This window comes from Chelonia mydas, chromosome 5 (genome assembly GCF_015237465.2).
Source record: "Chelonia mydas isolate rCheMyd1 chromosome 5, rCheMyd1.pri.v2, whole genome shotgun sequence".
NCBI lineage: Eukaryota > Metazoa > Chordata > Testudines > Cheloniidae > Chelonia > Chelonia mydas.
In genome coordinates this window covers 71714060-71786148 of record NC_051245.2, presented here as the reverse complement: position 1 = coordinate 71786148, position 72089 = coordinate 71714060, and the positions used below count along the sequence as shown (strand labels likewise).

Genomic DNA, 72089 nt, shown 5'->3' with positions numbered 1-72089 from the left:
GTTAGGCAAAAGAGAATTTTGTGTGTGTGTATAGTGCTAAAATCTGAAGCTGTGTCTCAGCTATTACCTGAGAATAAACTTATAGCTTGGTACAGCAGAGAAACTATTGCAAACATGGTCTGTTGCACAAGAGGGGAAACTTCTTGTACACCACCTCATGAATTTCATAAATGACCAGTGAGTGGGGTAATTCACTAGCCTGACTATAGAACAGCCTGACTATAGAACAAAATAAGTACAGCCTGGAGGTAATTCTTCTGTTTTTCCTGCAATTAGCAAGGAAATTTGTAAAAGAAAGTGGTATTATTATTAAGCAATAATCTGTCCCCACCAAGGGGGTGGAAATTGTTTCTTTTGTTTTTAGACTCTACAAGCAAGCTGGCACCAGCAGAAGAATAACTCAGAATACCATGGATCTATGTTTTGTGTTGTTTGTCTGTGGTGTTTGTCTTGTTGCTAGCATTGTTGTGTTTTAATGAACAGAAAACCTCATGACATGGGTGGGGGGTGGCTTCAAAAGGCTGACCTTGGGGTGGGGGGGAGGGGGAAGATGTGTATGGGAATGCAAAAGGCTAACTCAGGAGAATCCCAAAATTCAGTGGCCACTGTTAGGATCTTGGGACAAAGACCGAGTAGACGTCTTAAAAGACAAACTCGGCCAACCTAAAACTAAATTGGCAAAAGGAGAGGTTGATTGTTTCATGCAGTGGTGGGAAGAGGCAAATCATAGGTGGATAGAATCAAAACTTGCCTCTCTCAAAGATTCTGGCTTCTATCCCACCAGATGCAACTCATTTTACTGTTGTTGATTTGTGCTCTGCTTTCTTTTCTGTCCCGGTTCACCCTGACTCCCAGTTCCTGTTTGCCTTTTCTTATAAGGGGCAACAGTACACATGGACCACACTGCCCGGGGGTACGCTGAAATCCCGTCGTATTTTTCCCAAGCATTAGCCCGAGACCTTGCTGACCTTGTTTTCCCGTCCAGGTCCACACTAGTCCAATATGTAGATGATCTACTCCTCTGTTCCCCTTCATTGTCTGCCTCTGAACCTGACTCTTTAGTGCTCCTTACTGCCCTAGCAAATAAGGGTCACAAAGCTTCTCGCTCTAAACTACAACTCTGTCAAGCTTCTGTCACATACCTTGGCTTTCTCTTCTCCCAGGGTTCCCGTGCACTTTCTCCCACCCGCGTCCAAGCTATCCTTAGCTTTCCCCGACCCCGCTCCCCATGCCAGGTCTGGAAGTTTTTTGGCATGACTGGATTTTGCAGACAATGGATTCCCCAATATGCCTCCCTTGCAAAACCTCTCCAGGAACTCACTCGATTCTCTGTGCCTGACCCCATGCCGTGGCCCCCTGAGGCCAATTCTGCCTTTGTTTCCCTCAAACAGGATTTGGCTTCTGCCCCTGCCTTAGGGCTACCTGACTATTCTAAGCCTTTTACCCTTTTCTGCCACGAACAATCTAGGTGTGCACTTGGAGTTCTCACTCAGATGCACGGAGAAAAGAACCGCCCAGTGGCTTATTTCTCTGCCACTTTAGACCCTGATGCCCAAGGCTTACCCCCCTGCGCGCTGTGGCTGCTGCAGCATGCCTAGTCAAAATGTCTGATTCCCTTGTTCTCTGCTCTCCTCTTACCCTCCTGGTCCCTCACTGACCTCACCCTGCTCCAAGACTCTGCCCCAGAAACTGAGAAAGAATCCTGGGTTGCCCAAGGTTGCTCTCTACATCCCGATTCCTTTTGGCGCTCGCCTACTGGCACCTTTGTAGTCCCCTTTTCACTCTACCTGCCTCTGGCCGCCCTGCTACACGGTGTTTCGCATGTCGGAAAGGAGGGGATGGTCTCTGCTGTAACTAAGACAGGATGGTGGGCACCCCCATTTTAGCTCTTTTGCAGCCTGCCACTGTGCAGCCTGTACCATTTGCCAAAGCCATAATATTGGTAAACCTGTAAAAGTGGCCCAGGGGTTCTGGGGCCTGCCTCAAGCACCGTTCTTGCACAAATGCCTAAGTGTCAACAATATGAATTTATATTGTTATGGTATGTTTATTCTCCGGTTGGATTGAAGCCTTTCCTTGTCGCAAGGCTGACTCACTGTCTGTTGCCAAATGTTTGTTAAATCATATTATGCCTGCCAAGGGAATTCCTGCTACTCTGTCCAGTGATCGGGGTACACATTTTACTGGACAACTTGTTCAACACCTGGGCCGTATATTGCATATCAAACACCTGTTGCACTGTCCCTACCACCCACAGCGTGCAGGTGCAGTTGAAAGACGAAATGGTGTACTTAAGAATAAGCTTGCTAAAATTTGTGACTCTACAGGATTAAGCTGGCCAGTAGCCTTACCATTAGCCCTTATGGACATGAGATCCACTCCATCCCAAAGGCATAAATTAAGTCCCTTTGAAATTGTTATGGGAAGCCCTATGCGAGCTATGACTACCATTACTCCCGTTCCAGATTTGAACTTGACTCACAGTGCGCTCCTTCGGTATTGCAAGGGACTAATGCAAGCTGTAAGTCACTTCCAATCACAGGTTCGAGTCGCCTAGCCCACGGAACCCACCTCCAATGCTAGCCACAACCTCGAGCCAGGTGATTGGGTCTACGTACGGCGCCATCATCGAAAGCACGCCTTGGAGCCCCAGTGGAAGGGTCCTCATCAGGTACTGCTTACTACACAGACGGCTGTTAAACTATCTGGCATCGCAGCGTGCATACATGCTTCACAGTGTAAGACGGCACCATCCCCAGAGAACCAATCATCACCTCAGGACAACGCAGAGTCAATTTTGACTCCAGAAGAAGACGTAGAGGAACAGTCTGCAATACCTTACAATCTATATGCTCTCGTAAGGGTTGCCAGAAGCAGACGACGAACACACACACACACAAAAAAAAAGGCAGTAGCGAGCCTAGCGCCTACTGCCTGGTGGGCGTAAAACCATGACTGCGGTTCCCTCAGTTGAGGTTGTCAGAACCAGAAGAGCCTTGCCTCCAACATGCGCCTCTGCCTGTTCCTCGGCTGCTGGTATCTTACGATCTCGGGAGACCACGATGACAATTCTTTTATCCAGCAGCAGGTGTGGATAGCTCAGACCCTTAATATTTCTAATTGCTGAGTCTGCAGCCACATCCCAGCCCACTCTCAAACTGGTGTTCCTGTCCTGGCTATCCCACTCAAGTCCTCAGACCTCACTGGAGGGCCCCGTCCGTTTAGCAAAATATGGAACAGCAATGACACTTGGGAAGCAGTGGGAATAAATGCATCTAAATGGATAAGTGTGGTGGAGGGAAAAGGTCATCGGTGTTGGGTGTGTAATGGGACAGGGCTGGATCTGGGGAAAAGCCGTTGTCTTCAGCATATTGTGGCCAATGGTGTATGGGATTATTCAAACAAAACTAAAAAGTGGCGGGCTGGGTATGGAGATATGAATTTTTTCTCAACCTGGGATCAAACAGAGAAATCAATCTCATGTTCCCCCTACAGTAACTTTAGTGAAAACAATACAAACTTTCAATGTCATGCAAATAACACCACTCCTCATAAGGAGAATTATCCTGTACCCTTTGGGGGATACTACTCCTCCTTTGCAAACACCTATATGACAAATGGGTGCAACCGACCCTTCCCGGCCTTAATAGGCCATCACTGGGTGTGTGGGACCAGAGCTTATACCGCACTACCAGCTAATTGGTCAGGAATCTGTTATCCCGCCTGACTCTTCCCACAATTCCAAGTGCTAGGAACCTTCCCTCAAGAACGCCTCCACAATTTCAGGCGAAAAAGAAGGGACTTAACAGATGCCCAATGGTATGTAAATAACATAAGCCCCTTAACCTGGGAAGAGGCCATTGGCAGTTCCTTCATACCTTTAGGGGGAGTAATACACCATGCAAAAAGGCTCCTAAGGTTACAAGCAGTAGTTGAAATAATGGCAAATGAAACCGGAGAAAGTTTAAGAGCCCTGGCCAAAGAAACAGGGGCAATCCGACAGATGGCCCTCCAAAACCGTCAGGCATTGGACATAGTGCTGGCGGCAAAAGGAGGGACTTGTGCTCTCATTGGAAAAGACTGCTGTGCATATATACCAGACAACACCAATGAGGTAATAGATCGTTCTAGCCACTTAGAACAAATCACATATCTTCCCCACGAAGAGCCACAATCTTTATGGAAGTGGCTAAGTAACCTTTTCAATTTCTCTGGCATAGGAAACTGGTTGTTTCAGGAAGCCCTAACTCTCCTGTCTGGAATCCTCATAATTTTTGTATGTTTTCAGTTACTTTCCTGTTGTATCCAAAATTGTGTCAGGCATGCTACACAGATAGCTGCCCCAAACCAGAGTGCTAATTTGATGATTTTAAATATCCCTGATGAACAAAGAGATAAAGAACGATTGATATGTGGAACCCAGTCATTGTTGGTCATTGCATAGCTTGACAAAAGGAGGGATTGTGAAAGTAGAATGAATTATATTGAAATTTAATTCATTAAAGAAATGCTGCTTGAAGGGTTTGTTGAAATATAGTTGTCAGGAAGAGAAACATTAAGGAGTGTGAGACAATGGGTCCTCAAACTAATTAACTTAGAGCTTCTACTGAGCTAGGAGATTGGTAAACGTTAGTATGCAAATAAGATATGTATGTATATTTGTCAGTTTCTGCCTTCTTTTGTCTCTTATGTTAAATTGGCTTTAGCTTAGCTGTATAAATAAGTTATCTTGAGCCTCAGAGAGGGGCTCACATCTGGGTGCATTAGCAAAGCGCTTTGCTAATAAACAGAGTGGTCTGACAAATTATGTGAGTCCTGAATCTGACTTCGACACACAGAAAGATTTGCTTATATACCAAAGATTGAGGAGAGTTGTGACCCCTCTTTTCATTACACAAGCACAGATGGTACATCCAGTCTTGCTGTAAATTCCCTGTAATAAGGCACCTTGTGAAAAAATTGGCTTGTGGTTGTTGGTTTTTGTTTGTCCCTCAACCCCAGAGCTAATCTATTCCTCGTTTTATTCCTTACCGTTTAAACTCACTCAGGTGATGAGAAAAAGTAACAGCCCAAACAAATGCTAATTTGAAAAACAACCAAACTTTTATATTACTACTATTATTAGCATTACAGTACTGCTTAGAAGCTCCAGCTGAGATGGAGTTCCCATTAAGCTAGGCATTGTGCAGACATGTAGTGACAGACCATTCCGGCCCCAAAGAGCTTACAACCTACACAGACAAGACAGGCAAAGGGTAGGAGAAAGGATGTATTACCATTCTGTTTTGCAAATGAGGAAGTGAGGCACAGAGAAATTAAGTGACTTGCTTAAAGCTACACAGGGAGACTGAGGCAGATCAAGGAACTGAACACAAATCTGTGTTCCAGTCCAGTGCCACAACTGCAAGACCATCCTGCCTCTCCATTTTGATACTATGGGGCAAAATTTTCACATAATGCATTGTGAAAAGGTGGTGAGATGTAAACGTGACCGACTGACAATTTCCTGCCATATGCTGAATGAAATTTACTGAATTAAGTTAAACATTATGGAATTAGGTTTAACGTCTTTGGGATTCATTGTATTGAAAATGAAGTTGTGTGTGTGTTACTGTGGAATTGTAAGTATTTCCATGGGAAGGGTAAGTAGGAGAACAACAAGGGCTGATAAGGCAAATTCACTCAGATTGTAACACCTCCAGAGAAGCCGCCCCCTGGAGAGGTATGCAAATACTACTTCAGATTGGGGGACCAACAGACAAAGAAATGGTTTTTTGTTAAGTAGGTTGGTTTTAAACTGGCTCAGGGCCTTCTTCCTGATCCAGTAACAGACAGGATGCCTTATCCATGGAGGACACCAATCCATACGGTAGGTTTGGAAGGGCTGGGCCTGCTGAGGCCAGGTAGGACTGTGCGCTCATTCTGAGCTGAAGCTGTGGTAAACTTGTACCCACAGGGAATCTCCCTGGGATGGGGCCTTGAAGGACTGCTCCTGCCAGTTGGAGTGAACTCTGGCAAGCTTATTAGCATGCATGTGGGTTCTTTTATTGTGTTTAATATGTTTTCTCTGTAATGCTTTGTACCTTAAGAATAAAGTAGGCTTTCTTAAAAGAGCTATGTGGTAACTTATAACTGCAGCAATTACTGTTAACTGTCTTTGCAGAGAAATCAAGCAGGTGTCCCTGGGCAACCTGTCTGTGCTGGGGAATAACACAGTGAAGGCAGGGAACTGTGCAGCCAGGAGATACCCCAGTAAGAAGGGAGAGAGACCCATGTCTGCACCCAAGAGAGGCGATGGCCAGGGGAGCTGGAAGCTTGATAGTGAGCGTCCTTGGAGGGCCACTGAAAGAAAATACAGGAGCAGTTGCCCGGAACTGTGACAGTAAATACATACGAAAATTAACTGAAATGTTTAAGATCAGCAACTTGGCCATCTATGCTCAAATCCTGACTTGCTCTTTCACGCATGTGGGGGAAAAGTTGGCCAGGAAGGCAAACATGGGATGCAATTTTCCAGCAAGCTCTTCTGGTGATGATGCTGGAATAGAACACAGAATTCTTAGGGGTAGCAGTCGGGAGGAAGGGGAAATTACGTTACCTGGAAACTGAGGCTGTTTGATATGGACAACACAGATAAACACTAAACCAGGAACCCCAACTGCCACTTTCAGAGAAGCAGTTTTTAGAGCAGAACTGCCCTTTGTGGGCTCAGTCCAAAGTCCATTGAAGTCAATGAGAAGCTTTGCATTGGCTTTAGGTCAGATGGTGAAGACTTATTGGCACACTTGCTCACCTGTCTGGAATCCCTGCTTGACTGCAGTCACTGTGGGGACGTGCTAGTGTTTCAAGCACTCTGATTGGCATGACAAAGCCTATACACAGTCCAAACAGAATGTGGATGCATGTCCAGTGCTATTTTGTAACACAAGTTTTTATGAATCTTAAGTGTCTCCGGTTACAGAGCCTTGCAGTGTCCATTTAGTGCAGAATACTTCTCCGCTTTAGCATTCTAGAACAATCATGGGATTAGGAAATGGACGGAAATTCAAAATACTTGAAGGTGTTCTCTGTTAACCCTTCATGTGGTTTCACTGTAATCCTTGGGGGGATCTTATTTGCAGATGTCTCACTAAGGTGATGTGTTGCCTGAGCAGAATTCTTACTCTTTTGGTAGGATCAGTCTCCCAGTTATGATTGAAACATTTGTAATAGTTCTCATTTAGGAGCTTTGTTCTGTGGCTTAGGTTTATGGGAAGCCAAGGGTAGAAGAGGGACTAAGAGATTGGCATATATACACCTCTGTTCCTTTTATTGGAAACTGTTTTAAGAATAAAGAAAAGGAGTACTTGTGGCACCTTAGAGACTAACCAATTTATTTGAGCATAAACTTTTGTGAGCTACAGCTCACTTCATCGGATGCATACTGTGGAAACTGCATCATGGTTTCTGTGTATATAATGTCTTCTGCAGTTTCCACAGTATGCATCCGATGAAGTGAGCTGTAGCTCACAAAAGCTTATGCTCAAATAAATTGGTTAGTCTCTAAGGTGCCACAAATACTCCTTTTCTTTTTGCGAATACAGACTAACATGGCTGTTACTCTGAAACCTGTTTTAAGAATGATTTTCTTCTATCATCTCATTCCTAAAACCAACTCCAGAAAATTACTACATTATATTTACTACTAGACTGAAATGCTATGTGGATCAAAGATATTGTATATCAATATTACTGTAGTGGGAGGAGACACCTGCTATCTGCTTATTCTGTAATATTGATGCTCTGAGCCCCTGAACCAAGGCACCTCTCTCTGACCTCCACAGTCTTCTGCTGTTTAATAAAGTGCCACAGGGCAAATTAATGCAAAGAGTAAAACACTGCATTAAGTAAGCAATAGGTGAATACTTAGGAGCCATAATTCTTGTGACAGTAGGTATACAAATGGTTCTGTACCAGAGCTTATCTACTCAGGAGGTTGAGAAATGGATCCTGTATCCAGGGTGTGAAAGTCTGGCTCCAGAGAAGTCAATGGCAAAACTCCCAGCGAGAATACAACAGTTGATGGTCTGTTGACGTTTAGGACTAGGGATATTGGGGCTAGGGGACTGCACATCTTCCTCTTTCCACTGTCTCGCTATTTTGTCTTGGTGCTGCTGCCAACTCTTTCAGGTGTATTTAACATGGACAAGTTGTGCTGAACATTAAATTATTTAAGTCTCACTCTTGGTTGCTTGCCAGAGAGAAAGACAATACATAAGATCCCTACTTCCAGTGTATTTTCCTTCCATGTTGTGGAATAAGTTATGATCAATTCTGCATTATTCTTTGTGTAGCCATTTTTTTAAAAAGTCCATATATGACATACCCAGCCTCTGAAATATCTTGCCCCACACCAGCAAGTGCCAGCATCTCCATCTATCTGGAGGGTAGGGAACAGCATGAATCTTTTGTGCCACTTAGATCTACAGGACATTTAAAAAGAGAGAAAGAGATGTGTGTTCCAAATAAGAGAATGGGGCAAAAATGGATTGTTGTGTTTTATACTAGCCTTACTGGTGGTTGCTTAGTAGAGACGCGTCTTCTATGGTTAAAAATACTGAAACCAAATTATTGTTAAAATATATGAAACCCAAAATGTCAGAGCCTAATCCTGAGTTTTTTAAAATCAATCCCTTATCCAAACAAAGCTCCCAGTAACCTAAGTGGGAGATCAGAATTATTATAAATCTCATCATCACCCAAAAGACTTATTCCTTTACCCTCACTTTCCGACAGTAATATATATTTTAAACTCCTGAACAGCCAAAACCAAACAATGCTCTTTGCCACTGAGGGGGAGGAGGCAGAGTGAATCGCTCAGGAACTAACTTCCTCTTCTGATGAGTGTAGTAAAAATACTTAAAGTACAGACTTTAGGACTGGGTCCTATAATAATACAGTACGGAAGACCAAATAGAAAATGAACCTCACTCCCACCTGGCTCCCTATAACTTAATACCCTTCCAATGGCCCATCATATTTTCTGGAAGTAATAGATATTCAGGAATTAGGAATGAGAGTTTTGTTTCACTAACAGCTCCTTAAGGGCAAGACTACAATTCTGCAAGCATTCAGAGTGCAGGAGCAGAGGCATTGCTCATAATTACACACTGACATGAATGGTGCTTTTGTGACTATTTCATAGATTCCAGACTCCAAGGCCAGAAGAGACCATTGTGATCATCTAGTCTGACCACCTGTATAACCCAGGCCAGAGCACTTCCCCAAAATAATTTCCAGAGCAGATCTTTCAGAAAAACATCCAATCTTGATTTAAAAATTGTCAGTGATGGAGAATCCACCATGACTCTTGGTAAATTGGTCCAATGGTTAATTACCTTCATTGTCAAAAATGTACACCTTATTTCCAGTCTGAATTTATCTAGCTCAGGGGTTCCCAAATTCGGTTCGTGGCTTGTTCAGGGTAAGCCCCTGGCGGGCCGCAAGATGCTTTGTTTACCTGAGTGTCCACAGGTATGGCTGCTCGCAGCTCCCAGTGACCGTGGTTTGCCGTTCCCGGCCAATGGGAGCTGCGGGAAGCAGTGGCCCAGCCTGCACCGCTTCCCACAGCTCCCATTGGCCAGGAACTGCGAACTGTGGCCACTGGAAGCTGCGAGCAGCCGTACCTGTGGATGCTCAGGTAAAGAAAGTATCTCCTGGCCTGCCAGGGGCTTACCCTGAACAAGACGCGAACCAAGTTTGGGAAACCCTGCTCTAGCTTTAACCTCCAGCCATTGGATCGTATTATACCTTTCTCTGCTGCACTGAAGAGCCCATTATTAAATATTTGTTCTCCATGTAGATACTTATAGACTGTGATCAAGTCACCCCTTAACATTCTCTTTGGTAAGATAAATAGATTGAGCTCTTTAAGTCTATCATTATATGAGCTCTTTGAGTCTAGCACTATTTCTGTCATGCCTTGGGCTGCAGTAACTTTCCAGTATAATGTCCCATTTCTGCAAGTCACTTAAGATACAGTATATCTAACTTCAAGTAGCTGAATAATTGGGACTACCTTATGCTTAAAGTTAGGTACATGGTTAAGTACCTTGCTGAATTGGGACCTAAACTACTAAACGTTATGGGTTCTAGCATATCAATATCTAGCATATCTAGCATATCAATTTCTAAGAAGGAATTCTATTTGTGTAATCTGTCTGTAAATGGCCTACTTCTAAAACAGACCCTAGTGCTCATTCCCGGTTTGAACTCCGCTTCTGATTCCTGGATTGACCCCCGACTCTGAGACTTGGCTAGATTCCTGATTCCTGACTGTGGCTCTGATCTTAGGCCTGGTTCCTGGTTTCTAACTGGCTCTGCCTCCTAGCTTGACTCCGGGCTCTGATTTCTGCTGCAGCCACCCGGCCCTGTTCCTGCTCCAGGTCCTACCTCCTAGCCTGGCCACCCACATCTCAGCCATGACAGTAACCTCCTGTGCAATGACAACCTTTCTGACCTGGTCCAGCAGCACTCTTTCAATAGCAGTGCACAACAGGCCCAACGGTTGGTCTACTCACACCACACTGGTTAGTCCAGATAGCAATGGCCATCTATTTCTCCATTCTGAGGGGAACTATCATGCTGGAGTTCTGCCACTGCAGTTCTGGAGGAGTGCTGCACAGATTTCTATGAAAGGAGCATTCATTATCCTCAAGTTCTCATTGCCTGTCATCCCAGGCCTGCATCACTATCTTGTTTCATGAGTCAGTGCTAGTTGGCCAAACCCAGAAGTGTCGCTCCACCAAGTGAAGCTGTTCCAGGATAATGTTCTGCTGAAGTAACTACTTGATTTTATCCACATTCTCCTCTACGTGCATTGCTGCAGAATCACTGTGGCTGTCTCTGATAATCATCCAAAGCCAAAGACATCCAAAGCTGCATGACCACCAATACATAGTGAGCAACTTGTTCATATTAATGATGTTCGGGATCATGGTACTCAGCAGTGTTCCCTCCATTCTTACTGACAACAATTTGAAAGTGGCACTGGCCCACAAAAAACAGATTAATTATGGGATGCCAGAAGAGAAATCATGGGAGTTGTTGAGTTTGACCCCAAATCCCAGAATTACAATAAGTTCTGGTAGGCACCCCACAATTCACCTGAGAAAAATCTCAGAGTGCACAGAGCCTAGGGGCAGAATATTGCACCATGGGATATCTCTCCAGAATGCTGTGCGATTATTTGGGGAAAGTGCAGAGCTGTGTGGATGCAATGATTCACAAGGGAAGTAGCTTAAAGTGGCATAAACAAAGCATTTGAATGGACCCTTTCATTAGTTATAATGTAAAAACATATTCTGAAAAAACTTTCCAGGGTAGAGAAGGCCCTAGAAGCAAAAGCATTGCCTACTAAGCAATATTGACATAATTGCATGGCTGACTGGGCACAAGACAATTTCCATGGTGTCTACGTCTCAAAAAAAATTTTTTTTAATGTAATGGCACCCAAGACAATCAGAGAGAGAAAACAGTAATCCACCTACCACAGGACCTTTCATTAAACAACATTCACTTCTTTCACTTTATTTGGTTTGTATAGTGTCTTTGTATTGAATGTTCTCTTTGTGCATAAAGGCATCAACTTACATATGGTAGAAAACTTTGAAATCAGTCCATTATTCAAACAGACATAAAATTGCTAAAAGACTTGGAATACCCAGAGTCAGCACATGCACAGAAATAGGAAATCTAGTATCTGTGGTAGTGAAGCTTCTACCTTTATTATAGGAAGGTAGGTAAATGGGGCTAGCAATCTGCTATAGTCACATGTGATTGGCATTACTCCACTGCAGTCAATGAAGCAATGGCAATCTACATCAGCTGAGGATCTGTCCCATCTATTTGTAGACAGGCTGTGAGCCCAGGTTCTTCTCCCCTCCAACATATGCCTTAAGGTAGTAGAGGGAAGGGAATAGGAAGGGAATTTCCCGCCCCCATATTGTTGTTGTTATAGGCTCCCCAGCAATCTGGTAAACTATAAAAAAAGAGCTTTAAACCTCCTATGCTCTCAGGAGCTGAAAGAGCCCAGTAGCTCAGGATAGCTTTGACACCATAGACAAATCTATCTGGAGTGGCAAGTCCCAGGGACTTCTAAAATGCTTGGGCGTTTTTTTGTTGGTTTTTTTTTCATTATAAATTGCTCAAAACTTACAAAACCTGACATTCAAGTTGATAACCTGATAGATGGCAAACTTAGGCCAAGAGTGCAGGCGCACCAATTTATCAGATCAAACAGGCTCAGCCAGTAATTCAGTCATCCTCACTATCCAGGATAGGGCAGATAAGCAGGAGTATATGATACAACATGTGTGCGGCTTTGAAGTGGTCTTGACAATTCTTCCCTGCTTTAGAGCCTTCCCTTATTAAGTGTCATCCTTGCCTTCCAAAGGGATGTTTTTGCTGTAAAATAACAAGCATATTGTATCCTCTACCAGCTACCGCATTTACATGCAGTCCGTGCTTGCCAGTATATAGTTGTTTCTTTGTATTTTTTAAAGTATAAAAAAAAATAAAGGGCCCAATCCTCCACTGGAGGAAAAAGGCTCTGTTGACTCAATGATGTTCCTCTGATTTAGACCAGCTGATGATCTGGCCACTAAAAGCTTATTGGGACAAGACACAGCAGTTTACAAGAGGTAACTCCTACTACTTAGACTGAAAGTCCCTGGGATCACACACAACTCTCTTTTTCTTTCTCTAAATCACCATGGACTGTGGAATAAATTCCACGGATGACGGAAGAGGTAAGAAATGGAATTGCTGGCATTACAACTAACACAATTCAGTGATTAGGCTTGTTTGATGATAACACTTTCTGGAGTAACAAGGCTGATCTGAAACTATTTTCCCTTGGACAGTGCAGAAGGTGATAGGATTTCTCAGAGAGTGGTTGGAGGTGGCCCTGACAGGTGGAGTAATAGTCTGAATTATACTGCACATTCCATGGTTTAAACAGTAATTTATTTTGCAAGACATGCATCATAGATTTAGGAGTGTTTGCCTGGAACATTTAATTTGTAAAGAGATCAATATTTAAAGAGATTTGTGATAGCAAATACATCCTGCAGGATTCCTTGAAAGTTAATATGTCACTTTACCCAATAATGATCTACAGCTGGAGTTGTCACTGGGCATACCATCATGTGTGCTAAAACAAGAAGTTATAGTGGGGTTTAGTCCCCTCAGTGAGAAACTACTTAAAAACTTCTCAGGAAACTACTGTGTATCTTATAATCAAATTTCAGCAGAGTTTAAAGAAACATCTCTATTTGTGAAATCCCAAATGATCCCCTCCGAGCCATAACAGAGGAAACAAATGGTGCAACTAGGACAAAATCAGTTGGGCTATGTTCACTACCACCAATGTGTAGTGATCAACGGTCCCCTCTGTTCAGCTCCATCCTGACAGGCAGTATGGGGGAAATAGGTATTTGCAGCAGAAGAGGTGAGGCTATGGAATGTGCAACTGTTCTGTGGCTCCTGTAGGACTCAGCATAAAGATCTGCCCGCAGTAGTGCTACTTTGAACAGCGACATCCTTGATGCCATGTTAACACCACTAAAAGGCTCACATGACAACAGGTGTTGGTGGGACAGTCAACTGTCATACAGCAACTGTGCAAAGCGTGCTGCCTGGACTTGGGAACAGAAAGGGAATGGAACCAGAATCTGATCTCATTTGCACTGATATAAATCCATTGAAATCAGTGGAGTTACTCTAAATGTATATCAGTATAGTAGATTAGAAAGGATTTACAGAATCCTTTGAGTGCCTATGGCCCAAGAGTTGCAGGTTTGTCCTCTGCTAATCCTGAAGATTCTAGGCAGCCAGCCCTTCCCCAGACCACACCTCTTTCAGATCCTTATTCCTACAGACTCTGCTGCCTCCTAGAAGGGGTGGTGCTGCAGACCAGAATGTACCCACAGCAGCACACCTTTTGAGGTGGGTATTTGCCCTCTGTGCACATTTCTGACTGAAGGGGAAGCTATAACTCTAAATTGTTAGTGGACAGATGAAAGATGTTTGAGGAATTCCCACAATTTTCTGAGTCTTAAAGATACTTTGCTTTTATAATCCCCTTTTTGTAAAGGGGGTTTATTTAATTAGATAGAGGGCTTCTGGTTTTATGTAATATTTGCAGCAGATTTGGGTCACCTCAGTTCTGCAAATACAAAGGAGATTAGCCTGGTGAATTAGAAAAGTAATTCTGGAGTCTAAAAAGATTTTAGTTGAGGTCCCCAGCGTCCCCACTGCAGTCTCCTCTAAAATGACCTCTCAGCAGATCCCAGAATTTCACAGTAGAAACCTTTAAGCGATTATGACAAATTCTTGAAATGAAAGATGGATCAAATTGGTTTTAAATTTCAAACACCTCTGACTGCGAGGAATGGCTGCAGTAAATCTGAAATGTTCCTTTTCTAAAAAAAAACCCCAGACAAAATATGAAAATATATCAAAGGTAACAAATTCTCCTGGCACTTTAATGAGGCTTCATGAATTTGCAACCCTTTCAGCCATTTTCAGATGTGGGAGTAGTTTCTGCTGTGATTCTTTTGTAAATGCCATGTTTTTGTGGATGATAAATGTGTTGCTAAGAACCTACAGATTCCAATGCACAGAGAGAGGGGGGACTTGCTGTGACTTTCTAGAATATCATGATGATCCTATTGCAAACACTTACTGTGCCACTCAAATCTTCTTCTTAGTGGATCTTGCTACCACGGGGTATTGTGATAGCAATAGGCCGACAAGGATTTGTCACCTAATCAACCACCTATGAGCCTGCTAATGCCTTACAGTAACAGGATTTGAGAATTTCAACATCTACCAGGTCACCTTCTAGGCAAGGTCAGAGAAGGATAAAAAGGCCAAAGGAAGGATCAGATTGAAGAGGGAGTTCTGGAATAAATCAAAGGTCTGACAGTTTTCAAGGTAATGATTTTTTGAAATTTAAGAAGACTAGCCATTATGTATCAGTATAACTAAACAGCATGAAACATTTAGCTAACTGATGGAATAATGGTGCTTGTATATTGTCAAATGCTGTAGGATGATAAGAGAGAGAAAATGGAGTGTAAGCATTCAGCAGCACCCCATTTTATAAGCTTTTCAATAGTTTAAAGAAAGGGCCAAATTGTATTTTCATGAAACTCCTTAGATTTCAATGAGGTTGGAGGAGTGTTATTGAGAACAAAATTTGACCCACTGTATCAAGTCTTATGCCACAAAGACCTACTTATCGTTGAAGCATGTCTTCAAAGTACTTGAAAAAACAATTTCTGTTCTCTTCTTGCAACTCCTTTTGTCCTCGTGTCTAAGGGTTGCCATTCTCCACCTCACTATAGAGTTCTGTGTGCTGTGGTGCTATACAAATACCTGTTGTTTGTATTGGCTTTGTAGATATTTATATTTCAGTGCAGTGAGATAGCTGGGGATCTATAATTATTCTTCTTTATGCTGTTAAGTCTTTATAACTTTTGTCCCTCAGTGGGACTACTAATGTGCTTAAGTACATCACTGGATCAGTCCCGCAGCGCATAGTACAATGGGGCCCCAACCTGGTTGAAGCCTGTAGTCATTACCTCCATATGTATTAAACATTTTATACTTGATATAAAGGCAACTGTAGAAAATATTAATCCTGTGGATTTTTTAGGCTGTTTTAAGCTTTAAAAAGGCTTCCTATCCCAACATATTTCATTCCCTTCCTTCCTACACCCTCTTACCTTTTTTGTCACTTCTGCCCCATATCCGCATTTTCTTTCCCCATTTTCTGCTGATGCTCTTCCTAGACTTGACTTCATCCTGCACAGTATTTTGGGCTAACGTTTCTGTTTTATAGTAAAAGTGAGAATTCTGGCTGCTGAAAGCTTTGCCTTCCTTCCTTCCTTCCTTCCTTTTTTTCTGTTGGGATGGCTAATAAATAGTAGTAACTAATGTAAAAGGACAGGATCCTCCCGGGACTGACATAAATTTAACTAATGTATCAAGAAGAAACAGCAGCAGCGTTAAGGGGAAGTATTTAATCCCTGTCTTCCTGTGTGAACCTCAAAAACAATAAAAGGCACACACACTAAAATCAATGATTTGCAAAAGGCAAGTCTACGCTACAAAATTATGTCGACCTGAGTTACATCGACGTACAGCCGCCACAGTAATTACATCACTTTTGCATGTCTGCACTACGCTCCTTGTGTCAGCGGTGCATGTCCTCACTAGCAGCGCATACATCAATGCAGAGAAAGCAGTGCACTGCGGGTAGCTATCCTGCTGTGCAACTTGCCACCATTTAGTGCTGGGTGTTTTGGGAAGGGTTTGCAAGCCTCTTGTGGGCAAACACGTCACGCAAGGGTGACTGAGAACATGATTTCAGTGTCCCATGATGCAGTTTTCTCCTGCCCATAATTTTATCTACAGCCCATGTTTTGCGCCTCTTTTTAAAAGCCCCTTAAACCTGTGCACCTGCCATCTCTGTGAGAAGCATGTATCCTGCACAGCTCTGCACTATTGTGATGAGCATTGCAAGTGCAACGTGACTGATCCTGCAGTATTTGCGGAGCCGTAGGGAACAAGACAATTCCTTGGAGGCTAGCTTGCTGTGGGACATAGAAAGAAACAATTCAGTTATTGTTGGCATTCATGGAGCAGCTGCAGATGGTGGAGTGCCAGTTCTAAGCCCGAGAAACAAGCACTGAATGGTGGGATCGCATTGCTATGCAGGTCTGGGATGATGAGCAGTGGTTGCAGAACTTTTGGATGTGCAAGGCCACATTTCCGGAAGTGTGTGCAGAGTTTGCCCCAGCCCTTCGGCGCAGCATCACCAAAATGAGAGCTGCACTGACAGTGGAGAAGCGAGTGGAGATCGCTCTGTGGAAGCTTGCAACACCGGATTGCTACTGGTCAGTCAGGAATCAATTTGTAATTGGGAAATCCACTGTGGTGGTTGTTGCGATGCAAGTGTGCATTACCATTAATCATGTCCTGATATGAAGGACTGTGACTCTTGACAATATGCAGGACATAGTGGATGGTTTTGCAGCAATGGGGGTCCTGAACTGCAGGGGAGTGATAGATAACATGCATATCCCTCTTTTGGCACCAGACCACCTTGCCACAGAATACATCAACCAAACGGGCTACTGTTCTATGGTTCTACAAGTGCTGGTGGATCACTGGGGATGCTTCATGGACATGAATGTTGGCTAGTCAGGAAAGGTGCGTGATGCTCACATCTTTAAGAATACAAGACTGTTCAGAAAGCTACAAGCAGAGACTTTCTTTCCCAACCGGTGAACTGCCATTGGGAATGTTGAAATGCCAACAGTGATCCAGGGGGACCAAGCCTATCTTGCTCTCCTGGCTCTTGAAGCCGTATGTCAGCCACCATGGGTGGTGCGTAATGGAGGCTGGGGGGGGCTAAGCCTACCCAAACCTCCACTAATGCTCCCCACCCCGGGGCTGGGCCACAGCAGAGCTCAGAGTTCCTTTGGACAGCTGAGACTCGGGGCGGGCTGGGGCTCAGGGCGACTCGGGCGGGGTGGAACTCGGGGAGGCTTGGCCAGGGGGGCCAAGACCAACTCAGGGTGGCTTGGGCAGGCCAGGGCTCAGGGCAGCTCTAGTGGGTGGGTTGGTGCATAGGGTGGCTCGGGTGGGCAGGCTGGAGCTAGGGGCTGCTCAGCTGGGCTGGCTGGGGATCCTCTGGCCACGGTGTGAGGAGGGGCAGGGAGGATGGGGCCTCAGGCAGAAGGGGCAGGGCAGGGCAGGGGGCTAGCCTCCTTGAATGGGGGTTCACGCCCCGTCCATGCCAGCCACATTGGCAGCACTGAGGAAAGATTCAACTACTGGCTCAGCAGGTGCAGAATGACAGCTGAATGCACTTTTGGTTGATTGAAGGGACGCTGGAATTGTTTACTCATGAGACTGGATCTCAGTGAAAAAAATCCCAGTGTTTATCCTGCATAATATCTGTGAAGCAAAGGGGGAAAAGTTGCAGCTGGGCTGGAGGTAGAGTGGCTGTTCGCTGAGTTTGAACAGCCAGACACTAGGGCTATTAGAAGAGCTCAAAGTGGAACTATCTGGCTCAGGCAGGCTTTGAAAGAGCACTTTAACAGTGTGCCACACTAATGCATTGTGGTGTACTGTGCTCTACTTGGCCCTGGTGTTTTGGGGCCGTTAGGAATTGTGTGGTGCTCTGGTGTACATAATTGCATATAACACTGTCAGTGCACCTAGACCCACTGACAGCAATTCTGGGCCCCAGGGCAGAACAGTCAATGGGCTCCCGCATGTGCCCAGCGAGCTGCCAGCTGCGCTGCTGGGCGCACTCTTCTGGCAGGGCCAGGGCTTCCACATGCCCGCCCAGATGCCTTTGCTGCCACCAGTACCACCCCGCCCACGCCGAGGAGCACAGGCGCTGACTTCCACATTTCCCCCTGCTCAGTCCTAGGCCCCTTGCCCCAATGCCCCACTCCCGCCCAACCTCTTCCCACTCCTGTTCCGCCCCCTCCTCCGAGGGCACCCCATATACAACTGGTGCCTTCCCATAGTGGGGGGCACAATCTAAAGGGCAGGTCACGTGCCCCCTCAATGCTGGCAATGTGGCTGGCATGGGCGGCGCCTGAACCCCCATTCGAGGAGGCTAGCCCCCTGCCCTGCTTCTTCTGTCTGAGGCCCCACCCGCCCTGCCCCTCCTCCTCTGCCAGGGCTAGAGGAGCCCCAAGCCCCACACCGCAGCCAGAGAATCCCCAGCCAGCCCAGCTGAGCAGCCCCTAGGCCTGGCCTGGCCTGCCCGCCCAAGCTGCCCTGCGCACCAACCTGCCCGTCAGAGCTGCCCTGAGCCCTGGCCTGCCCTGAGTTGGCCTAGGCCCACCTGCCCGAGCCATCCTGAAGCCAAGTCCTGGCCTGGGCCGCCAAGCAGGACTGCCAGCAGCGTCTCAATGGCTAGAAAGGGCTGGTCCTGTCCCTTCCATTCCTGGCATGCATGTGGTGTTTCATGTGCTCCTAATTGCCAAAGTGATCTGAGCGGGCTCCATGCTTGCCGTGGTATGGCGTCTGCACAGAAAAAAGGCACGGAACGATTGTCTGCCGTTGCCCTGACGGAGGGAGGGGCGACTGACGACATGGCTTACAGGGAATTAAAATCAACAAAGGGGGTGGCTTTGCGAGAAACAGAATGGCCCCCTCAAGGATAGAACTCAAAACCTCAAGGACACAACTCAAAACTGGGTTGAGCAGGCCGTTGATTTCAGGGAGGGAGGAGAAAATGAATACAAAACAAATCTTGACTATTTCTTGTTTTGAGCCACTTCGTCTCTCTTTATACATCTTGCTGGCAGCAGACTGTGCAGTATGACCGCTAGCCATCGTCATCTCCTGGGTGCTCGGCAGAAGACGGTGCAGTATGACTGCTGGCCATCATCTTCTGCTGGCTGTTGATTAAAAGACAGTGCACTGCCGGTAGGACTCAGTCGCCATGAGACGAAACTTAAAAGGGAAATGACCAGGCTGAGTCACTCAAGCGGGCTCCATGCTTGCGGTGGTATGGCGTCTGCACAGGTAACTCAAGAAAAAAGGCACAAAACGATTGTCTGCCCTTGCTTTCACGGAGGGAGGGAGGGAGGGAACGGGGGCCTGACAATATGTACCCAGAACCACCCGCGACAATGTTTTAGCCCCATCAGGCACTGGGATTTCTACCCAGAATTCAAATGGGCGGCGGAGACTGCGGGAACTGTGGGATAGCTACCCACAGTGCAACGCTCCGGAAGTCGACGGTTGCCTTGGTACTGTGGACACGCTCCGCCGACTACATGCACTTAGAGTATTTGTGTGGGGATACACACAATCGACTGTATAAAAATGCTTTCTACAAAACCGACTTCTATAAATTCGACTTAATTTCGTAGTGTAGACATACCCATATAGTCTTCCAGCCTAGGATCTGAATTTCTGAGGTAAAGTAAAACGAAGAAAAAAAACCCAAAGCAGAATTTAAAATAACTTTTGGGGCTTCTATATATGTAACAAAAAAGCCAAAAATGATTGAAACCCAATTTTCTTTTTCCCTTGCAGGTCACCTTTAAGAAAGATGGACAGTCTCAATCTTGTATCAGAACTGAACTTTGCTGATAAATTTCATTCCATTTTGTATTAGAACAGAGTATGTGGGAATGGTAACAGTATAACAATACATGGATGGAAGATAAAAAGGTAAATATTATACTGTTTGTGATGTGTGAAAGGAATACCCATTTATAGCTTGTCTCATTGTTGGACCAGATCTCCTGAAAGGAACTGCATTTATTCTTCACTAATAATATAAAGCAGAGCAAATAATCTAATTGATAAGAACATTTTTAAGAACTTTTTCTTTGTTTTTAACTGTCTGGCACAGATATGGCCATGTGGCTAACTTTTCACTTGTATACAGAGATAAAGTAAAAGTTTAAGTCAAGGCTCTTAACTAACCTGTGTTTCAATGTCATGCATCAGCCTGTTACTTAAATACTATTACCACATCTTTGTTATTGCAGTAAATGGCTGAGGTCATTTCTGAAGTATCTGCTGCATATATGGAATGAAGTCCTCACTTACACACACCCGCACCTTGGAATCAATGTCATTGGCTTTAATGGGGCCAGCATTTCTCCCATAGGATACTGAATCAATGTTTCATTTTTACTGAGTTTTCTGAAATACACAGTGTATCAGTGGACATGGTATGATAAAGAGATTGAGTATGTTTTCAGTGCCAGTGCTTTTCCTTAATCTAAATAAATAACATTTTTACTGTTTTCCTTGAAGAAGCTAAAAAAAATAGAAGTAAGGACTTATGTTGGGGGATGTTGGTGGTTGCCAGCAAGTCTTTGATCTATGGGCAATCACAGAACTGGCTGAAGCTGACATGTATGGTAGCCACCCTTCATTCTGGCTAAATGGAAGTAGCAAATTAAGCTCCCTTATGAAGTAAGAAAACTGAAACAATAGAAGCCACCACCCAAACTACATAGAAAACCTAAACAAGAACTAACTCAGGGAGACCAAGAGGGGATTCCCAAGGAACTGACTGGTAAAACAGGGACTGGGACATTGACTGAATTGTAGCTGTGTGTGTCAGAAGCAGCAAGCAAGCAGAGAATCAAGAGAAAGCAGCCAAAAAAACCAAAAGAAAACCAGAGAAGTACTGATAGTGTGGCCTTGAGAGGAAGTGAAAAGATAGAGCTTCCTTTGGCAGAGTGCTGGCTGGAAAGGCAGGCTTGGAATTGTGAGAAAGGAAACTTCCTCCTGTTGTTTGTTCCTACTGTGTTCCAGGAAACAGGACTTTGTGTACATTCATTGTAAATAAATAGGATTGCACCAAAGAAATACCCAACTCATAATCAATTTTTCCTCCTAACAGAAACAATCCAGCAAGGCCCCGAATATCAACGAACTGCGCAGGCTAAAAAGGGCAACAGAAGTAAACAGAAAGTTTTTAAAAACTTAAAAGAAAAAGAACTGGTTTGTAGATCTTTGGTAGATATGTAAAAATAATTGCAACATACAGTACAACCTAATAGGGCAGAAGAGCGTGACTGCCCACAGTCACGTGCAGGATTGTGGCCTGAATTATCTATCTTTCCTGATGGGGAAACATCTGAAATGTAAATGTTAGCCATATATTCTAAATTTAGAACTAAACCAAAGCCACAATTGTGAGTTAGTGGAACCCTGGCTGGCAGTCTCTTCAGAGAGACCAAAGGTTGAATGAACTGGCTTGGAAACTGAACTACCATCTTACCACCTCAATCTGGTTCCCCTCCAGGAGAGGACTGAGACCGAGTGGTGTGCAGAAGCTAACACGTATTGCCCGAATGTAAGCTCTTCTGTAGGTAGAAGACCTCAGTCTCTAAAACCCTAAATTAAGCACCTCTTGCAAGCTCTAAAATTTCACTTTCAAAATGCTTTCGAGTGAAAGCCTCCCAAGTGGTAGCATGGTATTTTTCTGATGAATGTTTTACAGCCAAACCTTTTAAACTCAGACCTCAGAGGGAAAAAACTCACTGGTTTGTTTGCATCATATATTTGAAGAACTGGAACAAATGAACTCCTGCGTTTCAGAACCTATTGAAACAGAAAAAGATTGAGATCTCTCTTACTTTCATGTCCCCCCTGAAAAAGAACTTTGGCCCTTACTGATACCCCACATGGTTAGTTGATTTGCCTGTTAAGCTTTACAAAGGAGAAGAGAACTTCTTTGCAGAGCCACAAGACATCATTTCACAATTCTTTGTAAGATGCAGTTCCCAAAGGGGTGAGAAGAAGTTACGGTCCCCGGACACATCCTGTATCACTGCACCAGACATCTGCTGCAGCATAGGTGGCAAGTATGGTGATGTTGAACATGTTCATACTGTTTAAAACTTTATTTTTGTAGATAAAATAGTACACAATCATGTAATAGGACTGTATTGCGAGGCATACCCACCAGAGAGCAGAGTACAGTCAGCCTTAACTTTGGTATTTCCTGACTTTAACTTGCTTTACTTTGCCATCTTAACATTTTTAATATGGTTTTCTTGTGTAGAATATATATCTGAGAAAAGCATTCAGGGCTAGCTCTTCAACTAGTGTGAATGAGCATAGCTCCACTGGTTTCCATGGAGTTCCACTTATTTACACCAGCTGAGCTGCTAGCTCATAACAACTTACTTTCTGCAAGTTCATCAGTGAATTTTACACATAACAAACTTCAACCAACCAAAGCTATGAAAAGGGGAAAATGTGGGAGGGGAGACTAAAAGAACCAACAAGAGAAAGTGGATGATAGCAAATCGCTTTGAATCCTACCCTATGAAGGACAGTAGCTAGACATATTCAGATTTCATTTATAGGTAAGTATTAAAAATTCTAAGCAAAAATTTATTTTCAATTACAGTAAAATCACAAAGGTGCAAGGTTGTGATTGAAGGCAGAATTTGGTCCTCCTGGTGTCTATTTGCAAAGGGAAAAAAAAGAAAAAAAAAGTAAAGAATATGAGTGTATATATATCATACTTTGAAGAATATATTGATACTTAATAGGGTTTGGATCAACAGAAGTTCAACTGGGTAATGTCTTGTGGTCAAGAGAACCTGCTCCAAATGTCCACAATGCGGGAATTAATAATTATTTCTAGAAGGTAAAACAGAATGTGTTTATACTGCTATTAACATCCCTTATATTCTTGGATAAATTGCTCAGGACTAAGGATTATTTCCCCACTCACTGTACGCTGCAGATGAAACAGTAGAGTATAATTTGAGTACAGTCCTATTAGGCTTCTTCCCTCTCCAATTGACAGTTCCACAGTACTATGAATAGTCACAAGAAAACAAAAATGAAAATATAAATGTATTTTTAAAGCTTAAATACAACAGGCTAAGAATGAACAGCAGCAGGAGATAATAAACAGCAGTGGAATTATATAACTATTTTACATAAGGAAAAATATTTATATACAGGAAAAAACATTTTTCAACTTATTTTATAAAAATGTTTACTCCTCTAGATATAAACCTACTTTTATAAAAAGTATCGTCAGCAGACTCAGAGCATTATCATCATTACTCATATAAAACCTAATGCTGCTTCAAGAATGCTGAGTGAAACCATATGCTCAATGTCCAGAAAGGTGAACATTATTTGTATCTCCTGCAGTATTCCAGCTTTTGGGGACCTCTAGAGCAGTGGTTCTCGAAAGCTGGTCCGCTGCTTGTTCAGGGAAAGCCCCTAGAGGGCTGGGCCGGTTGGTTTACCTGCCACGTCCGCAGATTTGGCCGATCGCAGCTCGCCGCTCCAGGCCAATGGGGGCTGCAGGAAGGGTGGCCAGCACATCCCTCGGCCCGCGCCGCTTCCCGCAGCCCCCATTGGCCTGGAGCAGTGAACCACGGCCAGTGGGAGCCGCAATCGGCCGAACCTGCAGACGCAGCATGTAAACAAACCGGCTTGGCCCGCCAGGGGCTTTCCCTGAATAAGCGGCGGACCAGCTTTGAGAACCACTGCTCTAGAGTATTCAGAGGATCAAGTATCAGTAAATGTGTGAAGTCATTTATCTGGTTTGTCATCAGAAGTGCTCAGCTTGATGCTCCAGACAGGTTACTCTGCTGAATTATTGATGAATAATGTCATTTTTGGTATTGTGACCCTACGGGTATAAATTGCAAGAACATAACGAGCTTTACTGATGACCACATTTAGATAGCAACTCCTACAAAGGATACACAGGATGCTGTGACATTATTAGATTAAAATATGACCATGCAAATCATTGTTGCGACCACTGTTATGTAATTGCAACGAATCTTATACAAAGTGTACCAAGAAGGTGTCAATAGAAAGGGTTAAGTGGCTTGCAGGCTAAATGGCCCAGAGTCAACCTTTAGAGACATGTTAGAAAAGTATGTGAATTCGGGCCATTCCATGCTAGATAGGCTAGAACTTTGAAATGCAAACCTATATTGTTAGGAAATTAGAGGTGATGCTAATTTTATGTTGTTTACTTATATCTTGTTAGATGTTAGCCATGTAAACAGTTCCTGTCTGTCACTGTAGCTATTGATTCTGAGATCAAAAGGGAATATTAACATTTAAATGAATTCTTCGGTGAAATAATGTCATTGTCTATATGTCTCTCTAAAGTCTGTGATAAACTGCTTAATGAATAAATTCATCATCATCATGTTCCTATTACACCTCTTGCGTTTAGGGCAGTGAAGAAGTTGCTCCACTCCTGTCTGTTTCTGGCAAGTCTTTCAATGGTTCCCCAGCTGTGCCACAGGTTTTTCAGCTCGGCTTCCACAGCTCTTTGTCATGTTGATTTTGGGCAGCCTCGTTTCTGCTTGCCTTCAGGTGTCCATCTTATTGCTACTCTGGTGATGGAATCAGTTTCCATCTGAAGCACATGACCGATCCATCTCCAAGGCCTCCGGGCAATGATGGTGCTCAGATCCTCTTGGCTGCACTGTGTCAGTAGATCTTGGTTTGAGATTGTTCTGGGCCAAAAGATATGGAGGATTTTTCTGAGGCAAGTTGTATGGAATGCAGACAGTTTGGACATGTTATACTTGCTCATTCCCCAGCATTCTGCACTATAAAGTAGTGTTGAAAGTATGCAGCTCTGATAAATCTTGAGTTTGGTTTTGGTGTTGTATTTTGATGATTTCCAGACTGTATTTAAGCTCTTAAAGGTGTTCCTGGCTTTATTGATTTTATTCAGGATGTCCTGTCTTGTTCTACCATCCTGGCTCATGGTGCTGCCCAAGTATGTGAATGTTTCTACATTGGTGAGAACATAATACTCGATCCATACTGGTGATGGTGAGGCAATATTAAAGGTCATTATATCTGTCTTATTGCGGTTGATTTTCAGTCCAATTTGCTGGCTGAATGTGCTGAGTCGAGTTGTTTTTTCTTGTATATGGTGTTGGGTATGTGATAGGAGAGCAACATCATCTGCAAAGTCCAGGTCTTCAAGGGATGAGAAGAGTGTCCATTTAATGCCTCTTGGCATGTCTTCTGTTGTACGTCACATTACCCAGTCAATGGCAATGTTGAAGAGGATTGCAGACATGACACACCCCTGACGTACTCCTGTTTTGACTTCAAAACTGAGCTCACTGTGATCAACACTACGTGTAAAGTTGAAATAGAAGTTTTTGATGATGTTGATTATATGGAAAGCAATTCCATACATCCACAGAACGCGCCACAGGCTGGTTCTGTGAATGCTATCAAACGCCTACTCAAAGACTTTGAAATTTATGTAGAGTTGCCATTGCCAACTGTTCTATTATGTTTTGTAGAGTGAAGATCTGGTGTGTGCATCCACCCCCTTTCCAAAAACCAGCTTGCTCTTTTCTGCGAACGTTATCAACTGCCTCTGATATACACTGGACTATGATCTTACACAATACTTTGCTTGGCACAGATAAAAGTGTGATACCACGCCAGTTATTACAATCACTGAGAGTTCCTTTCTTTGATGTCTTCACTATAATCCCATTGGTCCACCCATCTGGCACTTTTTCCCTTTCCCAGACTGATGTAAATAGGGGGGCCGGAATAGATGCTGTTAATTTAGGATTTACCTTGAACAATTCTGCATTCAAGTTATCCTTGCCAGGAGCGTCCCCATTTTTTAAGGATTTGATGGCTTGAATGATCTCTTCCTTAGTTGGGGTGTCTGTGTTGATATCAAGATCTTTTTCTGCCTCCTGGATGTTTGTTTCCTCTTTAGGTGGTTCCCTGTTCAGCAATTCCTTGTTCTTTTTCGGAAATGAAGCCACTGGCATGAAGACTGAAGTGCTCAACACCAAGACAAAAACTAAACTTGGCTTTTGGAACGTATGGACAATGTACGAAGCAGGGAAGCTAGCTCAGGTCACAGCAGAGATGAGAGGCTACAACTTACACATCCTGGGAGTTAGCGACAGCAGATAGATGGCATCAGGAAGATTAACAACAGCCTTGGGAGAAACTTTGCTGTTTTCTGGACAGGATGATGGACAACACCATGAGGGTGTTGCCATCCTTTTGAAGAAGGGAGTGGAGCATTCCCTGCTTGAATGGAAATCCATCAGCAGCAGACTTATGAGAGCCAGACTGAAAGGGAAACATATAAATATCACCCAGATTCCATGTTATGCTCTGACAAACGACAGTGAATTCTACCTTACACTACAGGCTGAGTTAGAGAGAGTACCACGCCACGGCCTAACTATCGTCATGGGAGACCTGAATGCCAAGGTCGGTAAGAACAACACAAACAATGACAGAGCAATGGGAAGACGTGGGTGTGGCACTATGAATGAAAATGGAGAAAGGCTTCTTGATTTCTGTAATATGAATGACATAGTCATTGGCTGAACCCTATTTGAACATCGTGAAATTCACAAGCTGACATGGTGTTCTCCAAATGGCGGAGATAAGAACCAGATTGACAATATCATGATCAATGGCAAATGGCGACACTCACTGACAGATGTGAAAGTGAGATGCGGTGCAGATGTTGGCAGTGACCAGCACCTTGTGACAGCCTCCATCAAGCTAAAACTGAGAAGTGTGGTTTCAGAGTAGCAGCTGTGTTAGTCTGTATCTGCAAAAAGAACAGGAGTATTTGTGTGGGTCCACCAAACAAGGGAGATAGACGTTATGATATTGACAAGCTCAAGTCCCTTGAAATACAGAAAGCCTTCATTCTGCAGTTAAAGAACAGGTTTCAAGCACTGGCAGACTTTGGTGAAGAAGAGAGGAATGCAGATGAGGAGATCAACATGAAGTGGGATAAAGTAACAGCAATTTATAAACAGAGCAGTGAAGCCTGTCTAGACTAAAGGAAGGAATGGATTACATCCAGCACATGGAACACCATAGAAACCAGACAAGCCCTGAAGAAAAAAGTTTTAGACACAGAATTCCAGAAGCTAAAGGACAAATACAGTATAGCAAGGCACAGCTGGAGGTCAAACGCCTTGTGAGAGTGGACAAATGGTATTATATTGATATCTGGCAACATGAACAGAGGATACAGCTGCTCGTGGTGAACAAGGAACTGTCTACAGAATGATGCAGCTGATCAGTGGTAAACGGCAGGCACCAACAAACACTCTCATCAGGAACAAACAAGGACACCTCCTAACTGAAAAAGAATGGATAAATTAGCTACACGGATTAACATAAGGTAATTTCCAAAGATGCTTAGGAAATAGGTCCACTTCAAAGTCTCCATGATTGTCTATTGTTCGCCTAAGGACTCTGAGCTGTCAAAAGAAGGCCTGGAACTGTGTAAAACCCTTGGTCCTGATCCTTTTTATCTCAGATCTGATTGATGCTTCATGCAGGAGAAGCTTAAGTCATAAGACTGAGATCTCCAGTCCTATCTGGATCATCCTGAATATGAACATTGGACTATAACCTATGGACTAATTCTGAAAGAACTGTTTGCAACTACAAATCTCACCATCTCTACTATGAATCTGATCTCAGAAACTGTGTTCATGTCTGTATGTATACTGATCTTTTAACCAATACTCTCTCTCTCTCCTTTTTTAATAAATTTTAGTTTAGTTAATAAGAATTGGCTGTAAGTGTGTATTTGGGTAAGATCTGAAATATTCATTAACCTGAGAGGTAATATGTCTGATCCTTTGGGATTGGTAGAACTTTCTTATATGATTGATAAGATTTTCAGTAATCCTCATCATATGTGACTTGGACTTCTGGGTGGAGGCCTAAGGCTGGGTTGCTTTAAGGGAACTGTGTTGTTGGCTTCTGGGTAACCAGTAAGGTATTACAGAAGCTGTTTTATACTGGCTTGGTAAATCTAAGTATTGGAATATCCACCAGCTTTGGAGATTGTCTGCCCCATTCTTTGCAGTTGACCATAACTGAGTAGCCTCAATGCTGCTCCCTGGGACTCCCAGTCACAGATGCTCACTGTGATTGTGTGCCTGAACTCCAGAAAAGCATCCGCTTGTTGCTTTGGTTAGGCATCAGCCACCATCACAGCATTCAGCTTGCACCAGTTCAACACACAAGCAAAAGGACCTGTTTGGTTTCATTATTAGGACAGGTGAAGTCCATGGTCTTTCTGAAGACCTAATGACACCTAGCTATTTTAAATATGCTCTTTCACTCTTGTTCACTGTGACGGGGTCCAAAGGCATTACCGTGTCCCTTACAAATGACAGATTAACAACAATTCAATCGTACACAAGTTTTCCAAAGAGGGACCCATGAAAGTGGCTGTTCCAGGAACAGAAGGAGAGACTACCAAGGGAAGGCTGGGCTCTGAACCTGAGCCTGTGGGTCTGGATTAGAAAGCCTGCGCAAAGGGACATTTAATATGACTGGTTGACCCATGTGTTTTTTGTTGCGTTGTTGTTGTTGAATTGCTTCACCAGTCTAAAGCTGTTGGATATCCTTACTCATCCTCATGTGTTTTCTTTAATAATAGGGTTTCTAACATGTTCAGCTAGAGATACTCCACACTTTGCAGAGAATCCAGCAGTTGCTCATTGCGATACCACAATTTACAGCTGCTGTTTCTGTACCTCTATCAAACTATGAGTATTCCACAGAAGTGATAGTTGAATCATGTTGAAAGAGAATGTTTGCTATAGGTGTAAGTATGGGCAACTTTCTCTTTTGACTTTCCTCTTGACCTCTATCCTCCTGGCTGCCATGCCTCACATAGCTAGTACAACTCTGCCAACTGTGGAATAGATTATTGGCCAGAAGTACTTCTAAGGCAAACAAGCTTTTGTTCTTTTTAACTCTTGGAGTCCAGATAAATGCCATGGGTGTTTTGCAGTAAGTGTTCTGTATTGCTGAGACATGGTTACTTCCGGCTAATCCCTCCATCTTCCCTCTGTCTGTAATACCTACCTGTGATAAAGCCACCCGTTTTCCCAGAGTACCCATGTCTTGTTAGATCTTCACCAGCAGCCTCCTAACTAGTAAACTCCCTGCGACGTTTCAGAAAATATTAGTATTTAGATTCTCCTTAAACTTCTCCTTGGATTTGGTGGCATCATCAATTATCCTTCCATCTTCACTTTTGTTCCAGTCATTCTAAAACGTTTCTTCCTTCAGTTACCTCTATTCTGAACACATTTATGGGTACCATCTTAACAGCTTTCAAGACCACTGGTATCATAGCAGTCTACTCCCATCTACTATTTACTCTGATTCTGGGTAATAACATAGGCAATCTTATTATTTTATTTAACACATATTGTATTAGTGTCCAAAGACCAAAACAGGGTCAGGGCCCCACTGTACTAAGCACTGTGCAAACACACACCAAGACATAGTCTCATCCCCAAAGAACTTACAGTCTAAAAATTCTTATTTTGTTCCTTTAAATTGTATCCCATTATGGCAAATGGAGATCATTGAGTATATCCACTTCATGTTCCCCTTGACTTTTCAGCCCAATAATACCCAAACTGAGGGATTCTGCATGCATTAGAGATCTAGTTAAGCCTGTAGTTGGAATAATTTAACATAGCTCTTGCTTTGGCTGGATGCAGTTACTGTGTACCATAAATTGTTTAACACCTGTGATCTGTCTTCTTCTTCAATGCTTAGCCAGATAGTTGGCCATAGTGATCGTTCGCCATTTGGTCCATTTCTGAGAAACCGCAAAGGCTTGATGGCCTGAGAGCCCAACATCGGAAATGACTTGATGAACCCATGTAATAGGGGGTCTGCTTCTGGGCCACCTCCCCCCTCAGTTGGTGGAATTTTATCCCGGATGTTACCAGCCACCCGGAGTGATCTGTAGTCCTTGTGTTACCCCATAATGAACATGGCTCACTGTCCTCCTCTGACTGGACCTTGCACAGAGGTTTAATTAGTTTAAAACTGCTTGGCCTTTACTGCTAAGGCTGAAAGACGTCGTTTAGCTCAAGTAATGAGTCTCCTTATACCTTTACATGTGGCCTTAGGGGACAAAGAGATGCATTGTGTTAGCACCTAGTTCCCATTAATAATGCTTACTGACTTAAGAGGTTTCTTTTTCAAGTATGGATGATCTCCACATCATGGCAATAACCTAGTAACTTGCCACAAATGGTCCTGGTCTCAGGCTTTGCCTTGTTGCTTTGCTTTCTGAATGAGGAAGTTGAATGATTGTATGACCAACCATTTGGCACAACCACAGTTTCTTTAAGATCCCTTTTGAGTTTAAGTGGGGAATCTGAAATTGGTATGGGCTCTAACATAGCTGGCATATTGTTCATCTTATTGCACCTATGGTCTTTCCCACCCCCCTGCTTTCAAGCACCAAAGGATCATGGTCACTTATGAGTCTGCCGGCTCAGGAGTTTTGTGGGACAAGGGTTTTCAATCAGCTAATACCACTGTTAAGCCTTTGTGGCACACTCTGTAACTGTTTGAGGTGCCATTCACATTTTATTTTCTCCATGATACTGGCGTGCACTCTCTTCATCCATTTATTAGACTTAGTCATCAGCTATCACCTAAGTTTCAGAGTAACTTTCATCAGACCCTTCCTTGGCCTGCTAGGGGTGTTTACTTCAGCACCTGATCTGATTCTTTTTAAAAGCTTGCCTTTCACATCAACATACCCTTTGAGGTCCTCTCATTCAGGGGTTGGAAGGAAAAAAAGCTTTTACCATTTTGAGAGGAAGGGGACAACTGAAGGGGTCCATACATTGTCCTCTAATTGATAACATACAGTTCCTAAAATGCACATATATGTGAATTTATATCACACTCTCCAAAGGAATAAAATAACTTCTTGACACTATTCCATACATATCTGTTCCAACTCTCCTCAGTGATTAATGCCCTCTTCTACAACCCAATGCATTGCTTTTCCAGGTGCATGTGTGTTTTCTCAAGGAATACCTAGCTCTCCTGACCTAGGGTGATCAGATGTCCCGATTTTATAGGGACAGTCCCGATTTTGGGGGATTTTTCTTATATAGGCTCCTATTACCCCTGTACCCTCGACCCGATTTTTTACACTTGCTATCTGGTCACCCTATCCTGACCAGTTTTTTTTTTTTTTTTTAATCCACCAGTTATTCACAGCAAAACCCTGCTAATTTTCCTTTTTATTGTATCAAAACCTAAATTCCAATCTGTGGTTTTAAACATTGAAGCTTCAGCTCTCATACCTTTTGTGTAGGTCCACTTCTTTGTCTCATCTTTCTTTTTAAACTCAATTCCCACTTCTCCTTTACCAAATGTTGGCACAGCTGATATTGTTGGACCCCAAAGTTGACTGCAAATGGGAAAGTAGAGAGGAAACAAAATTTGTTCACACTACCACCAGACTCTCCTTATTTACTTGTGTGAAGTTCTGTATTGCCTCCTTCATCTCTCTGGAAATATAATAGTAGCATGTTTATTTGAGAGTTGGTCATATTAAGGTTCTTCCTTCCCTAATTACTGTTCCTTATAACTTTAAACAGCAGTCATAAGATGAGGGAAAGTAACAGACAAATGCATTCTTATTTTTAACATTTAACTACAGACTGCGAATGACCAGCAGGGTTTACTATAAAAGAAGCAGAAATATACTCATATGTAAAAGAAAGGAAAATTATGTATAGAAAAATAATTCTCTGTACAAAGATGCTTGCTTTTCCCTTTCTAAACTTCCTTATTACTTATATAGTCTCATCAATGCCCTAGATGCATTACACACATGAAAAGATCCCTGCTCCAAAGTTCTTGAAATCTAAATAGGTAACTTAGAAATGGAGGGAAAAGAATGGAATGTAACAAAAGTCCTTAGACAGTCTCTTGGATCACCTGGGACATTTCCTACTGTGTACATGATCCATTTGGGGAACCCCCCTTTCTTCCACTGCACCCAGTGAGCTGGAGCACACCTTCTCCCAAACTCAGCGGACATAAGAGCACTGCAGCTGGGAGTGAGTGTCCCAGTTCAGACATAGACTCTGACTTCTGCTGCTGCTGGTGCGTGCTCGATCCCTACCTCTGCCCCCAGCCCTGCCCTGACTCCACCCCACCCCCATTCCAACCGCTTCCCCAAAGTTCCCAACCCAATTCCGCCCCCTCCCTGCCCCAATTTCAACCCCTTCCCCAAATCCCTGCCCCAGCCCCGCCTCTTCCCTACCTCCTCCCCTGAGTGTGCCGCATTCCTGCTCCTCCCTCCCAGAGCTTGTTATGCCGCATAACAGCTGTTTTGTGGTGGCAAGTGCTGGGAGGTAGGAAGAGAAGCAGGGACGCAGTGCGCTCAGGGAGGAGGCAGAGGTGAAGCGGGGGGGGGGCCGGGAGGGGAACTTGGCTGCCGGTGGGTGCAGAGGAGTCGGCGCCTATGAGTCCAGGTAGAGAGACTTCTGGTAGCAGAGCTCGTGCTAGCTAAAAATAGCTGTGTGGCTGTTGCAGCATTAATGGAACACTAACCACCTGAACTCAAGTCCATCCTACTCCTTGGGTCTGAGTTTGGGTGGCTAGCCCAATTCTCTATCAGTACAGCAGTGTCCACACAGCGATTTTTAGTGTGCAAGTGAAAGCCCTGCTAACACAAGTTTATCCACCTGGGCTGGGAGACACTCCTCGCTGCAGTGTAGCCATATCCTAAGGGTATGTCTATACTACCCACCAGATTGGCGGGCAGCATCAATCCAGCGGGGGTTGATTTATCGCAGCTAGTCTAGATGCGATAAATCGACCCCCAAGTGCTCTCCTGTCGACTGCTGTACTCCACTGCCATGAGAGGTGCAGGCAGAGTCAACGGGGGAGCAGCAGCCATCAACTCACCGCAGTGAAGACACCGTGGTGAGTAGGTCTAAGTATGTTGACTTCAGCTACATTATTCAAGTTGCGTAACTTAGATCAATTCCCCCCCCCACTAGTGTAGACCAGACCGTGTCCAGCTCCAAACTCAGAGAATAAACCTGCTTGTTTGAGATCCAGAGCTCAAGTGAAGTCCTGATTTCATTTGTTTACCTTAGAAGGGAGGTGAGTAAGAGGGGGACATGACAAACGAGTACAAAATCATGAGCCACACAGACGTTCCCAATTTACCTTCTTCATTCACCCTTTTTATAATTCAAGAACAAGGGGACATCAAATGGAAATGAAAGGTAGCAAATTCAAAGCAATGAAAGAAAGGATTCTTTCACAGTGCACAACTAGCATATAGAATTCATTGCTATAGGATAACATTGAGGACAAGAACTAAGCAGAGTTCAAAAAAGATTGGACAGTCATAGGGATAGTCAAAATATCCAGTACGTCCCTCGGCCCACACCGCTTCCAGCAGCTCCCATTGACCTGGAGCAGCGAACCACGGCCACTGGGAGCCGTGATCGGCCAAACCTGTGGACGCGGCAGGTAAACAAACTGGCCTGGCCCGCCAGGGGCTTTCCCTGCACAAGCGGCGGAACAAGTTTGGGAACCACTGCACTAGAGGTTAGGAAGAAACATTCTTTGGGTACAGTTTATCATATAACTGCCTAATGCAGAGTACCTTCCAGTACTTTCTGAAGCAGCTGGTGCTGGCCACTGTCAGTGACAGGATGCTAGATTAGATGGACTACTAGTCTGATCCAATATGGCATTTTCTATAAACCAGTTACCTGGAAAGGAAAGGTGTATTGAAAATGGCATTTATCTTCTTAGATATGTCCTCATTCCAGATTTTGCACCCAGCTGAATCCCTCCTATACCATGGGACAGGTAGTCCTGCATCATCTCCACACAATCCCTTAGAAGCTTGAAAGCTAAGGGTCTCATTCTGGGAGCTTTAGGAAGTAGGTCTATGTTACCTAAAATTGGGAATGTGGGTGTTCTCTGTATTGTTTTAATATTGTAATATTACACTTTAGTTCAATGGAAGAAACACATCTGAGCATACAAAGAGTTTAAGCACATGGTACTTTGAACATAAAATGGGGAAAGGAACTTGAAAACTGTTCTAACTAAATAGCTCCCCCAAGTGTGTTTAAGAAATTATGGTAGGTAGCAAAAAAAGCAACAGCAACAAAACCTAATCAGCAATGAGTTTCTGCATATATGTCTGCACATGTGCGCAGTTGGAGATATGCAAATTTCGCAGGGTTTGCAGTGGGTTTAATACACCCTGCAATGAACCCTGCAACTTGGTTTGTGGGGACTGGAAGAGAACTAAACTCTGCAGCTTCACAGTGATTTCAAACATCCAAAGCTTCCCTTTGCCTCAACCAATGAGCACTAGAACCTTCACTTCTTATTTTAGATGTTAACAGGGGTAGGAGGATATCCTCGCCTTTGTTGGGGCCTGATGGGAGCAGTGCAATTTGTTGGATTCCTAGAGGTGAATAACTCATTCCAGGGTCACTGAACTTTAGGAAAGAATGAGACTTCAGGTGAGTAAATGTACTGAACCTTAAACAGAGGTGGTTTTAAAGTTTGGGAGTTTTTCCTCTACACTATGACTTAGCACAAATCGCAATGGTAATAAATACAAGAGTGTTTTACAGGTGCCAGGGATGCTCAGGGTCAGTTCTTCAAGTATGAAGGGCAATGTGCTATTGACAGCCCTTTTAATTTTACAAAATCTTACCAAGGTGAAAGAAAGACAGACATTATTTAGATATCAAAGTCAGATTATTAATTTATTATCTGGTAGCCAAGATTTTGATGGGTATATAAATGGTAACTGTACTTTGATATGCTGGTCAGAGTGGCAGTAGTCAACTCAGGCAAGAACCTGTACATCTTGGTAGACTGCATGTACAGTGCAATATATTTTAAAAGAGAACTGTATGCAAAGAATAGACTTGATCATCTTAGCTGCACTCGTACAAGTGCATTGGTAGGGAAACTGAATGATTTATCAAATCTTTTCTGCTGCCAATTTCTATAAACCTATGAAATCTTCAATGGGACATTTGCATGAGTAAGGACTTCAGGATCGAACTTATTGAGGTCTTTCCACTTTAACACCCAAACAAAAAGAAACCTTGCTTCAGTCCTAAGCTCTCATTCTGATCTCACTGACTCTGGTTAAACTGGGACCAATTCCACACAAGTCAAAGAAACTGTTATTGGTATAAAACTGTATCTAAAATCAAACCCAAGTCCATAGTTTCTAGGTATCATCAAAGGTTCCCTCTGCTAATTGTTTCAAAGCAACAGATTTGAAGCTTGACACAGCTATTACCCAGACTGAGAGCAAGATAAAAAGGAACATGTATTCCTGCTTTTCTTCTTGCTTCTAGCTTTCTTTAGTTTTTCTCTCCACTTTCCATTCCTTCAACTTTATATGTCCTACCCCTCAGGGAATGAACTGCCTGTGCTGCCAAAGTTTGTCAGCATTCCTAGACAGAACATGTTCTAATCCATTCATCACTGTGCAAAAGAGGTTTCCTGTTTTGTGAAGGTATTTTAATCCCCTTTCCAGCCCCTCACAATGTCACCTACCTATACATGTGCAAAAGTTGATGTCAAGCTAATGTAACAATAAAATAGAGTCTTTTTCTACTCATCGACTGAGAGCCATATTCTTACTTCCAATATCTCCTGAGTATGAATGACCTCCATCCAGCTCCATTTTCCTGCAGCTCCAGCACTCTATAATCAGAAAAAGGACAACCCCAGCATTAGTACAGTTTAGCATTTTGAGATATGTATTGACTTTCTTTTCTAGGTAGCCAGTGCTCATATAATTAACCTATGCCTAGGTTTCTAAGCACTGAAGCTAAGCTGGGTAGTATTAGCAGTACATCCCTCCACTGGGTTCTGAGGGGTCTGTAAGCAGTGTCTTTTTTATATTAACAATAAACATAGCATGTGGTTGCAACAGAACGGTCAGCTTATAAAGGTTTGTGCCTGCAGAATTTGCAATACACTTGCTTCAACCTTATCAGATTGGGTTCCATGGTAGAGAAAAATCTAAATACATTAACGCTTACTTTATGTGGCATTGAGTGTAAAAATGGAATGGAAAATCTGCAGTGGGAATAAGGAGATATGGATAAAACTAATAACGTTTTGGGGTTTCTATGTCTCTGAACAAAAGGAAAGACTTCAGGACAGAAATTTAGAAAAAACAAGGAAGTAGAAAATCGTCACCTCTCTCTCCTTATATAACAAATAGGAACAGGGTAATACCCCTCTAGCGGGACTCAGTGTTCTATTATTGTAAAGTCCGCCAGAACACAACCAGATCAGCAGTGTGTATGTACCTAGACTAGGCCTTGCATATTTCTATAGGTTTTGTACATTAACCATGATTATTTAGGACCCAAATGTGCCCATGTGGTATCTTCATATTATTTTTGTTGCGTGAAGAACAAAAGACCCAACTGTCAGGGGTTGGGCCCCTTGGGAAGTCACCTGATGTGCTGAGATACCACTGAGTCTACCTGTTCTGCCAGCATGGGCCCTCTTTAACCTGTCTTGCTGATACAGGCTCTTAAAACCTCCTCTAACACACACAGGCAGAGCCACAGCCAGCAGCAGATCAGCTCTGGGAAGACTCAGTTTAAGGGACTTGCTCCAGCACTCAGATGTCCAGCTCCCTTGGACCCAAAGATTCATTATGAAATATGCCCCCTCCCTCAATGTGGAGAGTGTGCACACTTCTTTACCCCCCCCCCCTTCAGAAATTACAGAAACTGGGTTTAATAATAAACAAAACATTTTATTAACTATAAAAGGCAGATTTTAAGTGGTAAAAGGGGGGGGGTGGAGGTCTTCTTTCATCGCTTAACTTCTCTTTCCTTCTGGTCTTGTTATCCTTCACTGTTTCACCTGACGCCGGAGTGACAGGGGAGCAATTTGAATGAAAGACGCTGCCAGCCGCAGACCAGACAGCTGGAGGCGAACAGGCTCATAGTGGTGAATTTAAAGTCCTGATTAGTGACCAGGTGGCATATACACCGTGCAATTGCCATGCGATCTGCTGTGACCGGGACGGAAGCGAAACAAGCCGCAGGCGGGGCTGGGGCACAGGCTGAACTGCGGGGGGCAGCGGGACCAGCGCTTCAGGACACAGCTCCGCACGTTACCACCAGAGCTGCTGCCAGCACCCCGCCCCGGGGCCCAGACACCTTGCCGCGGCTGCGGGTCGTCCCGCCCGCCCCACCTTTCCCCCGCCGCCATTGTCCTTCCTGCCGCCCCGCCCCACTGTCCCCGGCCGCCGCCGCGCCCTCGCCTCCCCAACCACCACGTCGACAAAACCATGAGAAGCACTTCCGGTTCAGGGGCGCGCTACCGGCGTAGCTACTTCCGGGTTCCCGGATCGTTCGCTCCCTTCGCCACGCCGCACAGACACCGGCTGCCGCCGTCTGCTACATCCGGGCCTCTCGCAGTGAGTTCCCCCGCTCTGCGCCCGCTGCACCTCCTCCCCGTGGCGCAGTCTAGCTCGCGGGCCCCTGCCCTTGGTCACGGTGACGGGCTGTGCGCTCGGCCTGCTCCCCCCGGCCTCCGCTGCTCCCCCCGCCGAGCGAGAGCCGCTCCCGGACCTGCTCCGACTCATTCTCCTCCTTTACCCCTTTAGCTGCTGCCCCTCCCCGCCCCACTGGGGAGATGCTGCTGCGGGGCTTGCTGGGCCCTGGTGCCGCGGCCTGGTCCGCGATCTCGGGGCTGCGAGGGCTGGTGCTGCTGCTGCTGTGCCTGCGGGGCGCTGTGCAGGCCTCCGAGATCACCTTCGAGCTGCCTGACAACGCCAAGCAGTGCTTCTACGAGGAGATCGCGCAGGGCACCAAGTGCACCCTGGAGTTCCAGGTAATAACCCGTCCCAGGGGCTCCCCCGGGCAGCGCCAAGCGGTGCTTCGATGGGGGATCGTGCAGGGCACCCTAGGGTGCCCGATACACAACCCCCTCATGCACTCTTTACATCCAGAGTCAGACACCTGGCTTGGGTCAAGACCACGTCTTGTCTTAGGCCTGAGGCACCTGTACCCACACCTCGCCAAATTAGAGGTACCCCCAGCTTAATCGTGTTTCCATGAGCAGTTTGCACAGGGGATCAGGTGCCCCCTGGAGTTTTGGGTATATGTTCTGTTTCCTCTAGCCAGTTAGAGATACTTAAAACAGCCCCCCAATACACTCTCACCAACCAGCATTGCTTCATAATTCTAGTTTAGCAATAAGTAATGCTCTTATAAAGTGATCTTATAGGGCACCAGGTGCACCTTACTATTCCAGATAAAACTGTCCTTAAATCAGCTTAATATATGCCTGTTTGCCAACACTGCCTCACCCACACAACCAGCCAACTAGTATCCCATTTCTGTGTAAAGCCAGCTGTTCTACTAAGATAACCCACACCACCCTTCACCACACACCTGTTGGGCTCACCCTCACTTTCCCTGTCTTCCCTTTCACTATGTGATTATCTGGTTTGCAGCTGATTGATATTTCTAACCCATGTGAGCTAAACAAAGCTGTCCCTGAATTTCATTGTGATTGAGTTCAAACCCTAAATCGTACTTCAGTATTAGGTTTTGAGTGATTAAATATTAACCAGTTGTGATCCTGGAATATTATTGCCCAATAAAATGTATGCAAGGCTGTGCAATTGTTATGTGGGAGGCAAAGATGTAAAAGTGCTGTGTTCTTGATCTACAGTAAAAGCATGTGTTCGTTGTAAGCTTCTTGGAAAACTTCCCAGAATTGAACCATTTTATGTATTTATGCAGACATCACCTGTGTGTATCTGTGAAACTCACATCAGCCTTGTAAAATGGGCAATTTGCCAAAATGATGTTGCTATAACAGGATATTCCTTAAAAAGAAAAGGAGTATTTGTGGCACCTTAGAGACTAACAAATTTATTTGAGCATAAGCTTTCATGAGCTACAGCTCATTTCTTTTTGCGAATACAGACTAACACGGCTGCTACTCTGAAACAGGATATTCTTTGAGCTTCTTAGGGATTGTACTACTTGGAGCCGTATTCATTTAATTGGTGAGACTGTTTGCCAGCCTAATAAGTGAATCACTGTTAACTGTACAACATTTTCATTTGTGAAAGGCACTTAACTTTCTTGTTTTATCTTGTGTTTTGAGACTTGTTGGAGAAGGTAAATTTTGCAGTTAGATTGCTACGCTTAATATACCTGACATTGGAAGAATTATGTCTTTATCCGTAGATGTGTATTTCACCATACACATACAAACTGACAAAATACTTCTGTTGATAATAGAAATTTACAGATAGGCAAAGTAAGAAAAATGCTGCTTGAGAACTTGAGTCCCACCTCAATGTGTATAAAACATGTTGTAATACATGCTGCATAAAGCACATATTTACAGCTCTGATAAAACAGCCAGCTCTAGTGTTCACAAAGTTGAAACTAAACAAAATTATGCAGCATTCACACAGCTTTAACTTTTTTTAACACATGGTCTGCTGTCATCCACATAATTTTCCAAAACGATGAAAGTTTAAATCAATAAAAATAGAAAAAACTGCTTAAAAATAAACATTGATATTATCCATCAAAATTATATATAAAAAAGCGAATTCTGCCAAGACTAAATAGAATACATCATAAATAATAATGAATTAATGCAGTTGCTTTTCAGTGTTTAACATGTGCCCGTGCTTTCTGGAGGAATTTTGCATCAGTGAATTCTGCCCCAAATATCTTTCCGCATGTTCTGCACCCATAGAAAAATCACTCTGGTGGTTTTCTATTTCTATCAGTTTTGTCTTTCAAATCTAGCATTAAAACAAGTCCTAATCATCCGATACTTAGCCAAATTAATTGTAGCTCTTTGGTAGTAATTGAGTCTCCCACTTGTAATTAAAGATTGCTAATCTAACATGCACTTTCTGAGGCTAAAAGATTTCTTTGACTACAGATATCCAAATATTTCAGTCATCTGTATTTTGTTCAGAAGAATTTTCCACAAAAACTGGGCTTCTTTCCGCTATCTGAGCTATTTTAATTTGTATGGGTAGAAGTCTGTCCTAAAACATTTTTCTTTAATTTATGTCTAAATGTAATATCTTTGGGACAAACCTTTCAAACTGATGCACCCATTTCTATCTGAATTGTGGAAGTTGGAGATAAAACCTGTTGGGGCTAATCTGTCCTCTGCAGGATTGTTGTTTTCTAGTGCTTTGTTTAATCTGTTTTAAAATTTGTGGTGTTTCTATCTTCTCCAGTCATAGGCTTTTGAACAATCTGTTATCGACATTGCTAGTCAGATGAGCTTGTTTTTATTTCAGTTAGTGTCTATGGATGTACTCAAAATGTTCATATTAAAAGGGGGTAAAATGCTTGCTCATATTTAAATTTGTACCTCATTGTTTATCCAGATGTACCTCATTGTTTTCTAAATTTGCCAAAGGCTTTCTTTTACATTGTCTATAGGTTTGTCAGTGTGATTTCAGGTGCTGTGAAAATATTTTGTTTTATATATTTTTACTTAATCACATGAGGGTTTGGGACACTTATAAGCTTTGGCTAACTTCATTCAGTGTTGGGAGAAGACACAAGCTCTGTTCGAGGGAGGCAATAGAATTCCTAAGTCTGGAGCAAAATCCCTAAATGCTACTGCAACAAAGTTTTCTATAAAGTTGTGCTGAAATCAAACCTATCTGACTTGTTTCCAGTGAAATTTAGAAACTAGGTTTACTATGAAGACTCTGTCTATAAAACCTATAAAGAATTCTTAAATGCATAGTATCTGTTTCATAAGGATACATCTTTTTTATTTAAACCTGGTATTCTTTTCTCTCACTTCCAAAACTATGCTGATAAAGGTTTGTAAAAGCAAGGGGCCATATCCAGTTCCCATTCTTATGCCACTCTGCAGCACAAAGCAGGAAGAAAGCTGGCGTAACAGGCTGTCTGTGTGTAACACCCTTCCTGTCATGTCAGAAGCAGAAGTAGCTGGGACATTGTTGCATTCTGGCAATTCCAACCTGCCGAACAGCTCCAGCCTGTTTAATACTGTAAAAAGAAAAGGAGTACTTGTGACACCTTAAAGACGAGTACTCCTTTTCTTTTTGTGAACACAGACTAACACAACTGCTACTCTGAAACCTTTAATACTGTATTGGTTTTTTCTGGACTTGAAAAGTGGGCCTAAAATACAGTAAATCTTACTGTTCTAACACAGTATTACTTTAATTTTATTGTCTCGTTGTCAGGTTCTTGTACTGTACCTATCACAGAAATATCTGAGAAACTTAAGTAAAATAACTTAATTGAAATGAAACTTTCTCTCATGTATTTGTATGAATTAATGTTTGAAGAAAACATATCAATCTTTTTTATTCTGAGTTATTCTTGTTCTGTTAGTGTGTAAAACCCAAGTTCATTGCTGTAGGCTAATATAAATTGATACTCTTGAACAACTTCACTGGTGAACTCGGTTTATTACAGCTCTCTGTGTCTTCTCTATTCTTGATTTAGTGAATTAGTTAAATTAAATTAAATAAGTCAGATCGAATGACTTGTAGAGGTGCTTAGATAACTGTAGTACTAGGAATAAGGTTCTACTCTGTTAAAGTGCCAATAATCTTTCACACTCCACAGGTGATCACTGGAGGGCATTATGATGTTGATTGTCGACTGGAAGATCCTGATGGCAATGTGTTGTACAAAGAGATGAAAAAACAATATGATAGCTTTACCTTCACTGCATCTAGGAATGGAACATACAAATTCTGCTTCAGCAATGAATTTTCTACTTTCACGCACAAAACTGTGTACTTCGACTTCCAGGTTGGAGAAGATCCACCTCTGTTTCCTAGTGAGAACAGAGTCACTGCACTTACCCAGGTAAAGGGCTGATTTAAAGTGACTTGATAGCCAAATAAAAAATGGAGCAGATGAGGCTTGGATTTTCAAAGGCGCCTAAGGGGTGTAGGTACTTATATTGCATTGAAAGCCAATAAAATTGGACATCTAACTTCCTCAGACTTCTTTGAAAATCCCAGCCCGAGTTAACTAGGGAGCTCTAACTCAAAGACTTAATGTTGTTAACAATGAACTTTTGTCTACTTAAAGTTTGGATGTAAAACTGAGCTTGTACAAACTGGAGTAGCAGTCATTAGTCACAGAAGTAGAACTAAGATTTTAGGGATTTACATCCCAGTTAGCAAAGAGCAAAGCTCCTCACAACAGGACATTGTTTAAGGAAATGATTAGGATGAGAAGATGTTGGAGGAATACTATGTCGCAGCTTCAGGAAGGAATTCAACAGCAGACATAGTTTCTAGACATTGTTCTGGAAGGAAGTGGCAGGTAGGCAAGGAGGCCTCTTCCACTATTTTTGTGCCTCTTTCTTATAGGCTGTGGGTCAAAGTAGAGTTTAATTGGACCCTGGTGTTATTGAATTTTGTACAATCAGCTGTTTTGTCAACAATGATACATGCATCTGTCTGTAGCCACAAAAGGTCCCAGTCTCAGCATGATTTGTGGAGATGAATGGGATTGCGGGAAAGAAATGTATAGTGGGTGAATGAAATGCACTTGAAAGGTTACAGAGTAAATATATCTGAATTCACAATATTTTAGTAATGGCAAGTCATCTTTTTATACCATCATGGCAAAATATTGAGATTTTATACTAAAAGCTCATCTGCTTTTCCTTGACCATACTAACTGTTTAACTAAAAATAGCTGCATATGATGAGACTAATAATTCTCTGAATTGTTTATATCACAGACAGGTATATTTTCCTAAGGAAGCTGCATTTCAGTGCTGTGACTGCACTCATGTCTGAAAGTTGAAGTGTTGGTGCTTTGAACTTTTTGAACAGTTGTTTCTAAATTCTACCTTTCTGTAGAAATATCAAGTAATTGAAAAAAAGTGAAAATAGGCTTTTACATTTCATGCCTCTTTTTAAGGAAAGTAAAACTGAATAAGATAATTAGTAAATGCCCAACTTAATATTTAGGTTAGGTATCTGTCCAATAAGTCAAAATTATGAGAAGCAAAGAAAAGTCTAGCAAAACAAATTGAAAATAAAACATGTTTCACATCTAGTTGGTTAGTATTGTTATAGATGTTTAGTTTTTTTATTTATGTACAGTAGGACAGGAACACTGCTTCCCCACAAAAAAGGCTTCAACTGTGTGAAGTTTTATTCTTAAACCTTAGGTCTTATTTCTGTTTTTGTTTTTTACATGTCTTTCTGTGAGCCTCACTTCGTTTCTCCTAAACACAAATCCATTTAAATGTGTTCAGTACATTATCCACAGACACCTTGTGTGCTGCCAACTGGCAGCAAACTCACTCCAAAATTGCTATTTAGGTGAGTGTGCTCACCATTTCAGTACTTTGGAACCAAGGATATAAACACCATCCCTTAGCTATCTTTCTACTGGCCTGAGTGGACCCAAAGATCTCTCTCTTCCAGTGCATTTCACAATTATTTGCTGTTGGTAAATGAATGTAGGAACTTGAGGACTCCTCAGTTCAATTCCAGATTTTGTAGGGCAGTTTGCTCTAGTAATTAAAGAGTTGTCTGTCGCTGTCCCCCTTCTGCTCCTATCTACCCTGCCTCTTTCTGGTTCCTGTCCTCCACCCTTCCTCTCTGTTTTTCATATTCTCTGGCTCCTGCAACTCCCTCTCCTCCTGACCCATCTAATGCTGCTGTGCTCTCTTTCTCCTCATCCCTGTGCATTCCAGTGTGGTTGCTTCGTCCATGCTGCCTGGGCACCAGCGGTGGGAGCATTGAGAACACTGGGTTCTTGTCCTGCACCATAATGTCCCTTTGCTGCTGGAAGGAGCAACTACAGGGGAAGTCCTATTCAGCGCAGGCAGACTCTTCAGAGAATTTAGGGATCTGAGCATGTATGAATTGCGATTTTTTCTAAGTGCATGGCCAACTTGGACAGATTTTCACAGGAATAGCAAAAGGCATATCCCTAACACCTAGGTGGCCCCTATCGAATTTTAAGTCCCTGCTTCAAAGGCTCGAGGGTTTCTCAACAAACCACTGAAATAATTTTTTTTTAAATATGGGCAAAACAATGTATGTTTCCCTAATCTTGTTCTCTGAAACGGCTGACCCATTTTAGCTGAAACAAAACAAAAAAAAACCTGAGGCAGACACTTGGCATAGAACATTTCAGCCTGAACGGTTAGTTTGGCCAAGTTCTAAGTAACTGAAAATGAGGCCATATAATGGGAAATGTGAGGCAACTTTAATGATATATTTGTGCGGTTGGGGGGGGAATATTTAGTATATTGGTTAATGTGGGTTAGATGTGACCGAGCTTAAAACATATTAGTTGAGAGAATAAATATACTCACATCTAAAATTACAGAAGTCCTGGCTATATATGCTCAGATACAGCACAAAGAGAGAATTCTTCCAATGCTTTTCTAACTCAGAAATTTTTTTTGTCTAGATGGAGTCTGCTTGTGTTTCAATTCATGAAGCTTTGAAGTCTGTTATCGATTATCAGACGCACTTCCGCTTGAGAGAAGCACAAGGTCGCAGCAGAGCAGAGGATCTAAACACCAGAGTAGCCTATTGGTCAATAGGGGAAGCCATCATTCTTCTAGTAGTTAGTATTGGGCAGGTATTTCTCCTCAAAAGCTTCTTCTCCGATAAAAGAACCACCACAACCCGTGTTGGATCATAACCAGTGTGAAATGATGCTTCAGATCCACTGTACACTGTGCATCTGTAAACTTACTGTTCTCCAGTTAATTGTAGATACAAAAGAACTAAAGATGGGCAACATTTTTAATACCTTTTTACCCCTTCCCATTCATTAAAAATTACAAAAAGTAGTCAAAGTTATGAAAGGGACACCTTTTTATTTGAAATATTTGGAAAAGTTGAGAACTTACTATTTTTTTATGTTTGTGTTAAGCATCCAGCAGTGATCTGTTTTTCCATTATTTGTATTCACTGATTAATCTGTGGTATGCTTTGAAAAAACCCCAAATAGTTGATATGGAAGACAGTACATGTGAAAAATTGATGATATTTTAGCTTTTCAGGCTGAAGGTATTGGATGAAAAACAAAAGCAAATGTGATGAACTGTAGTCACAAACCATTGAACTGCATTGTTTTGATTTGCTCTGAAAAATCCAATCAATATATCTTTCTTTGCTGTAAAACTGTTGCAAATTAACACTACATTATGGCACAAATATGGTTCTATAGAATGGTAAGTCTCCACCTTTCACAATTGTTAAGTTTTATATTTAAACAAGTTTGTTTAAAAAAAAAAAAAAGACAGACATTCTTCCTATATTAAAATATAATGAATTTCCTGTTTCACAATATTTTTTTTATTGAACAAATTGTAAACTGAGATTACTCAGGAAACCAATTTTCTATACTCTATTAAAATCAAAATTTCCAAGGCGCGCTTTTTTTTTAAAAAAAAAAAATGCAATAAGATAGGGAGAATCCTGTAACTTTGTCACTGAAGTTGTGTAGTCTCTGTAGTTATGTGTGCTGCTATGGCTCTTCAAAATTAGGACAACAGAGGTAAACTGGCTTGTTAGGCAGCACAGCACTGACACTGGACATGGTTGTATGCCATCTGTGAGAGGCACATACAAAGCTTTCTAGTAAATCATTATCAAGTCCAATTTGTTATTTTTACTGCATTGTATCTCCATGGTTGTGATACATTGTTGCCTTGTGCATCTAACTGCCACTTCTGGTTTGCTAGTGGTCCTGCAATGTTTCAAAAGTTTCAGGGTGTCTTTTTTTGGTAGCTTTGTAGTCCACATTGTTGTCATTCCTCATGTCTTTAAAAGATGCTGTATTGTGTACTCTGAAAAGTTTTGTTTTATTAGGATGTGGAAGTTGGCAAACGTACATAAATTGTTTGAACTAAGGTATTCAAAATAAGGTTAAAAGCTAGTACAGACTAGTCTGGAAGGACTAAGGTAATTAACCAATTCTCACGTGCACAGGAGAAACAACTAATGTAAAGACACAAGAAAATGTAGGGTTTTTCACGATTTTCCTCTTAATTCAGAAGAGGTTGTTAACTTAAACTGTTAAGCTAGCACACAGTAAAAGGACTGTAGTTCTGATTTGTTGCTAGTGTTGATCAGACATTTCCAACTCTGGAGAAACTAAAAAGTTTGTTTATATAAAAAGTCATACTTGGGCACATGACAAAAAACTCAGGGCCATCAACTTAAAACAGTTTAAAATGCAGTGGTTGTACTAAAAGGAGGTTCTAGATTTATTCTTACTGTGATTAAATCAATTACCTGTAGTCTGGGACATCCAAGAAAAATTTGAGCTAATTCCTATTTTAGGGGTCACTGAGGTTGGTAGGTGAAAAATAGGATCTTAGTTTAAGGAATCTAGTTGATATTCTCATACCTTATATTGAATTTTTTTTAAAGCACCTACAACTTCCTTTATTTAGAGGGGTAAAAACAATGCCAGTGCTGGTTACAACTTTTCAAAAATAAATTAGAGCACAGACTTTTCCTGAACACCACAAGCCTGCACCTGTATGTGCTACTCTTCCCCAATTGTGCTTGGCTGCTTTATTCTTGTGTGGCAACAAGCTGATTTTATGCAGGATTCTTACAAACTTAATTACATGCAATAATAAAGCAAATGGGTGGAGTTAGGGCAAGTGTTGCACCTTTGCCATTATAACAATTTGATGAAAATGTGATTTGATTTTGGCAGTGTCCCATTGTAATCTTCTGAAGCTTGAGCTATCACTTGTAAGTAGATCAGTTAATGAGTAGCTTTAATTGCAATGAAAACATTTGTTTTAAAGATGTGAAATAAGTTTTTTTTCCTACATCAGTTGCTTCATGTTACTGTCAAAATTGCTAAATAGTATAGGCCAAATATTGGTTTATATCGTCACAGATACACTCTCTCTCTGTTTCTTTTGTGTCTTTTTATTTTTTCCTGTTTGAATGTGTAAAGTGGAACCGTTTAGCTCAGTATACCTCCCACTGCAGAGGTCTTGTGGAATTGACTGTTAAATTGAAGTTGGGTATTCAAACCAGTCCTCCTGTATCTTGCTGCATTATGCAGCAATAGCTTAAAAAAAGCCTTTATTTTTCTGTTCTAAAAACATGGCACAAAACCACATGTTTAAACATAGCTGTATATATTTTTTAGAATAAGTGATTGAATAAAATGAATAGGATATAATAGACACATGCTAACAAATCAACAGTGGGTGAAAAAACATTTTAAGGTGTGTTACAATTAAAGCTTCATCTTTTTATATTAAGGACATGGTTCAAATAAGAGGTGTATGGTACACAGCTAAATCACCCAGTGTTTGATAAAATACAGTTTTATTATGTACTGCAAAAGACACCAGTTTTTTACTATTCTTTGGATGTTTGTTTATGGAACCTCTTCTTGTGGCCTGAAATGTCAATTCCTGTTTTAGTTTGAAAACATTCGTTAGTTTTGAATAAGACAAAAGGCAGACCCTGTGAATATTGTATGGGAAAATAAAAATTAATATATGAACATGGTCTGAATGGATTTTTATTTTGAGACTAGATGGGAAAGGAGTTTTCTCAAAGGAAAACAAATGAGATTGAGCCTTAACCTATATTTTTAGAATAAGTATTTTTTAAAGTACTTATCCATTCATTAGATGCCACTTGATTGCTCATCATCCACATTTCTTTACATTTGAGATGGGATTACTGCAAGGCACTCCATATGAGGCTATACTTTAAGGCCATTTAGAGACTTGAGTTAATGTAATAAGTTTTCCTGTTTGTTAAGCAATGCATCATAATGAGTGCACTGCACCAGTGCTTTGTAACATGCACCTATTGGATTGAGTGGAGCTTAAGGTGTAGTTTTGGCTTACAAAGAGACTGCCCTTTTTGTGATACTGCCACAAGTATGAGGTTGTTAGAGAATAGTATAGTTATCTAAATGTAATTATCTAGTTATATATTTAAACTGTACATATCAAATAGGATCTGGGAGTTATAGTGGGTCCCAAATTGAATGAGAACAATGTGATACTGTTACGAAACAGACAAGTGTCATTTTGGGAAGCTCTAACAGGAGTGTCTTATATAAGGAAATGGGAGGTAATTGTTTAGAAAATGACCCACAAAAAAAGGTGGAAAGAATTTGGCATATTTAGTCTAGAGAAGAGAAGGCTGAGGGGGGACAACAGTCTTAAAATATATAATAGGTTGTTATAAAGAGGATGGCGATCAGTTGTTCATCTTCAAGGGTAGGAAAAGAAGTAAAGGACTTAGTTTGCAGAAAGGGGGAGATTTAGGTTAGATTTTTTTTTTTAAATTAACTATAAGGATAGTTAAGCACTGGAACAGGTTACCTAGGGAGGCTGTGAATCACCATCGCTGGTGGTTTTTAAGAACCAGATAAACAAACATCTGTCAGGGATGGTCTAGGTACACGTAATCCTTACTCAGAGGAGCCATGGGGAAAAGAAGGACTAACTAGGTGACTCTTTAGGTCCCTTTCAGCCCTATGTGTCTGAGTCTAAGGCTTTGTCTACACTGGAACCTGAACGACACAAGTTTTGTTCAGGAGTGTGGGGAAAAAACAAACCCCACCCCAAACAACAAAAGTTTTACTGACAAAAAGCGCTAGTGTGAACAGAGCTCTCCTGCTGACAAAGCTGCTGCTGCTCATTGGGAGTGAAAGTTTTTTGTTGGCGGGAGAGCTCCCTCCTGCTGACAAACAGCGGCTATACTGCGTGTCTTTTAGTGGCACAGCTGTGTCGCTAAAGTTGCGTACAGTAGACATAGCCTAAGTGCCTAAGGCTGTAGGATCAGAATTTTTACAAATTTTCTTTTCTTATACAGTACGTGGAGTTCTGATTATTATACCAGACTGCTGCTGAGAAGAGTAACTGACAAGAGATAAATATTTAGTAAATGAAGCAAATCAAAAATACTTTGAAAACTACTTTATTCGGTATTTTATGTTACCATTCCCTTTGGTATGTGGACACCTTCCAGAATTGTGTTTAAAAATAAATAAAATTTATGCCCTTCCATTTCTTCCTCTTCCCCATCTATATAGTATTCTGTATTGGTTTTTATACTGTGCTCATTGCCACCATATCCCTTTAGGAGTTTGTTACATATTTTTGTCCAGCAAGTAATCAGTTGAAATGCTTTTAGGGAAAAACAAGATTCAAGAGGTGGTTTGTGGTTATTCTTTGTTCATGGAATGAATTCCGCAGACTCAACCCAGCTGTCAAGAAAGTTGTTTCCTGTATACATAAGTATTGGCTTTGAGATAGGACCAATGGAATCATCTAAGGAGAAGAGTTGGTGGTAGGGTGAGGTAGCCCTTTGGTCCCTGTCTGTTGAGGTTGTTGAAGGACCGAGACATTAAATTTAACCTGATGTTGAATAAGTGAGTCATTACAATAGTAGCATATATGAGTAATATATCTTTGGTGGTATTTGCTGCTGAAAGTGTGAAGCTGCTCTTTTCCTGCACCAGTTAGTCTTTTCAGAACCAGTGCTTCAGTTCAAGGCATTGCAGTAATCCCATCTGGAGGTAACAAATGGTATCTGTGATCAGTCAGGTGGTTGTTAGACTTCATCCCATCCTTTCCAACAAACTGATGCTATGACTCCATCAGGAATCTAAAATAGACTGCTTAGATAATTTGGAGAGAGCAGGATAGTAGCCATCTCTTCACTATTTCATTATGCCTACCAGTTAACTAGCTTTTTTTAACTAGCAGTTTACTTAGGAATGGGGGATTTGACACTAAGTGATAGCTGGCAAATTCCAGTGCAACCAGTGAAGGGTTGGCTAGGATTGGCCAGTTCAGAGTGCTCAGTAACAAGGAATGCTGAATTCCTTCTCTGAGGTGGCGCTCACTTAAGGAAGGAGGTCCTATTTATTCTTGACTCACTTTCACCATCTGGGAGGGGCTGATTTTCTTTGGTATTGAATTTCTGTTGTGTGAAAAGCTGAACTACTAAGTCCAAAGATCATTTTGGAATAACATACCACCTTACTCCAGTCGTCATGAGAAATCAAAGAAAAGGTGGCAGGAATCAGAGCTTATTTTCATTTCAAATGTCTCCCAGTATTCTGAGGAAATTAGATTTTTTGAGAATTCTCACTCTAATTTATTACAAAAGGTTTTTTCAGCCTGTCAGCTTTATCTGCCCTGCTCCAAAATAAATTGTTCTTTGTAATTCACTTTTCCTTCTCACTCAAAAAAAATCCATGCACACCCAAAACAAAACCTCTGTTTAAAAGCTGGATGATACCTAAACTCATTTCTCTTTTACAGTAGAATAAATAAAAAAAATAGCATTGGCCATAAACACTACATAAAGCACTACATAAACTTCTTACTAATAATTCTTTGAATGTACTGTTATAATAGTCAGGGATGTCTATAGTCTTGTTTTTTATTAAAGGTATTGGAGATTTTTCAGGTCATCATGGAACTTCTCTTATTTCCAAGAGTAACCTTCCTTTTCTGTATCATAGTATTCTTCACAGTGTAACCTGAACATAAGAATAGCTATACTGGGTCAAACCTATGGTTCTTCTAGCCCAGTATCCTGTCTTTCAACAGTGACTGGTGTCAGATGCTTCAGAGGGAGTGAGCAGAACAGGGCAATTTATAAAGTGATCCACCCCTGTCATCCAGTCAGAGCATCTGACAGAGGTTTAGGCACACTCAGAACATGGGGTTCCATCCCGGACCATGGATGCAACCCCATGGCTAATAGCCATTGATGAACCCATCCTCCATGAACTTGTCTAATTCTTTTTTTAACCCAGTTATACCTTTGGACTTCACAACATCCCTGGGAACAACTTCCACAGGCTGTGTGTTGTGTGAAGAAGCACTGCCTTTGTTTGTTTTAAAACCTGTTGCCTATTAATTTCATTGGGTAACCCCTGGTTTGTGTGTTGTATAAAGGGGGTAAGTAACACTTTCTTATTCACTTTCTCCACATCATTCATGATTTTATAGATCTCTCTCAGATCCTCCCCTTAATTGTCTCCTTTCCAAGTTTAACAGTCCCCGTCTTTTTAATTTCTCCTCGTATGGAAGCTGTTCTGTTGTTGCCCTTCTCTTTCCAGTTCTGGTATAACTTTTTTTTTTTTTTTTCAGTTGGGGCGGCCAGAACTGCATCCAAGATTCAAGGTGTGGGTGTACCATGAATTTATATAGTGGCGTTATGATATTTTCTGTCTTAGCTATCCCTTTCCTAATGGTTCCTAACATTGTTAGCTTTTTTACTTCTGCTGCATGTTGATCAGATGTTTTCAGAGAACTATGCATGACTCCACAGTCGTTCTTGAGTGATAACAGCTAATTTAGACCCTGCCATTTTGTATGTACAGCTAAGATTGTTTTCCATTTTGCATTACTTTGCATTTATCAACACTGAATTTAGTCTGCCATTTGGTGCCCATTCCTTTGTAACTCTTTACAGTCCGCTTTGGACTTAACCATCTTGAGTAATTTTGTATCCTCTGCAAACATTGCCACCTCACTGTTTATTCCTTTTTCTAGATCATTTATGAAAATGTTGAACAGCACCGATCCCAGTACAGATCCTTGGGAGATGCTATTTACCTCTCTCCATTCTGAAAACTGACCATTTATTCCTACCCTTTGTTTCCTATCTTTTAACCAGTTACTGATCCAAGAGAAGACCTTCCTTCTTATCCCACAACTTCTTACTTGCTTAAGAGCCTTGGTGAGGAATCTTGTTAAAGGCTTTCTGGAAGTCCAAGTACACTACATAAGAACGGCCATACTAGGTCAGACCAAAGGTCTATCTAGCCCAGTATCTTGTCTTCCGACAGTGGCCAATGCCAGGTGCCCCAGAGGGAATGAACAGAACAGGTAATCATCAAGTGATCCATCCCCTGTTGCCCATTCCCAGCTTCTGGCAAACAGAGGTTAGGGACACCATCCCTGCCCATCCTGGCTGATAGCCATTGATGGACCCTATCTTCCATGAACTTATCTGCTTCTTTATTGAATCATGTTATAGTCATGGCCTTCACAACATCACAGTACATCAGACTGTATCAATTGGATCACCCTTGTCCATATAGCTGTTGACCTCCTCAGAGAATTCTAATAGATTGGTGAGGCATGATTTCCCTTTACAAAACCATGTTGACTCTTCCCCAACAAATCGTGTGTCTGGTAATTCTGTTCTTGATGATAGTTTCAACAAATTTGCCTGATACTGAAGTTAGGCTTACTGGCCTGTAATTGCTGGGAGCATCTTTGGAATCTTTTTTTTTTTTTTTTTTTTTTTTAATAGGTGTCACATTGGCTATCCCCCATTATCTGGCACAGAATCTGATTTAAGTGATAGGTTACATACCAGAGTTAGTAGTTCTGCAATTTCATATTTGAGTTCCTTCAGAATTCTTGAGTGAATATCATCTGGTCCTAGTGACTTATTGCTGTTTAATTTATCAACTTGTTCCAAAACTCCTCCATTCACATCTCAGACTGGGACAGTTCCTCAGATGTGTCCCCTAAAAAGAATGGCTCAGCTTTGGGAATCTCCCCCTCATCCTGTGCAGTGAGGACAGATGCAAAGAATTCATTTAGTTTGTCTGCAGTGGCCTTGTCTTCCTTAAGTGCTCTTTTTGCACCTTGATTGTCCAAGGTGGCCCCACTGATTGTTTGGCAGGCTTCCTGCTTCTGTTGTAATTAAAAAATATTTGCTGTTAGTTTTTATATCTGTAGCTAGGTGCTCTTCACATTCTTTTTTGGCCTGCCTAGTTATACTTTTATACTTGACTTGCCAGAGTTTGTTCCTTTCTATTTTCCTCAGTAAGATTTGACTTCCAATTTTTAAAAGATGCCATTTTGTGTCTACCTGCCATTTTTATTCTGTTTAGCCATGGTACTATTTTTTTGGTTCTTTTTTTATTTATTCATATAGTTTGAACCTCCATTATGGTGTTTTAAAAAAATTTCCATGCAGACATTTCACTCTTGTGACTTTTCCTTTTAATTTCCCCATAACTAGCTTTCTCATTTTTGTGTCGTTCCCTTTTTGAAGTTAAATGCTACTGTGGTGTGTTTCTTTGGTATTCCCCCGCCGCCCAAAAGATGTTAAATTTAATTTAGGGCTGTTGATTAACAGCAGTTAACTCACGCGATTAACTCAAAAATATTAATCTCTATTTAAAAAATAAACGGGGATTAATCGCTGTTTTAATCACACTGTTAAACAGTAGAATACCAACTGAAATTTATTAAATATTTTGGATGTTTTTCTACATTTTCAAATGTACTCATTTCAATTACAACGAAGAATATAAAGTATACAGTGCTCACTTCATATTATTATGAATATTTGCACTGTAAAAATGATATACTATTTTTCAATTCACCTCATACAAGTACCATGCAATCTCTTTATTGTGAAAGCGCAGCTTATAAATGTAGATTTTTTTTTGTTATATAACTGCACAAAAAAACAAAACAATGTAAAACTTTAGAGCCTACAGATCCACTCAGTCCTATTTCTTGTGCAGCCAATTACATTTACAGGAGATAATGCTGCCCACTTCTTATTTACAATGTCACCAGAAAGTGAGAACAGATGTTCACATTGCACTTTTGTAGCCGGCATTGCAAGAAATTTACGTGCCAGATATGCTAAACATTCGTATCCCCTTCATGCTTTGGCTACCATTCCAGAGGATGTGCTCCATGCTGATGACACTCATTAAAAAAATGTGTTAATTAAATTTATGACTAAACTCCCTGGGGAAGAATCATGTGTCTCCTGCTCTGTGTTTTGCCCGCATTCTGCCATATATTTCATATTATAGCAGTCTCGGATGATGACCCACCATGTTGTTTGTTTTAAGAACACTTTCACTGCAGATTTGAGAAAACGCAAAGAAGGTACCAATGTGGTATTTTTTAAAGATAGCTACAGCACATGACTCAAGATTTAAGAATCTGAAGTGCCTTTCAAAATCTGAGGGCATGTCTACACTTATCTCTGGAGCAATCGATCCAGTGGGGGTCGATTTATCGCATGTAGTGAAGACGCAATAAATCTACTGCTGAGCGCTCTCCCATCAACTCCGGTATGCCACCAGAGCAAGAAGCGTAGGCGGACTCAATGGGGGAGCATCAGCAGTCAACCCCCCGCAGTGGAGACACCATAGTAAGTAGTGTCAACTTCAGCTATGCTATTTTCTTAGCTGAAGTTGCATAACTTAGATAGACTCAGCTCGCTCCCCCACAGGCCTGAGAGGGATGAGGTGTGGTACATGCTTTCAGAAGTCTTAAAAGAGCAACACTCTGATGCAAAAACTACAGAACCCAAACCACCAAAAAAAGAAAATCAACCTTCTGTTGGTGACATCTGACTCAGATGATGAAAATGAACATGCATTGGTCTGCGCTGCTTTGGATCGTTATCGAGCAGAACCCATCATCAGCATGGATGCATGTCCCCTCGAATGGTGATTGAGGCATGAAGGGACAGACAAATATTTAGCGCATCTGGCACGTAAATTTCTTGCAACACCGGCTACAACAGTGCCATGCGAACGCCTGCTCTCACTTTCAGGTGACATTTTAAACAAGATGCGGGCAGCATTATCTCCTACAAATGTAAACAAACTTTTGTCTGAGCCATTTGCTGAACAAGAAGTAGGACTGAGTGGATCTGTAGGCTCTAAAGTTTTACACTTTTATTTTTGAATGCAGTTATTTTTTGTACATAATTCTACATTTGTAAGTTCAACTTTCATGATAAAGAGATTGCACTAAGTACTTGTACTAAGTGAATTGAAAATTACTATTTTTTACAGTGCAAATATTTATAATAAACAATAGAATACCATTTATATAAATATTTTGGGATGTTTTCCACATTTTCAAACATATTGATTTCAATTACAACACAGAATACAAAGTGTACAGTGCTCACTTTATATTTATTTTTAACAGCGTGATTACTCACAATTTTTTTTATTGCTTGACAGCCCTAATTTAATTACATTATAGTCGCTATTACTGAGTAGTTCAGCTATAATTCACCTCTTGAACCAGATCCTGTGTTCCACTTCGGACTAAATCAAGAACTGCCTCTCTCCTAAAGGATTCCAGGACTAGCTGCTGTAGCTGAGGCTGGGCTGTCTAATTCACACTTGGGGAGAGGCCTCATTTCTTGGAGGATAGAATTAGGGAGGTAAACAGATGATTAGGTTGAAAACAGAACATTTGTGCTAAATAAGGTAAGTAAATAGGTCAGTAGGCTAAAAAGACCAAATGTCTGAGCCAGCTAAGATAAAAGGGAGAACATCCAGTTCACCATTTACTCACAATGGCCAAAATAAGTTAGGAATGTAGATAAGAGGTAAAGCGTAAATTGAGCATGGACAGAGCATGCTGCCCAGAGATTAGTTCCTGCAAAGTTACCATGCCCGTCCAAAAACTTGTGATGCAATATGTAGTAAAAGCTATACAACTTGCAAATACATATAAAGGAAGAGGTTTGCTGTATAACTTTGCATGTGTGATATATCCCATACCCACCACCTATGCATGAGTCTGCTCAGCTCAGTAGAGCTTTGCTGTATGCCAAATAAAGGAACCTGAGTGACTAAATGTGCAGTCTGAGTTTTTTGGATCCCAAACCGGAAAAAGTATTCTAAATAAGCTGAGTGGAAAAGATCTCAGAGGGAATCCCAGTAGTTGCTCCAAGAAGCAGTCATTCATGGTGTCTAGAAATTTTCTCTCTGCATCCTGTCCAGAGGTGACTTGTTCCCAGAAAATAATGGGGATAGTTGAAATCCCCCATTATTATTGGGTTTTCTGTTTTATGTAGCCTCTAATCTCCCTGAGCATTTCATAGTCACTATCCTCATCCAGGGCAAGTGGTCAGTAGTATGTTCCTACTTCTATTATTATTTATTATGCAAGCATGGCATTTCTATCCATGGAGAAACCATGGTACTGTTTGATTCATTTAATATTTTTACTATATTTGTTTCTATGCTTTCTTTCCCATAGAGTGCCACTCTCCCACCAGTATAAGACTATGAGCCACAAAGCTTGGTTATAGGAACACATGCCTAACAGTGAATATGGAGAAGGCTGAGGAGGTGCTGGGCTCCCTAGACCAGGCTGCTGAGCAGGTCTGCCAGTGGTTTGCACCCCTCCTGCAGGATGTCAGTGCCCAGTTACAGGCCCTGGTGGAGAAGCTGCAAGGGAAACTCCAGCTCTAACAGCCCCTGCTCACCCAACACTGTAACCACCCAACAGCCCAGAGCCCTGGCAATCCAGGGGCCTGCATTCTCAGGTCCCCCACTGTACAGTCCTGCCCACTGATACCAAGCTAGCCACAGAGGTCTGTGACTCCTGGAGCAAACAGGCATGAGTCATGTCACCTGCTAAACCCACTCCAGACCTCCTGCAGGGGCCCAGTTCTTCATTGTCCCTGTGCATAAACCCCAGTGCATAGACGTTGCCACTCCAACCCTGTGCTCACACTTGGGCCTGGTAGAAATGATGCCACAAGGCTCAGGGCAACTATGAATTGGGCCCTGAGCTCCGTTTGTGCATGTCCTGGAGACGTGAGGGGGGATAACTTCTGCCCATCCCATTCTCCCCTCTCTAACCACAGCTGAACCTGATGCCCCTATCCTATCCCTGCTGTTAGATCTCCTGTGTTCACCAGTGCTTTCACCTGTAACTACATAAATTCTTGCTTTGGGCATAAGGTTAAAAAAAAAATGAATAGGGAGAGGCAGGCACCCAAGAACACAATCCTCAAAGCTAATATGCTAAGAAGAGAACTGCCTAAATTAGCCCATGGGAGGTGCTGATGCTACAGCTGTGTCCTAAGCCCCATCCCTCTCTGAGATAAGTCCCTTGGTCTGCTAGAGATCCATCAATGGGGGAGAAATCATAGAATACCAGGGTTGGAAGGGACCTCAGGAGGTCGTCTAGTCCAACCCCCTGCTCAAAGCAGGATCAATTCCCAACAAATCATCCCAGCCAGGGCTTTGTCAAGCCTGACCTTAAAAACCTCTAAGGAAGGAGATTCCATCACCTCCCTAGGTAACGCATTCCAGTGCTTCACCACCCTCCTAGTGAAAAAGTTTTTCCTAATATCCGGCCTGGTACCCCCTGTGTAAGTACCCTAAGCACTATGCTATAGAATCATTCTTTGTCTACCCCAATCAATATTTAACTATTCAACTTGATCTGAGAGATACCACATGCCCTTTCAAATTCCTCTTCAGCTGGCAAAAGGGGTCTTGAACCAGGGGCCTCCTACATTCTAGGCAAGTACTTGAGCCACAAGATTAAAACCTCCTCTGCGGATGAGTCCTGGCTGTTCTGTGTGAAACTTCCATGAGGGATCCAATCTAGTAGCATATTCACAAGTGGCCTACTGGATTAGGTCCCTCCATATGATTTAAGGGGCTGAATGCCTCTTTCCCAGTTTGTGAATTGCTCTGGGGCTTAGCGGGAGATAGGCATCTGAACATCTAAAGTGAGGCAGCAGTATTCGTCCTCAGGCAGCAGACAGGTACTCAGCCACCTCAAGTGGGGCTGCAGAGTGCACGCCCAGAGGCAAAACCACAGGAGCTGAGTGACTTTAGGAGCCCATGGGGTTATGCCGCAGCCCAGTGGGAGTTTTGTGAGTCACAGCGGTGCCTTAAAATGGAACAAGGCCTAAATCACTTTTTGGAGCCTCCTCTGTAACTACTGCCACTGCGCCCAGAGGTTCATTGCGCCCAGTGTTCTCTCATTCGGGTAGGGCGGTGCCCAGTACCGGGCGCTACAGAGGAAGGTGAAAGAACCCCTGAAATGGGAACTGATGCAGTAACGTGCCACACCACGAAAACTTCCGAATGCCTCCCAAGGGCGGCTGGCTTACGCCTTGGCGCATGAAGAGCAAAGGAGGGTGAGGTGATACCGTTTATTGGCCCAACTAAGGGGGGTGAAAGAGACACGCTTCCAATACACCGAGCTCTTCTTCGGGTTTGTCGCTTTTCCAAACTGGGGGACGGGACATTTTAATCTCTCACGTGACCAGTGGATGCTCTTGTGCGCACCTATGTTCCAGCCGCTTTCCAATTCACCGTTTACGAAGAACAGAAAAGGGAGGCGGGGGGCCGGCTCCCATGGTGCCCGCACTGCGTCAGCCAGCCCTCGCGGCTCAGCCAGCCCAGCGCGGGCCCCGAGTCAGGCGCGGCGAGTCGGCTCCCTGGAGGAGGCAGGCCACCCCGGGCGCTCCTGGCGGCGCTCGGCGTGAGGGGGCGGGGTCCTGCCCGTCACACGCGCGGTGGCCGGGCCCCGCCCTGGCCCCTCGGCCGCCAGTGCCGCTGCTTCCGCATGGGGGAAAGGACCAGCGGCCCCGGCCCCGGCCCCTTCGCCCGGTAAGTGACTCCGGCGGGGCGCCCCAGACTCCACCCGCGGCGCTTCCCTTCCTGGGGGGAGACCCGCCGAGAGCCTGGGCCCCAGCCGCTTCCCCTGAGCTACAGGCCCACGCGACGCCCCGGCCAGACCCTGCGCAGCGCGCGGCCCCGCCGCTCCTCCCCTGCGCGCGTCCCGCGCCGCCTGCCCTGCGGCTGCCTCCCTGCCCCACCCCGTTCCCTGCGCTCAGACACGAGCCGGTGTCGTGTCTTAAACTGCTCCCTGTAGGAATGTGCTAGTGGTTGCAGTTACCGGCATGTGGTGGAGTAAGAAACGGCTATTGTAAGAAACTGCTACCTGATGTAGCAAGTGCCCTCTGCGCTCCTGGCAGGACAAAGTATTATCCAGACCTTTCCTCCTGACACGTGTTTGTCCAACTCGCTTTTAAAAATCTCCACTGATGGAGATTCTCTTCCCTAGGCAATTTATTCCAGGGCTTAACCACCCTGACGGGAAGTTTTTCCTGTTGTCCAACCTAAACCTCCCTTGCTGCAATTTAAGCCCATTGCTTCTTTGCTATCCTCAGAGGTTAAGAAGAGCAATTCTTCTCACTTCTCTTTGTAACAAACTTTTATGTACTTGAGAACGGTTATCATGTTTCAGTCTTCCCTCATAGGGCATGTTTTCTAGCCCTTTAATCATTTTTGTTGCTCTTCTCTGGACTTCCTCCTGTTTCTCCACATCTTTCCTGAAATGTGGCACCCAGAACTGGACACAATATTTCAGTTGAGGCCTAATCAGCACGGAGTACAGCAGATTAATTACTTCAGATGAATTACTTCTCGTATCTTGTTTATGACACTCCTGTGAATACATGCCGGAATTATGTTTCCTTTTTTTGCAGCAGTGTCACACTGTTGACTCATATTTAGCTTGTGGTCCACTATGACCTCCAGATCCCTTTCCACAGTACTCTTTCCTAGGAAGTCGTATCCTATTTTATATGTATGCAACTGATTGTTCCTTCCTAAATGGAGTACTTTGCATTTGTCCTTATTGAATTTCATCCTATTTACTTCAGACCATTTCTCCAGTTTATCCAGATCATTTTGAATTTTAACCCTATCCTCCAAAGCACTTCTAACCCCTCCCAGCTTGGTTTCATCTGCAAACTTTATAAGTGTACTCTTTATGCCATTATCTAAATCATTGATGAAGATATTGAACAGAAACTTATCCAGAACTGATCTCTTGGGGACCCCATTCATTATGCCCTTCCAGCATGACTGTGAACCATTGATAATTACTCTCTGGGAATGGTTTTCCAACCAGTTTTGCACCCACCTTATAGTAGCTCCATCTAGGTTGCATTTCCCTAGTTTGTTTATAAGAAGGTTGTGTGACACAGTTTCTATATAAGAAGATATACCATTTCGTCCACTTCCTCCCCATCAACAAGGCTTGTTACCCTGTCAAAGAAAGCTATCAGGTTGGTTTGACAGATTTGTTGTTGACAAATCCATGCTGCCTGTTACTTATCACCTTATTTTCTTCTAGATGTTTGCAAATTGATTGCTTAATTATTTGCTCCATTATCTTTCTGGGTACACAAGTTAAGCTGAATGGTAAGTAATTCCCCGGGTTATCCTTATTTTCCTTTTTGTACATTGGCACTATAATTGTCCTTTTCTAGTCTTCTGAAATCTAAGAAGTGGGTTTTTTACCTACGAAAGCTTATGCCCAAATAAATCTGTTAGTCTTTAAGATGCCACTGGACTCCTCTTCTTTTCCCCGTCTTCCATGACTTTTCAAAGATAATAGCTAAAGGCTCAGATATCTCCTCAGTCAGCTCCGTGAGTATTCTAGGATGCATTTCATCAGGCTCTGGTGACTTGAAGACATCTAACTTGTCGAAGTAATTTTTAACTTGTTCTTTCCCTATTTTAGCTTCTTCTGATCCTACCTCTCTTTCACTGGCATTCACTATATTAGACATCCAATCACCACCAACCTTCTTGGTGAAAACCGAAACAAAGAACTCATTAAAAAGAAAAGGAGTACTTGTGGCACCTTAGAGACTAACCAATTTATTTGAGCATAAGCTTTTGTGAGCTAAAGCTCACTTCATCGGTCCGCGCCACTTCCAGCAGCTCCCATTGGCCTGGAGCAGCAAACTGCGGCCACTGGGAGCCGCGATCGGCCAAACGTGTGGACGCAGCAGGTAAACAAACCGGCCCGGCCCGCCAGGGGCTTTCCCTGCACAAGCAGCGGAACAAGTTGGGGAACCACTGCTCTAGCTAGTTTGATCTAATTTTGTGCCTTGGCCTTTCTAATTTTGTTCCTACATACTTGTGTTATTTGTTTATATTCATCCTTTGTAATTTTACCTAGTTTCCACTTTTTGTAGGACTTTTTTTTTTTTTTTTTTTTAAGATCATTGACAATCACCTGGTTAAGCCAGAGTGGTCTTTTTCTATCTTTTCTATGCAGTGCTATAGTTTGCTCTTGCACCCTTAATAATGTCTCTTTGAAAAACTGCCAACTGTCTTCAATTGTTTTTCTCTTTAGACTTGCTTCCCATCGGATCTTACCTACCAACTTCCTGAGTTTGCTAAAATCTGCCTTCTTGAAATCCATTATTTTTATTTTGCTGTTCTCCCTCCTACCATTTCTTAGAATCATAAACGCTATCATTTCATGATCACTTTTCCCCAAGCTGCCTTCCACTTTCAAAATCTCAACCAGTTCCTCCGTATTTGTCAAAATCAAATCTAGAACAGCCTCTCCCCTCGTAGCTTTCTTCACCTTCTGAAATAAAAAATTGTCTCCAATACATTCCAAGAACTTGTTGGATAATCTGGGCCCTGTTGTGTTATTTTCCCAACAGATGTCTGGGTAGTTGAAGTCCCCCATCCCCATCATTTATTTACACTTGAGATTAAACAAGAGTCCAGGTGGGCATAAGCAGTGGTGCAAATAAACCGGTGCGGTCATTTATTGCTGGCACACCATACCGGAAAGACATATTCTGTATCCGCTGAACACCGCAGGGCTCTCCCGGGAACCACACCGCCGAAAGAAGCAGAATGTGGGGCCACCCAGACAGGAGATACAGCTGTGTGGAAGGCCTGCGGGCAGGGCTGGGGGTGGTGGAGGAGCTGGAGGAGCTGCCGGCATGGGGCCACTGGGCAGCCCCACGTTCTGTTCCTTTTGCTGATGCAGTTCCCGGGAGAGCCCTGCGGTTCAGCAGATACAGATTTCTATCCGTGGATATCCACATCCGCGGGTATAAATTTGACAGTCAGGAACGGTGACTGGTGGTAGGGTCACAAAGGGTCATGTCACCCTTCCCAGGTTCATGTATTCCCATGGGTTACTTTGAGCATTTGACAGTCTTTTGAAATTTAACTTAAATATTTTTTTTCTCCCAAAATAGCTCTTTTTGGTGTTACTTGTAACAGTAGTAGGTACAAATTTTCAGATCGAAGTGTGATTTTTCAAGTTTACTCTGAGGAATGTAAGATACATGAAAGCAGAGGTAGCACCATTCTGTAGAATCAAACTAGAAGCTAGGGAAGAGGTGGGCAACCTACGGCCCGCGGGCCACGTCCGGCCTGCGGGACCCTCCTACCCGGCCCCTGAGCTCCTGGCCTGGGAGGCTCACCCCCGACCCCTCCTCTGCAGTTCCCCCTCCCCTGCAGCCTCAGCTCACTGTGCCGCTGGCACAATGCTCTGGGCGGTGGGGCTGCAAGCTCCTGGGGCACCACAGCTGCAGAGCCCAGCCTGACCCGGTGCTCTGTGCTGCGCGGTGGCATGGCTGGCTCCAGCAGGGCGGCGCGGCTACCTATCCGGGCGCTCTGGTCAGCGCAGCTGTAGCGCCGCCAGCCACCGGTGCTCCAGGCAGCGCAGTAAGGGGGCAGGGGGGGTTGGATAGAGGGCAGGGGAGTTTGGGGTGATGGTCTGGGAGCGGGGGTGTAGATAGAGGTTGGAGCGGTCAGAGGGCGTGGAACAGGGGGATTGAATGGGGGCAGAGGTCCCGGGGGGCAGTCAGGAAGGAGGGGGGGTTGGATGGGGCAGCGGGGGGCAATCAGGGGCAGGGGTTCCGGGGGCAGTAGGGGACAGGGAGAAGGGGTGGTTGGGTGGGGCAGGGATTCCAGGGGTGGGGGGCAGTCAGGATTGAGAGGAGGGGTTGGATGGGGTGGTGGGAGGTCCAGGGGCGGTCAGGGAACAGGGGGGGGTTGGATGGGGCAGGAGTCCCGGGTGGCCATCAGGGGGCAAGAAGCAGGGCAGGGTCGGATAGGGGGCCGGGCCACACCTGGCTGTTTGGGGAGGCACAGCCTCCCCAACCGTCCCTCCATACAATTTCAGAAACCCAATGTGGCCCTCAAGCCGAAAAGTTTGCCCGCCCCTGAGCTAGGGCATAGTCTCCTTAGTTCCAGTCTACAGCATTAAAAACTTCTCCTCTGGGAAAGGAGGGACTTGGAAGTGAGAGGGGAATTCTTGGGGAGAAAACACCTAGAAACAGCTTTCTCGGGGGGAGCTCAGAGTATAGTAAGGCTTGGAAGGATTAGATTTTTGTTGGTAAATGTCAGTAAACATTGATTTCATCATACGCTCTCAAATGGATGAAAATACATTTCCATTGATAACTGAAATTTACAGATAGGCAAAATAAGGAAAATACTGCATGAGAACTTTATTAGATTAAAAAATCCAGTGATTTAGACTTTTAAATTAGGGTTGTTACAAATAGATTAGTGAATGAATTCAAACAGGTATGAAGTAAAAATGGGTATGATTTACTTTGTATAACTGGACATGATGCTGACAGTTTGTGTTATAGCAGTTTATAAAGCTTTAACTATTTGAATCTCAACGTCTACTGTCATTAAATAAATAACTGATCCCTGTAATTTCTTGCAGCTGTGAAAAGTTAAATATTTTAAAATGCTTACAAATAAACATTGATATTATCCACTGACATTAGGAAAAAAATATTCTGTCAAGCCTGGCTATAGTTCATTTTTATTGAAACTAAAGGAAACCCTGAAAGGGGGTTTGTTCTGGACACTCAACCCAGTGTGTGTGAGTTGCGGTGAGAGTGGAATGACTCTTTTTTATTCTATTAAAATAATTAACAAATTATTAATCAGCATTAAAAACTAAATATTGATATCTGGTGAAATTCAGAGAAGATATGCACAAATCCTTCTGAGCCTAGATATATTTTGTAATATGTAACTTGCTTTTTTTCCCCTTCCTGTTACTGAAAAAAGTATGACAGCATTGTGTAAACCTTCCCCAAATGCTTCTCCATTCTGTAGTTAAAAAGATAAAATGTTATTCTGGCAAAAGTTAAATTACAGAAATTGGGGCCAAATTGGCACTGTGTTCTTACTTAAAGTTTTAAAAAAAATCATTTGGGAGAATAAGAAATTACATAGATACATTCTCCCTATGAAGAAACACTCGTTATTGGGCTCTGCCAACAAAAATACATATTTGCCAAAGAGTGACTAGTAATAATCTGACCCTTCATGTTATAAGAATCTGGACAAAATCATCCTCTCCTCAAGGGATACTGCTGGCTAAGTCTCAGCCTTACCTCTTCCCACTCTTGCTCAGTGGAGCACTGCCCCGTCCAGAACTCCAGGACAGTAGTTTCCTTCTGGTCCAAGGGAAGAAGAAAATACCCAGAGCTGTAGCCTCACATCATCTGGACCTGATTCTGCTAATACCAGTGTAAATCAGGAGAAACTGCACTGAGGTCAGTGGAATTATACCACTGTAAAAACAGTATTAAAACAGAATCAGGCCCTTATGTCTTAGGTGAGGATCTGCTGGATCTCAGACTCTTCTGCTCATTGAAATGGAATGGATCATTTTGGCCAAATATTAATTCTGTAAAACATGTTGACATACATTTAATATAAAGGGTGATGTACATGCTGATGCTGTGTTGTAAGTATGTGTCACAAGGTGGCGCTGTTCCAACTAAAATAAAATCTGTTCCAATATTGCAAAGAAAAGAAACTGAATTTCAGCACTTTAAAAAAAAAAAAATACAGCAGGTACGTGCAATGCAAGAGCAAACTGCTTTTCATTTAGGTATTTGCATGGTGGATCGGCCAAAATATTGGTTTAACTTTTTTTCTTATACTGTATCTGTTTGCAAAATTTGTGCAATTTTCATGCAACTTTTCAAAAACAATTTCTTTACTCAGCACTGAGCAACGTTAACAAGTCTGTATGTGTGCTGTGGAGGACAAATAAATTGTTATGGCAACAAAAGCTAGGTTAAAGCTTCTAGGGCATGTTAATAAACAGGAATAAATATCCTTTGAAATGTCAGGTTTTTTTAAGAATATTTTTCATTAATTTGAAATCAGTGGGGCTATTCACATGGTAAATGTTTATAGGATTGGAGCCATATGGTCCTTGGTGAAATGATCCATTTCACAATATTACTTTCTAAAAAGCAAACATAAGATGACAATATAGCTCATCTATTTAATACAAGGTAGTGTTGTATTATTGCAGAAATGTGTGTGCTTTATGATGCTGTTGTCAATACGACTTGTCAAAATAAATAGGAAAGCATTTTAATCAATAGATATACAAACCAGTAGTCCACCTTGGATGAATTTAATTTTATTAAAATCCCAGAAAAGGTATCAAGGTTTTTAGACACTAATCTACATGTAAAGAGAAGTGTTACAGAACAATTCAATAATTGCCATATACCCCTTAATTTTCATTAGTGCTGTATTATTAACAGATAATAATCACTTTAAAGTAGAAGCAAGTCTATAGCTTATGGCTGTGACATTTTTAATAGCTGATTGAATTCTGGTTACATGATAAAGCAGACCAAGTTTTAGTTAAAAGTATGCTGCTATCATGGGTCAGTGGTTTTAATGGGAAACACAAATCATCTTGGAGTGATGCACTAAAATAGAAAGTTAGCAAAGTTCTCTTTTGGGAAAGAACTGCATGTGAAAAAAACCAGATACTAAAATCCCACTACAATGATTTGGTTTGTTAGCTCAGGTCATCATTTCATGAGGAATTACAAAATCGTTCATCTGTTTTCTTCAGTGTATGTATAGATTTCTTGATCTCCTTCAGTGTCATTCTGCTAGGGCTCTGTCAAAGCAGTCGCTCTATCGTTAGTAGAACATCATGACTTATATGTCACTCAAGAAATATGGATGCCCCTTTATTGGAGCACACAGAAATTGAATCACAGTCCTTGTCATGTTCCAAATGAATAGCTAACCCTTTGTACAACATTTTAACTAAAAATATTCTGCATAATATAACCTGTTTTTTTAAATTATTTATTCACTTGCGTCAATGATGAAAACTTAATCTTTTTTAAAAGTACAAAAAGGTTACCAGTTTCCCTTTGCTTTCATTGTGCCATTTCATATAGGTTAGAGATGGGGAAGATCTATTACATTAAATAGTAAAATGCTAGCCAATACAGGATGGATCCCAAACAATTTATAGTGCTTTATCTAATTCAGTTTCAAAGTGAGACTAGCAAAGAGTCCACCATCACTTCCTTGCAGAGACTATTTCATAACTTAATAGTTTCCACAACCAGAAGGGTTTTTTTCTGATATCCAGCCTAAATTGTTCTTTTCTTAATTTCATTTAATCACTGGGCATCATACCATTTTTACCCATTCTAAAAACAATTCCAATCCCTCCTTGTTTTTTACACTTATCGTCATATGTTTATAAATTGTGTTATGATGTCTCCTTCAATTATTGTTTCACCAGTCTATGCATACTTGCATCTTTCCTCCTCGGTCATTTCTAGTTCTTTAAACATTTTTATAGCTCTTCTATAAGGCCATATGTATAATACAAGTATGTGGCTATGTGGGTCTAATCCAATTTCCATAGAAGTCTATTGGAAGCTTTTCATTGACTTCTGTGGGAAGGGAATCAGACTCTAAATCTCTATTTGCGTTGTATGAATCTACAGAAATAGAACTTTGTGGGAATATTTTTGGAATTTCAATAAAATTGAAGGTTATCAAATGGCTTTATAATCAACTAACCATTGTCACATATAATTCCTGGTTTTCTGCAGAATTCAGTGCATTTATGGGGGGAGCCTTGTTGCATAATTTAGATCTAACATACTGTATAATACATGGGCTCTTGCTCTTCTATGAATTTACTCCAATTTGCTGACATCTTTTTGGTGAACATCTTTAAGGTGAACACAGTATACAAGGTGTAATCTTACCAGAGATCTATATAGTTGGACAGTTAACTCTCTGTTCCATGACATGCTGCTGCTGTAGCCTAACAACACTTTCTTCTTTGCTGAAATATCGTATTGCTCGCTCATATAATTTATTGTCCACTTTTGCCACCAGGTACCTTTCAGCATTTTTGCTATCTTTCATTAAGATGCATAATAGCCCAATTCAGACAGTTCAGGTTATTTCTAGATTGCTATGAATGCCTTTTTTAGGTTGTCATAAGATTCAACAGCTTTTTCCTTTTTGTGTTTTAGAGTGAAATGAGTAGATGTTAACCACGTGAACACATCTTCTGACGTGTATGTTTATCATAATGGGCAACACTAAGTCCAAAAGAAATCCTCCCCCTCTACCAAATAACACAGAAAAGGATACCAATGTGAGTGCAGGCGAGAGACACTTCAAGCAAAATCATGAATTGTGTGGCCTGTCTCTTGACATAGAAGGGATCTCTACAAATGTTCCAGAAATTCTCAGCAGTGATGAGGATCCTGAGGATGTGTTTTACAAGTTTGTGATTCTGCATGCTCAGAATGATGCAGATGAAGCCAGCCGACTCCGGCATCTGCTACAAAATAATTTTTGTATTAAACCTGGAATAATCTTTGCTGAAATGCCTAGTGGTAGACATTTCTTACAAAACTTAAATGATGCTGTGAATAGGTCAGCATGGACTATTATTCTGTTGACAGAACATTTCTTGAATGAGGCTTGGTGTGAGTTTCAGTCTTATGCCTCCCTGATGAACGCTCTTAACAAACAGCATAAATATAACTCTGTCATACCACTGAGGCCACTGAATAATCCACTTCCAAGAGAAAAGACTCCTTGTGTCCTGCAAGCCATTAATGCACTGGAAGAAGATAGTCCTGGCTTTGCTAAACAAGTGGAGAAGATTTTCCAGGAGTCTAAATATAGGCAACAGCAAGCAATGTGGAAGAAAGAAAGAATAAATGAGACACACTAGAGCTATTGGAATGATGAAAGACATGCATAAAGACAGTTAAATCGACAATTAAATTGAAGGAGGTAAATTAGTTTACTCATTTTACTTACTCATCTCAAGTACGAGGGAAACACCTTCTTTTGAGAAACTAACCCACAGAAAAGATGGTGGAAAGAGTTTCCCATAAAGACATTGTTTTTATTCGCAAAAAGAAAAGGAGTACTTGTGGCACCTTAGAGACTAACCAATTTATTTGAGCATAAGCTCAAATTTAAGCATCCGATGAAGTGAGCTTTAGCTCACGAAAGCTTATGCTCAAATAAATTGGTTAGTCTCTAAGGTGCCACAAGTACTCCTTTTCTTTTTGCGAATGCAGACTAACACAGCTGCTACTGTGAAAGCTGTCATTGTTTTTATTACTTAACATCTGTATGTTTTCAGCAGTATTATCAAGATGTGGCCAATCATCACCTTGACCCCTTTATTTATGATATGCCACTTCCCCTACCCGTATCTATTTGGCTTCTCTTTATATTGTACGCTCTACTGGGCAGATACCGTGTCTTCCTTTAAGTTTGTACAGCTCCTCACATGTTGTTGTAGCTGCTACTGGAAACAAATAATAAATAGGGTAGTACTAACAGTGGCTGCTACTGAGAGCCAACAAAAGTGGCACAGGATGACATCCTGTAAGGAAGCTATTCTATTAATAACAGTCTTTAGATCAGAAATATAAATATATTAAAAATACTTACGAGTGTTACAAAACCAGGGAAATACATTCGGCGCCCTACAAAATATATGCTGCTATTTTAAGAAATAAGAATCTCAAAATATGTGTGCACTACTTTTGTCATGTTTGCAATTGTTAAAAAGCATATATTTTCTAATTATGCATCTTGACCAAATGGGTAGGTGCATTTTACAAATTAAAATAAACAAACACTCTCAGTTTCTTTTGACTAAACTTGTTTTTTGTTCAAATCTTAAAGAAGAAACTGACAAAGTGATGCATAGAGAGATGGAACTTGGGAAACTGTGAAGATCTTAGAGATAAGATGTACCTGAAGAAGAGCTCTCTGTAGCTCAAAAGCTTGTCTCTTTCATCAACAGAAGTTAGCGAAAAGATATTACCTCACCCACCTGGTCTCTCTTAAAGATAAGAGTCATGCATTCATGTTGGAAAAGAAGGAAGGGAGAAATTTTAGAAGTTAAATCATTTTGAGTTATTTAAATTTAAAACACTTTCAGTATCCCAGTTCTTATCATAGAATCATAGAATATCAGGGTTGGAAGGGACCTCAGGAGGTCATCTAGTCCAACCCCCTACTCAAAGCAGGACCAATCCCCAATTAAATCATCCCAGCCAGGGCTTTGTCAAGCCTGACCTTAAAAACTTCTAAGGAAGGAGATTCTACCATTCCAGTGTTTCACCACCCTCTTGGTGAAAAAGTTTTTCCTAATATCCAACCTAAACCTCCTCCACTGCAACTTGAGACTATTACTCCTTGTCCTGTCCTCTTCTACCACTGAGAATAGTCTAGAACCATCCTATCTGGAACCACCTCTCAGGTAGTTGAAAGTAGCTATCAAATCCCCCCTCATTCTTCTCTTCTGCAGACTAAACAATCCCAGTTCCCTCAGCCTCTCCTCATAAGTCATGTGTTCTAGACCCCTAATCATTTTTGTTGCCCTTTGCTGGACTCTCTCCAATTTTTCCACATCCTTCTTGTAGTGTGGGGCCCAAAACTGGACACAGTACTCCAGATGAGGCCTCACCAATGTCGAATAGAGGGCAACGATCACGTCCCTCGATCTGCTCGCTATGCCCCTACTTATACATCCCAAAATGCCATTGGCCTTCTTGGCAACAAGGGCACACTGCTGACTCATATCCAGCTTCTCGTCCACTGTCACCCCTAGGTCCTTTTCCGCAGAACTGCTGCCTAGCCATTCGGTCCCTAGTCTGTAGCGGTGCATTGGGTTCTTCCGTCCTAAGTGCAGGACCCTGCACTTATCCTTATTGAACCTCATCAGATTTCTTTTGGCCCAATCCTCCAATTTGTCTAGGTCCCTCTGTATCCTATCCCTGCCCTCCAGCGTATCTACCACTCCTCCTAGTTTAGTATCATCCGCAAATTTGCTGAGGGTGCAATCCACACCATCCTCCAGATCATTTATGAAGATATTGAACAAAACCGGCCCCAGGACCGACCCCTGGGGCACTCCACTTGACACCGGCTGCCAACTAGACATGGAGCCATTGATCACTACCCGTTGAGCCCGACAATCTAGCCAACTTTCTACCCACCTTATAGTGCATTCATCGAGCCCATACTTCTTTAACTTGCTGACAAGAATACCGTGGGAGACCGTGTCAAAAGCTTTGCTAAAGTCAAGAAACAATACATCCACTGCTTTCCCTTCATCCACAGAGCCAGTAATCTCATCATAGAAGGCGATTAGATTAGTCAGGCATGGCCTTACCTTGGTGAATCCATGCTGACTGTTCCTGATCACTTTCCTCTCATGTAAGTGCTTCAGGGTTGATTCTTTGAGGACCTGCTTAGGCATATTTCCCCAGATTTATTAAAATGGATCTACACTGGTATGTGTTTTTCCTGTACATGATAGGATTAACGCCTATGATTCAATTGTTTAAGTCAGATTTAAGTGCACTTGTGTAATGTTGATGGGGAGCGAAGGAAGTATTAATCCAGTAGTAAAGTCTTTGCTGTTTCTAATGAAAGGGGAAGCATAACATTTGGGTATTTTAATATTTTTTAATACCCATTTCTGTGTCAGTGTTTCATTCTCTGAAATCACTTGTTCTGTGCAAGTGGTGACCGTGAATTTCTGATCAAAACCAGTTATCCCTCGCTGAGGAGAAAAGACAGTAGGATTTGATCCTTGGCACAATATCTGTTCAATAGCGGTTGGACATTAGGAGATCCTGTGTTCTAATCCTGGCTTGCTGCGTGACCTCAGAGAAGCAATTTCTCCTGCTGCCTCCATTTCCTTCTCTCTAAAATGAGAATAATACTTTCACACTTTCCTGACAAAGGTGTTATGGAATTAGTTATGTCTGTACAGTGCTTTGAACATAATATATATAAATGCTATGCACAATCAGGCCACATCAGCCTATCGTGGTAAAACCAAAGAGAGGTGAAATTGGGGAGGAAATCTCCATATGCATTCCCTCACGTAGCTTCCTTGCAACATCATCTTGCTGAGAAGGGGATTTGCCCCCATGGGGAGGAGGAGGTATATCCACTCTAAACCCATCAGATCCCCATAGGGCCCTCTGCCTCTACACCACCTGTAGTTCTGGTGGCCCCATTAGCTAGTTTTATACTTCCCCGATCCTAGGCCTTTGCCACAGACAGACCAAGTGCACCTATATTAAAGCAGCCTTCGGTTTGCTCTACAATACAGCCAATACAATAGCCTTCAGGGGCTGTTATGGCAGCTAGGAATCACCAAGACAATGGGAAGCTCTGGCCATGCACCCTACACCAACCAACTAGCAGGCTGTGATGTAGGAGCTGCTACAGTGGTTTTGTAGCACACTAGCTTTGGGCTGCTTTGCATCAATAGAGTTACACAAGGTGCCCCTAGTACAGCTGAGGATCAGGGCCTATTTATTCATTGTGATATTTATGATGTCAGGGACTCTGACAACAGAGTGAAACTTCTTATTGGCTATGAATCTCTTCTCATTTATATTGTCTACCAAAACAAACACCTGCTGGGAGACCCCTGCTGACTGACCAGGTACTAAATCTGTATGAAGGCTGATACTCAGCTTTGCCGAACATTCAGAAATGAATAAATACTATTGTCTAAGGTTGAAATGTTGTCAGTCAGGCCTCTCTAAGGTCTGGTAAGGTCTCCAGAACAAGTCTTGCTCCAGTCCCCTTGGGATTTTCCTAGCCACTGAAGAACCCCTGAAATTCCTTAGTGACCTAGTACAGTGTCCAGCGCAGACAATGTTGACTACAACTGCTCAGCAACTACTAGAGCAG

The 72089-nt window shown here is 42.4% G+C and overlaps 2 protein-coding genes across 4 annotated transcripts; both read left to right on the top strand.

Moving 5' to 3' along the window:
* Nucleotides 1-37195: 37195 nt before the first annotated feature.
* On the top strand, nt 37196-47954 carry TMED7 (transmembrane p24 trafficking protein 7). The gene is made up of 4 exons (XM_037901569.2): nt 37196-37861; nt 38051-38277; nt 42048-42293; nt 44874-47954. Exons 2-4 carry the CDS (start codon nt 38080-38082, stop codon nt 45108-45110), a joined length of 681 nt encoding a protein of 226 aa, XP_037757497.1. The 5' UTR covers nt 37196-37861; nt 38051-38079; the 3' UTR covers nt 45111-47954.
* A 10750-nt stretch (nt 47955-58704) lies between these two features.
* On the top strand, nt 58705-69017 carry TICAM2 (toll like receptor adaptor molecule 2). 3 transcript variants are annotated; one of them, XM_037901570.2, is made up of 2 exons: nt 58705-58856; nt 67370-69017. In XM_037901570.2, exon 2 carries the CDS (start codon nt 67417-67419, stop codon nt 68080-68082), a length of 666 nt encoding a protein of 221 aa, XP_037757498.1. In that variant the 5' UTR covers nt 58705-58856; nt 67370-67416; the 3' UTR covers nt 68083-69017. The 3 variants fall into 3 exon arrangements, with proteins under 3 accessions (XP_037757498.1, XP_007055469.2, XP_037757499.1); XM_007055407.4 differs by lacking the exon at nt 58705-58856 and adding an exon at nt 60391-60458; XM_037901571.2 differs by lacking the exon at nt 58705-58856 and adding an exon at nt 64063-64600.
* The last annotated feature ends 3072 nt before the right edge of the window (nt 69018-72089 follow it).

What these genes read in the sequence shown, in the direction of transcription:
- TMED7 (XM_037901569.2), top strand. Translation starts at nt 38,080, where the DNA reads ATGCTGCTGCGGGGCTTGCTGGGCCCTGGTGCCGCGGCCTGGTCCGCG. An exon ending in AGTGCACCCTGGAGTTCCAG is followed by an intron (nt 38,278 to 42,047) that starts GTAATAACCCGT and finishes CACACTCCACAG; the next exon opens with GTGATCACTGGAGGGCATTA. An exon ending in GAGTCACTGCACTTACCCAG is followed by an intron (nt 42,294 to 44,873) that starts GTAAAGGGCTGA and finishes TTTTTTGTCTAG; the next exon opens with ATGGAGTCTGCTTGTGTTTC.
- TICAM2 (XM_037901570.2), top strand. Translation starts at nt 67,417, where the DNA reads ATGTTTATCATAATGGGCAACACTAAGTCCAAAAGAAATCCTCCCCCT.